Raw genomic sequence first — 72,089 nt, forward strand, 5'->3', positions numbered from 1 at the left:
TTGTATATATTTGGCGATATTTTGTGTATGTAAGAATTTTATTTAATATTTACCATTATATTTCAAATAAATATAAATTATATATCATGATATATCAAAAAATATCCATAATATCCACGATATTTGTCAATATTTTAGATATATCCACGATATTTGCATATGAAATAATGTCAAATATCTCCAAAGAGGAAGATATATCCATGATAAATATCCATAAAATAGAGATCGATATTTTGCCATATCCTGATATTTTGTACTATGGTCTAATCAATACCTGAGGAGCATAAAGTATCCAGTTCTAGCAAACAACTCGACAATAATATAATGGTGCGTGAAATCGCTAACCCGCTAACGCTATCAGTATAAATTACGCTATGTATACAGCCAAATTTAATGATATAGCGTATGCTCTGCACGTAGTGGCGGCCATAGAAAAAATTTGAAATAAATCTACACGCTTCTGTGGGTAGCGGCTGGAATTCAATTTAATTTCGAAATAAATCTACATGTCTATCACTATGGCGGTTAGAAGAGGGAGAGCGATGGAAGAAAAGGTCAAATGGGGAGGGTGTGAAAAAACAAAGAGCCACATGCCAGTGTAAATGGCGGTTACAAAAGAATTTTTTTCTCTCCTACACGCCAGTGTGAGTGACGGCTGCAAAAGAAAAACCATTGGGTTGAACAACACTATCCCGCTAACCTCATATACTGTACTATTGTGGTTTGCTGTTTTAGCGGTCCAAACCATTGGACTTAGTCTTAGCCTCACGTGACTTCCAATATCAGTTGGGTGGTTTTTTGGTGTTTTGTTTGAGCAACAAAAAGAGGAAACATGTGAGTTTGTAGCAGACAGACAGACAGGCAGATAAAGTGTTTTCAAGGGTTTTCGGTTTTTGAGCTTTTGAGTTTTGGGGCTGGGTTTCGGTATGGTATATTTCCAATTTCTAGTTGGGGCTAGGTTTCTCCTCCCTGAAGACTAGAATTAGAATTAATACTAATACAAAACAAAACAAAATTAATACAAGTACCAAGACTACCAAAAAACTAGTAATCATATCGCCGTCGTCATTCACATCATTTATAATTTGCCATCCATTCGACAGCCAGTTCATCGATTTCCTTATATTATTTAGATTATCTACAATATGCATGAGGATCTAAAATTTTACCAAATATACGAATTGTAATTTCTATTGGGATATTTGGCATTTACAAAGCCAATAAATATTTATTGTTTATACATGATGATGTTTAATTAAATACACGAATCTTATTATTTTGCATATGGGTAAATTTATATTATATGATGAAACCATAAGTTCCATATGTAATAGAATTATAACAATCAAACATATGAAGAGTCATATGCGGGAGATTTGATTGTATCTATTTACCTAGAATGCTCACAGTTAGGAGTGAAGTCGGATGCTTCATTTATACGACTGTAATATACATAACTGCTATATGATAAGATTATTATATCTCAATCATTTGAGTGTGACTCTAAGTTTGTATATTGGTGTAGTCACATGACTAACATTGAAGAAATCGAAGTGAGAACACACTGAAAACTCACTATTAAAATTAGTTTGCAAATCTCATTCTACCAATTATTCTCTAGACTTGAGGAATTGTGAAAATTCATTATGTCTCAAATTTATTACTTTGAGACATTAAAAAGTAATGTTTGTTCATAGACTAGACTTGACGTTTTGAGTAATTACTGTAGGATGTCTTGAATCACGAATTCTAATAAAAAATCCACCACTCTACAGAGTTATATATTAGGAAATTGTGACATAACTAATTGAGCTCAAACCCGACTCGTATAAGAAATAGTTTATTAGTGCTCAATTGATGTTGAATGTTACATTGAGTCAAATAGACATGGGTGTGATAGTGAAAAACACATTCCCAATGGTCTAATTGTTAATATAAGTGAGGTAGAGGGACTTAGATTTAAATAATAGTAGGAAATGACTTTTTTGATAATTCCATGGGTCTTAGTATGTGAATGTGGATTTGTTAATAGACATTTTCCATATTAAAGAGATATATTAAAAGTGTTTTAGTATATCAAGTACAAGTACTTGTATTACAATGACTTGACCTCTTTGAAATAAGACTTGGAATCCTAAGTGGATCCCATTACACACATATACCTAAGTTTATCTATATAAGATAATGACTTTTTGGTGAAAGAGACCACTAGTATTTCCAGGAAAAGTACAAACTAAAAATAAAATAAAAGCAAAAGTGTTTTGTGGTGTGTTGCGTAGTGAATAACTAAATACTATTAGAAGGTTGAAGACTTGCTTTTTGGATTCAGTTTTGGAAAACTTTTCTTTATTGTCAATATCCAATTTCGGCTTTGAAAGATATTTTATTTTTATTTTATTTTTATCAAAAATATATTAGCATGTTAAAGATCTAGGATTAATTATTTCCTAACAATTTCATCATCTTCAGCTATTGTTTCGACAACCGCTGGCCACCACTTAAACTCAACGTATATATCTACATGATTTCCAATATTGAGTTCAAAAGCATTTTCTACTAGTGGTACTGGTCTAAGTCGATTAGCTGTAGGGACTGTCTCCAAATTAAGTTTCATTTTACCGTCAAATTCATCACAATTGATATACTCTACTAAATACTCTCGTTCTCGGAGTTGGTCTTTGGTGTTCTTGTGTATCTAAAAAAAAGAGAGATGTTTAGCTAAATGAGAAAAGTGAGTGGGTGGGTGGGAGTTAAAAAGTTATAAGTAAAAGTTTAAGTTCTATGTGAAGTTAAATGTTTTGTTGTTTTGTTGTTTTTGTTTTTTTCCCCCCACCGCTAATTATTAAGTTAAAGGTTAGTTGAAGTAAAAAAACATATTTTGGGTATTAATGTGGGTAGAAGTGTCAAGTGTGGAACTTCCCTAACCCACATCCAAAGTATTAAGTCGATAAAGCTTATAACAAAGTTGGTGGAAGTCTTCATGGGTTTTAAAAAAAATATGCCTTTCCGAAAACCCAGTTTGTCGTGTAGTTTGACATCAACGGCTATTTGTTGGCCCTAATTCCAGTGGTGTTGAGGGGTGTCATTTTCAACATATCCAAGTAATGAAAATTTCAAGGGCAGCCTCACTTACAAGAGACCCCGCCACTGAACATTCAATGTTCTTGTTATGTACCTCAATGTTCTTGTTATGTACCCCAATTTAAGCCTCTCTCAAATTATTTTGGATGTGCCTAATAGAAAAATACATATAATGAAAACCGGAGATAGATAGAAAGAAAACACTCTTAATTATAACTCAAATTAAACTTGAGTTAAACTAGTTTTCTTTTGTTTGTTATATTATCCCATTCAATTTAATTTTTTGTACTCAGATCATAGACCTTTGTATCAATGACATGAACTACATGATTGATTTTATAGTCACCCATTTGTTGATGTAATTGAATACTCAAAAACCAACATAAAATCAAATTAAAAAAAAACGCAAAATAGGTACAAGGAATATTTAAAATTCTACAATGAAACATTTAAAAAAATTTGTCCAAATTTGAAGCCATGGGTTTCTCATTAACACTCAACGTTTTATATATAATATTTTACTACATTGGTCTAAACAAGTTTGATTTTGTTACAATAATCTTACAACTTTCATGATATGGGTATTTAAGAGAGATAATTTAAGGAAAAAAAACATCGACTTTTACAGTATTTATATGGCGACACATGGAATTGAGGAGTTAAAAATTGAGTTCGAGTCCTTTGATCCTCTTCACTATCAAAGTTGCATTATTTTTTGTTCATTATAACTTTATAATTGCATTCAATCAAGAGAAACTGATTAAATTGTCATAAATTCACACTATATTCAGGATCAATAGTTTGTAGTTTTTACATTTAAGTAATATCTAAGGTTAAAACTATATAAAAAAAAAAATCACGCATTTTTTCGACTAATTAATAGCTGATTTGGTATACATCTTTGATGAGATTTCCACAAAAGCAAAAAATGGTTTGATCCTTGCACATGATTAGTGATCTATGAAAATATGTTTATTTCTTTAGTTGTTTGTCTTTTTTTTTTTTTTTTTAAAAAAAATATCTTAAATGAATTTGTACTTACTTATGGTATTCCAAAGCCCAAATTGAGATTTTGTGTTTCTTGATAAGGCTGCAAAATAATATAAATAAACAAAACTTTTTAGGCGAAAAGGGTTTACTCTATAATAGTGAATGAATTTTGTCAAAAAAAAAAAAAAAAAAAAAATGGTGCAGTTCAGAATACGGTGAGTGGCAATATCACCACCCAACAATCTTGACATGTTTTTGGAATCTACTGATGGCAGTTTACAGGATGATTATATGGGGAGGGCTTTCCTCCTATTGTGAAGCCTACTTAATCTTTATATAATACTAACAAAATGCACGTGCTATGCACGTAGTTAATATTGAAGAGTAAAAAAGAAGCACAACAAATATAATAGTTTTAGGTGGATAGTAGATACGTACTTGGAAACTCACATTATAGATTTGCTTATTTTGCTCCATCTCTTATAAATGAGAACACGTTAATGTAATATATCTTTACCAAAACAATAAATAAATAACACATTGATGTGTCTAAGCACATTATCTAAGATTGAAAAGTTGTATACTTGTATATCTGTGCAACATTTTTCAAGATCCAATTCATTTCAATGCAACAACCAGAAGGTATAAAGAAAGTGTTAACAACACACCATCATTGGCATACATCTATCTTACAATTAGTATGACGTCTTGAATATAGTTTGAACACACTATTACATCCTAAATCAGTATATTACATCTTCCGATATCTATGTGCGGTTACTGTATAAAGCCAATGTACTTTGGATCCCACACAATTTTTGAAGGATCATCATTCCTACATTAGATAGTCCTACTTGGCACACACGAAAGGGGGGAAGTGTAGGCTTATTTTAGTTCCATGCCCTTGTTGGTGGAAAGGTTTCATGAGGTATGACCGACTACCTCATTACAATTTAAAAACAATTTATTTTACCATCTGCTCAAAATTTTAGTGTAAAATCATGTTATATGAGATGGTAAGAGTATCTAAACAGAAACCAAGGTCTGCTTGTAGGACTCAGGGTATTCTTTCTGTCACCCAAATACCCAATCAATTTTTTCATGTTACATTTTAACATCTATAATTACAACAAAGGAGTTGGGATGTTCTTCAGTTATGACGTCGACACATATCCTAATATGCTTATGGAGTTATGGCCAACTACCCTACATCTATGCTATTTATTAACATTAACATGACTTTATCAGAACCTAGGCTGGCCTTAGTTGTATTATCTAAAAAATCAAATGAAATATCATTCGAATCAAAGTACGTAACAACCGAAAAATAGAAAAGCAAAAAAGCGGGTGGAAACCTCAACTAAATAGTATAACAGAGTAACAGACATTTAGGTACACAAACTTAAGTATATATGATATTGTGCGTGAAGACATGGATTAGAACCAATCTAAACCCTAAAAATAAAAAAAAAAAAAAAACAAAACTCAGTAACCATTGACATTGGCATTTCTGTAAAAAAATTTAAAGTTTGAATTTTCATGTGTTAGAAAATTTTTATTGTGCTTTATTTGACGGGAACCATTGATAAGAATTTCAAATTGACAAAACTGGTTTAGTTATTATGTAGATACTTTTTGATAAGCGTTCGAGCTTTTTAACAGTTATATGTATCTAATATATTATGTATAGATAGCAAATGCGCACGCCTTTTGGGTGCAAATAGAATGAGTCTTTAAGAAACTTGATTGTTTGTAAGCCAACAGGGAGCCATTAAGAAAGAAAAGCATAAACACTACACATATGCACTTTTGCTAATTTTATAACCAAACATGGTAAAATAGAACAAAAACAATCACCATTTTAAAGCAAAAATATTTGTTCGTCCACGCTTTCTCCAATCATTTTACAATAACGAATACAAAACAAAGAGCATGCTCAAAAAATAAATAGATGAAGTCCTTTCTTTGTCAATTGTCATGTGATGAAGTTGCAGGAACATTTGGTGGTTTAATAAAGTAGCACTTGTGCTAAGTCCATTAGACGAACATGCAGTCCCAAATGGAACAGTAGTGTACACACCCAGAGATGTATTGCTCGATTTCCACCTTCCTCTTTCCCGACTGGGGAGTTTCACACTATAAAAACATACATATGTGTCGCCAGTCCCACGTCACTCCATAACCTATTGGTGCATTTTCTCTTCTATTTGTTGGTCCCTTTGTTTGTTTGTTCTTATTCACCACCTGCAAGTATATGTGCCAATTAGACTACCATGTAAATAATGTGAACAACTAAATGTGCAAAAAATGACGTGTAGGTTTTCTTCAGAAGGCCATTGCATCCGTTATTCCCTCCGACGTGATTCCAGATTAACAAATTTTGTTATAAGCTTTTTTTTTTCTTTTTTATTTTGCTTGAGGGTTTAAAAACGTATTGTTGAGTGTAGTGCTATGACCTCAAACCCAAAGCTACACCAACTAGGCTCTGTCATAAGGCTGGTTGTCATACGAATATTTAATTCAATAGAAGCACATTATTACAATATGAACTTTGGGCCGTAGGCACCTGCTGTCATAAGTAGATATTTAAAATTAAAATAATACCTAAATCAAATATGAAGAAGTTCAATGACATGCATGTTTTCATGTTAGTAGCGGCATGCATGTGAGATTGTGAGTACATAGACAATGAAGTAAAGAAGTAAATAACAAATTGAGGATTTAAAAAAAGATAATACAAACAGAGGGATACATTCATAGATTTCTAAATCGCAGGAACGACATTGATCTCATATGTGATTGAAAGACAATAAAACATAGCTACAAAGCTCCAAATGAGAATCTGCATGGGACTGAAAAGCTTAGGGAGAAAATAGTCTCCACTCTCCACAGAGATAGCCTTATAGGATTTAAAAATCAGAGGTTGTTGTATTATCACTGCATATAGTACAACATAATCAGTTCCATTGTTCCACAGCCAAGGAAAGGAACACTGGCTTGAATAGATGGAGATTAAAACTTCCCTTAAGTCATAGATATATCTGTTCTCCACCATATAAAATATGTTAAACAGAGACAGACTAAGCATAACAAACATAATTGAATAACAGTACATACATGGTAGTGATTTCATCAGAAAGCTTATTTGATGGTATTGATCCATTGAGCTGGTTCCAGCTGAGATCTTTGGAAATTGAATGTCATAACCAAAGTAAACATTCCCATCATCAATCACTAAAATGCAGCTTATCTCCACCCTTGGAAGTGGTGAGATTTACCATTGATTCATTCTACGATAAGAAACTAAAGAAGTTACCAGCCAAATGCATAAACTTACAAGTAGCCAAGACTTGGTATTCTCCTTTAGGTCCGAACGGTCCTTGCAAGCTGCAGTTCCTAAGACTCCTGGTAAACCAAAGGAAGGTCGAGTGAAACAGTTTTTAAAAGAAGATTTTAAACAAATGCATCGGATATTGCTTTGCTGCATCAGATATAGCTTTGATGTGATCCAATCATATACATCGTTTATTTGCATAGATTTAAAAATCACAGGAACGACATTGATCTCATATGTGATTAAAAGACAATAAAGCATAGCTACAACACTCCAAATGAGCATCTGCATGGGATTGAAAGGCTTAGGGAGAAAATAGTCTCCACAGAGATGGTCTTATAGGATTTAAATATCAATAAGAATTGCATGACATAAATAAAATGCAGCAACATTCTCACTGACTAAAACAGTAGTCCAAATAGAATGGATGTAGTTTTAATTGATTAAATCATACAACAATCATAGTCAACAATTAAGCATAGTTTTCACGAAAGCAAGAACTAATCCTACATGCAGAATACTATCGTAAGAAAAGAAGAAAAAATACCAAGGTACAAACCTATGCAATAGTGATAGAAATCTTTAAGTTCCATTACAACTTCGATCCTATAAAGCGGAAACACTCATTTCAGGAAAATAAAAATAAAAATTCCTAACTGATCGGAGAAGAAAAAAAAATGATAAACCTTTAACTATTATCAGAAGAAGATTTAACAAAAGCAATCTGTGCCAATGAGGATCTAGATCAAAAATATTGCATAATGTCACCATACAGTCCAGAAGCCAATGGAGTTGATAAAAAAAAAGCAATTAAATTAAGATAAACAAAGTGGTGGTCTCTTCTTCAATATGATGGTTTTAAATTGTTTCATTTGCCCCAACCCAAGGACCACAACTACTGGTTCACTTGCAGTAATGTCTACCATCTCATCAACTTTATGCAAGTATTTCTAAACACATTCAAACATACCAATATCAAAGTATTTCAAAACACATTCAGACATACCACTATCACAGTTCAACTAACAAAAGGAGAGCGAATGAGACGATGAAGTCAGATGCATTTTCTTTACCACATAGATGTAGGTATAGACATGAGAGAAAATAGCAATTCATTTAACATACCACATACAACATGAAGGTTTGTTGAAATGAGGGGTTCCCTTGCCGCCAACTCTTTTCCTTCTACAAAACCAAGTCAAATCGGCTAGTGAGACCTGCTATATATATGCTATGGAGAAAGCTCAAATAGCAGCCTTGACTGTGTTGTGTCATGGTAAACTTGTAGGATATCATTGTAGAGATCAATTTGGTAGCTCTCTAGCTCAAATTCTTCATGAATTGATAACCTATCCAACATGAAGTTTTGCCTAAAAAAGATGCAAGTTTGTTACGACTCATTCTTTATGTGCTATTATGGAATGTCTTGCTATTGCATCTGTATCATCAAGCCAAGCTCCTATAACTTTGACAAAAGGTGTGTGATGTTGATTATGATGTGAGCGTTTTTCTTGAATGCAGCCAAATATGATATATGCCAAAAATCTCATATTTGATGGCAATGTATGACACTTAAATAATGGTATTGGACCTAAATAAGAAACCATAAAATCTTTTATAAATACTGTAATTACAGCTAATAAAATAATCGTGGCCTTATCTATGACGCACCAAGTTTCAATCTCAATAGCGATATAAGCTACATTATAAAATAGTGCAATTTCTACGTAATATCAGCAAATTAAGAAGATCATGACCTTAGCTTTTGGGGAGTGACAACGCATAATGATCAATATGTACTTATCTCATTGCAAAGTGTGTGAAGCTGGTCATAATGCCATCAAAGTACAATATATATTTTGCTTCAGACTAATTTGTACGAATTGAAAAACCACATCATTGTTCTATTGGTGTTAACACGTATGGTATAAGCAATAGTGTTTTAACACATTCGTTGCATCCCTTGAGCCAATCATGCAAAATATAATCTATGAAAATAAAAGGAAGCCAATACTGATGAGTCATGATTTTTTCTCCTATACCCTATTGATAAATATATGTATAACACAATAGCTAAACCATGTATATGAGATAAGGAATTGTTGTCACAGTAAAGCTCCCCACCTGCAACCAATTTCAAGATGAAACTGAAAGAACTATATATAAATGGGAAAAAGAGACTTACACTGAGTCTATGACCACCACCAAGAACTCTGTTGCTAAGAAAGTAGGAGTAGCAACTTAACAACTCTCAAGAACTGCCAAGCTTAAAAACCTTTGCACAACACACCTGCTAATAAATGGTTAGTACGTTTCCAGTTCTCCTCAACAAAGGATGACACATGTTTATAGTGCAATCAAATCACAATTATGATGCTCAAATTCACAAACAAATTATCAAACCCACTTACTAATTGAAAACCGTATATACATTTGAGACTGTACATTTGCTAGTTGAAAATTTAAGACCTGTCATAGTTTCTGCTACCTACATTTTTCCTTTTCCTTTCTACTTTTACTTTTCTGCATTTTCCTTCATTAATAGAATACACACTTATGTAGCCAAAAAAGAAAAACCCCCACTCCCAATCCTCATCCATGACCTTATTCATTTCAATTTGACTTATTTATAAAACCTACACAGGAAAAGCACCACTGAAATTTGTTGGAGCAAGCATTGTTAAGACTTACATGCCCTGAGGAAGTGTTGAATCATTGGTGCTTGCATACAAAAACAATGACCCTCCACTCTCAATGCAAAGAAACTTGAGAGATGGACAACCACAATAGCCTGCAAAAAGTTAAATATTGTTGGAACTTCTAAAATGCAAAAATGTGTTTGTGCAAAAAGTAGGTCAGTTTCTCTGGACAAAAATTACCAAATCTTCGTAGAAAGGTGTCTTCTCAGGAAGCAAAGCACGATTTGCATCGTCCCCCTTGATAGCATATTGTTCACATACCTTCTCGTCTAGTTGCCCAGCTCTAAACTCAGGATGAGCAGACATAAAGGCAAAGATCCTGGATGCTCCTGTCAGATCAAGATAACTAATATCATTCTCTTGAATACACACTAAATAAAAAGAACATAAAAATACTTCTTTCCGCAGATAGTCTGTTTCTGTGAACCTTAAACAAACGTACTTTAGACCGAGTCCCATAAGAGCGAAGTAACTGTGTTGCACGTACAATCAGATTCAAAGCAACTTTAGTCTTACACATTCAGCTATTTCCACATTTTCATACACAAGATAGAGAGAAAGTTTTGTAATTTTTATGTTCATACACAAGGCAGAGAGAAACTGTTGTACATTCTTACTTTCTTAATTTCAAGATGCCATAATTGTTTTACTATTCCACTCAAAATTTATACAGTTGAGTATCTTTTTGAGGGTTTGGCAATCCCAAGTATTTGAAAGTATACATAATTTAGAAACCAACATCCACATGTTGCTAGGGCACAAGTTGCATACGGCGTGTTAGAACATAATAACACAGCCCTACTATGAATGAAAGAATAAGAGTACCTCATATTAGATTGCAATTTCATTTGGTTAACAAACACATACAACTGGGAAAAAATGAAACCAAGACATTGCGAGCACTTGTTTAGTGTATTTTTAGAATATACAACTCCATACATCGCAATGTCAACTGGGGCTCGAACCCCGCCAGCATCAAAGAGTTACTGATCTCATTTAAAACAGGCTTACCAATAAAAAAAAATGTTAATAACTGGGCAAGTGTAAAAGAAAATATCTTAAGCTTTTAATACCAAACTGAATTCCAAATAACACCAATAGGATTCTATATATAATCATCAATGCTTTTACAACACCACCAAGAGAAGTAAAAAACAAATTAACCTACTAAAACCACAATTGAAGCAAGTTTTGCAAAAAGGGATCCCATAGCTTTTGGTGGTTGGGGACTACCTGATCATAAATATGGTAATGTACAATACTTTAAATGTTTGACTACCTGCTCATGTGTAGTAGCTTATAGGATGTCGCACATACTTAAAGATCCATGTACGAAATAAGAAAAAAAAAATTAAAACAGGTCATGTATCCTGTAACTACATAGAGAACGTATACACTATAGTTCATTTTTGTTCCATTGTTCATCATGGACTTAACCATTTGAAATCTGCAACTTCGTTCAAGATCAGGCTATCAAAGGATGTTTAAGTTTTGAGAGTATTTAATCAAACATCCAAGTCAAAATATTATACCAACACTTAGTAAAGAATCAAAGATGAAACAAAAAAGTTGGGAAGGGTTAATTATACAACATACCTCAGCCATATATGGAGATAAACACCATGTTAATGAATGGCCTCCACTGTTTTTCCAAACTGTCCCAATTAGTTTGATGCTGCCATTCCAAAAACTGAAAGGTGTGTCATAGTTGCTAGAACTCAGAGAACTCTGACATAGGAAGCCATCAAGCCACCTACACCCTTAACTGAGGTTGAGCATTGAAAGACACCTTTTTTCCCCCTCAATTGGACTCACCTCCACCTGTGGTGCTGCTCCACCACTTAGATTTGGAACGATTTACCCTCAACTGCAGTGAAGATTCTATTTCTTCCCCCATGAGATCTCGTCATCTGTACTTGAAATGCGAACTAACTGCTCAACGACATCACCAGAGCACTAGCCCCACCGAAGTTAGGCCATCTCCATCCAGGTGAAGATCTATTTTATTAATTACAAAGCGGATGAGGTCTGTTTGCAACTAGTTAGTTCTATCTGCATATGCTTTGCGCTTTTATGATAGAAGAAAATGCAATTCATCGTTATAGCAAGAACATAATTCAACAGCCAAGTCCCTATTCAACTATAAACCTTGGAAAAAGATGTCAAACTGAGATTACTATTTAAGTATCAAAAGATAAGTGTAGATATTAGCACACAATCAGCCGGAAATTGTAACCCTATGTTTCTTGCTTTCTTCAAGTTTTCTCCTTATGCAGCTCGTTACTTGTTAGCATAACTCAGAAGGTAAAACTTAAATATTCAACAAATTTTTATGTTTGTTTAAGTTAGATTGTTCACATGACATGATATTTTTTTTTATCTTTCTTCATTTATTTATATTTCTTTCTAGAAATTTTCAAGAAACTCATTCTTTTTTTTATTTTTAAAATGTGACTCATGCATCGAGAAGGCCTTCAGGCTCGAGGCTTAAAGGGGTCTTTTAAGACATTGTGAGGTAGTATAATAACTGATGTAGATTAAACTGGCGGAAGCTTCAGTTTATCAAATCTACTCTTGAATTAAACAAAACAAATAAAACTAAAACAAATCTTTATTTCTCTCTGGAATATTCTTAATAACACAACTCTCCCTGAACCCTAATTACAAGCCCATTATTTATACTAATCCTAAAAACTATAAACCAATAAGAACACGACATGTGTCAACAACTAAAATAGAATAACTTAAACTAGTGGGCTCACGGCCCATGGGCTTGACCATAATGATGTCCGCATCACTCTCCCCAAGTTGAAAGAGTTTGTCCACAAACTACAATGGTGGTGCATTAGAAGCGGGAAAAACTGATAAAGCTTCATGCTGAAAATCTGAACAGTGTCAGGTATTTCCTCAGTAACCTCTCCAATATCGTTGTTTCCTTCTGCGAAGAAAACAGGGCGTTTCTTTTTCTTTGGGCATTCAGCAGCAATGTGGCCAATAACACCACACTCAAAACACTTCCTAGATGCAAAATGCACTAACAGGATGAACTGTAGTAGAGGCAGTACTAATAGGTGATAGAGCAACAGAAGATGATGGTGAATTGGACGACTTGTGGAGATCTTCTGACTTTCTAGCATAAGTAACTGCATTTGCCATGGTTTGAATATCAACAAAGGACAAATCAGCTTGAATGCGTTTTTGTAAGCCATTGACATATCTATGGACCTTGAATTATTCGATCTCAGTCATATTTAGGCGAGTGCATAACAGATTGAAAGCTTCAGTGTATACTTGAACAGTAGACAAGTTTTGCCACAAATTATATAGGCGATTAAACAAATCACGCTCATAATTATTAGGAACAAACTCTTTGCGCAATGCTCGTTTCATCTTAGACCAACGCTGTACCAATTTTTTGCCCTTAATAGTGCGATCCCTTTGGTATTCATCCCACCATACCTGCGCATAACCCCATAATTTTGTAGCTACCAGCTGAACACACTTGGCACCCGAAATACTCTTGTATTCAAAAATCTTTTCAATTCGAGTCAACCAATCCACAAACACATAGCATCCATCTTCCCATCAAACTCAGGTACATCAATCTTAATATCACTATGATTATTTTTTTTTAACAAACGAATTAAACGATCAACAATAATTAACTCAGTAGGTACACGATTACCAGTTGTAGGCGCAATGTCGTCTGAAGAATCACTGTCAGAAGAAAGAGAGAGAGAGTATCACTAGCATGTCGCCTGAGTGGTGGTGAAGTTGAGCTTGCCTAGCTTGCCAAGGGGGAACATGCTGAGTATGAGGTGGCCGACCCCCTGCCTCTATTTGCACCACCATGACCACACCCTCTAAGAGCCATGCCATAACCAACACCAAGTGGTTCGGCTGAATAAAAGGACCTTCCTGCATGTTATTTACTGGCGGTAGACCGTGTAGCTGATGTTGGCCCACAGGTTGCACTTGCGATTGTACAATAACATGCTGTCTCTGAGGGGGAACAAATTGCTCAAATGGTTGGAGTTGTGGTAAACCTAGCACAGAATTAGGTCTTCCCCCAGGCTGAGGAGGAATAACAGCTGGAAGATTAAAAGGTTCACGAACTAATGGAGGAACCTCGACTGGATGGTCATGCTGGAGCCATTGTTCAACTCATTTCTGGCCTGCTGTTGCAACTGTATCAATAAGACCTGGGTGAGGAGTCGAGTGACCAGACCGAACATCAAAAGGACGCAGTGGTTGGTACTGGTCTGCAACTTATTCTAGCAAGACAAGATCTCGTGGGTCTTTGGAATTACCGTGTCTGGCTGGTCTTTGGAGTAGTGACCAAGGTAGGAGGCGAGAGTACTATAGTCACAATAGGCGCACCCACCACTTCAAGACCCTGCGGCGCTGGAGCAGTCTGTAACCTAGAAAATTCTTGTTGAGGATAGCTTGGCATAGGCGCATATCCCAGATTAGGGTTAGGCACATACTGGGGCACATATTGATATTGACTAGGATTCCAAGACTAATAATAAGGAGAATAACCCTGAGACATCATCAGCTGCTGATAGAGATATGGATGATAGCCGAATGGCATAGAAACTGGCGGTGTCTAAAAACTTTGAGAATGCGCCATTAATGGTGGAACCTGTGACGGCTGCTGAAAAGGTAAACTAACTTCTGGAGAAACCCTAGAATTTTGTTGTTGGGCGGTTAAAAGCACATTCAAGGCTTCTTGCATAGCTTCAAATTTGGCATTCGAACCCTGATAATTTTCTTCTAGGTGTTTCATCTCTGGTTTCTTGATATACAACATAAAAATTAAAACTTTGATCTTGAAAGAAGACAAAGACAGAAGATTAATTTTTGGGTGAACAGTAACGCATGAATAGTGTTCCAGATGAACAGTGTTTCGTAAACAATACCGATGAACAATAACACGAAAAATTAAAACAAATAAGAAAAAAGAAAAATTAGATTTTACTCAGGAACGATTCATGCTCTGATACCAAATGATGCAGATTAAACTGGCGGAAGCTTCAGTTTATCAAATCTACTATTGAATTAAACAAAACAAATAAAACTAAAACAAATCTTTATTTCTCTCTGAAATATTCTTATAACACAACTCTCCCTGAACCCTAATTACAAGCCCATTATTTATACTAATCCTAAAAACTATAAACCAATAGGAACACGTATGTGTTAACAACTAAAATAGAATAACTTAAACTAGTAGGCTCACGGCCCATGGGCTTGACCATACTGATGTCCGCATCAATAACATTTTGAACAGATCTGGTATAAATTTATATAGCGTCTATAGAGGTACAATTTTGGGGGAGTGTAAGCTTGAGGCCAAGGAATTAGTATACTGCTATGCAAGGTTTCCATGTACAATGTGGGACTATATTAAACATCTCATCGTATACATCGTGATACTATCTAAAATTCTTAGTTGCCCTTTAGTTTGCTGACAAAGGGGATGAACCATACTTGCTCTAGATATAATTCTGATATCACATTAACCTAACTAATTAAAGGCCATGGATAGAATAAACACTGTCAAAAAAATATAAATTTAAACAACTTACAGAGAGCAAGTTTACGCCATTGCCATAAAGTATAGGAAAGTGTGATGACAATTCCGGTGCGATAATAATATCACTTGATGCTATAATGGCCTTGTTTGTCTCTGGCCATAGATTGTCAACTAGAGTTCCCAATAACCTTCAATATGACAGATATTTCAGTAAGATTGGGGACAGTTTCAAAAAGTTTGTAAAGGAATAAGGAGAAAATGGAAAGTTAATCAAACCTGTAAATTTTCTTAAACTGAGCCTTGATACTATGTGCTTCGAAGAGTGTATCTCCACTAACCAGTTCACCTAGATTCATAAATTAACACAATAATTGATTCAAATCGTCTAGTTTAATACCAACTGGTGCTTTTTAAACAAAAATATTGCTTTCGTATTAAACTTCTTACCGAATATGCACCCAACAGACCACATATCTGTCACTATCGTATAATCTTTGAAATCTGGGAGCAATTCAGGAGCTCTATATGGTGTTGTGCAGACATGCAACCACGGTTATGTGTAATATTGTAAAACAAATGATAAAAATTAAAGTTAAATTATAAACACTGTTCTTTTGAAGTAGGCAAATCAATCCAAACTTTAACATACATACATTACGCGTATACGCCTCTGTTGGAATGATAAATTGCCGACTTTGTCCAAAGTCTGCTAGTTTAAGCTCACAATCCTTAGAATTAATCAAAATGTTCTCAAATTTCAAATCCCTGCTCAAGCCATGTCAGCAATACGAGATAGTCGGATAGATAAAGAAAAATATAAAGCTTTGGATGATTTAACTTGCCTTGGATGATGTGTTCATCTTTCATAAAAGGATTGCCGAATGAATTTCTTGAGTTTGGTTTTCTTCAATACCTGTTCCTCAAGAGCTCCACCCAAAATTTTCAGAAAGCTTGGGGGTTTCAATGAAACAAATAGATTGAATTTTCCAGAAATTTAGCAAAATCCACTGACCAAAACATGAAAAAACCAAACCCCAACAATAAAATCTCACAAAGCTCAAAACCTCTCAAGGATCGAATTGAGCATAAAACTAACCTTTTCTCAGGAGAATAATCGTTGATGTTGAATTAAAAACAAAACCCTTGGACAAATTAAACTTCAAGAGCAGGAGAAAATATAATTTTTTTTCATTTTGTTATCTTTTACTGTTGGAAAAAGAAAGTGGGAGAGACGTAGAGTGGAGATTGAGAGGGAGACGAAAACAGAAAGTATGTGTATTTATGGTTTAAATTCGGTATAAATGGTAATAAATTCATTGATGTGAAGGTGTTAGTCGCGAACAATTGAATAGTGGCGTGTAGTTGTTTTCCAAATTGAATTTACACATACATCCTTAAGGTCCTATATTATTGTAAGGGTATAAGTGGTAGTAAATTTTGAAATGACGAAGTAGTCTTTCTTAAATGCATTAAATAATTTGATTGAATATTTTATCAAGGGTATTTAGTGGTAGAGAAAAGACTAGTCTAATTTAAATGTTCATGTTAATTATGGTGTACTCTACTAATTGAGATATCAGTCTTTGTTTTTACCCAAAAAAATAACAATTATGTGGGGCACACATTCCACAAGCCAGTGAGAGTGCGTATACTATCCCACTAATGCCACTATAGCTCGTATAGGTAGATTTTTGCTGATAGTGTTGACGGGATAACATTGTAGCATACCATTGGCTGATCTTTTCCCCCGTATATGCTGGGATAGTGCACCATTGGAAAGCCAAAAGCATGTACTGTTCATCTATGTTTGCTCTTATTTTGTAATATAGAAATGAAAAATAAAGACGTTTAAAATCATTCATATATGTAGAGGTTGCAGGCTCTGCAGCGTTTGAAACACGAAGAAGTGTGATACTTGAGGTATGCAAAGTTGGGAACGTGGCATGGGACACTTCCTGTATTAAGGTTGTTATATCAGTTTAGCCTATAGATATTCCCACAAACCAAATAACAATGAACTCCAATTATAGATTGATTAAAACAGCTCATTGTTAAGCCTCTATGTATAGCTTGATCGTCGAACCAAAGAAAGTAAAATTACAATAAAGAACTTCTCGTTCGATTCTCTTCACCTAAACACTAAACGTCTGATGCAACACAAAAATATAACAGCTGACTACAACTACAACAAGGCTCAGAAGCTGCTTACTGACTCACTTATTGACTCAATCGTGTCAAAATTTTCATGGTTATAATACAACAGAATTGTCTTAGGTTGGCCACTGACGAGGCAGAAATATCTATCCATTATATGACAGTTTAAAAGAGGGTGAATCAGAAAATAGAAATCCATTGGAGAAGAAAAACTGCTCTCCTCAGCAGCCTAGATCAAACAGTGGATGCACTCATAGCCTTGTACAGATCAGTCATTCGTCACCCATGGCCAACTCCAGTGCATAATCATCTCTTTCCTAGAAATACAGAAAAAGAAACTCCATAAACAACAGAGCCAACAACAAGAATAGTTTAGAGGGACAGAAACATAATAGGGTTAACTAGTATTACCCCCCACTCAATTAGGATTCCCCCGGGAAAATTATGGTCTCCCCCCCAAAACACACGGTCAACTTGGTTTGACTGTTAACTTTTAGGTCAAATAACTGAAAATGACACAACTGCCCCCACCTACATAAAATTGAACATTCTTCTTGAAAACAATGAGGGAATTTGTGTCATTTTCAGTTATTTGACCTAAAAGTTAACAGTCAAACCAAGTTGACCGTGTGTGGGGGGGGGAGACCATAATTTCACATCCAGGGGTAATACTAGTTAACCCAACATAATATTCTGGTTGCAAACTCAATATTTGTTAACAGGTTCCTTTTGGATTTAACAGCTTACAATTGGTCCTCGAGCAAAGTATCTTCCAAATTGAAGCCAGTATACCTGTGCAATTCAGATTGTCCAAGATTCTTAATTGAAATAGAAACCAACAATTCATTGTAATACTTCAAAACACATCACACTTCCCTCTTTAGCTATACATTTAATTGTGAAGTTTACCTCGTCTTCATCTTGGGTTTCAACTTCTAAATCCGATGATGGAAAGCCCACACAAAGCAATGCATACCCCTGGAATGAGCATGAATAGTCAAGAAAAAAGAAGCAAGGACAAATCAGAGGAGCAATCTTTATATAAATTTCTTAACATGCAATGAGCATCTTTCATATAAATGGAGGCATGGAGCTGGGTCAGGTATGCTCTTCAGTTATATAGATTTTCTGAAAAAGGTATAATTTGTGTATGGAAAAAGAAAAGTAGTTAATCAGGTCCAAATTGACCGATGTCAAGTAGTTCTTAATACCTAGTACGCACAAAGAACTAAATGAGAGAGAGTTTAGTTTGAATTACAGAAAACTATATGACCAAATAGCAACATCTTGCAGCAATAAACTGAATAAATTGACAATACAATAAAAGATGATAAAACATAATGATAACTTGAATAATCATTATTACTGTGATTTAAACTCTGACGAAGCAAATAAAAGCATTGCAATTTTGTTTAGAGATCTGCCTTGGGGAATTGACTGATGTACAAGCAAGTCTGAACATCTTTGGGATTTCCACTCCTATTTTTGACAATATGAATGCTCATGTTGAGATTCAAATGCATCTAACATGAAATCATCTGGATGTTAGTGTATGTAGCTCATAATTCTTGGTGAATAAAACCATAATGTGGAGGCCAATTACCTCTTGGTGACGAGACTTGATAAAAATAATAGATAATCAGGTGCAAGAAACTTTCTATTTGGATTGTAGAACAATGAAGCTAAGCAATTTGTTCAGACCTACACTGGGTTGGATAGGAAGACTCACACTAAATAGAATTTAAACTTTTTAAAAAGATTTCAAGGCTAAATGTGACCAAATTTGTCTCATCTAAGTATATATAGTTCATAATATTTCACATGGTTTAAAGATGAAATTATATTTTTGAAACTTCTAACAAGGTTTTTCTGTTAAGGAAAATCAATAAATCGTTGTATAAACAAGGCTTATAGCTGTTTAAGAATATAGATATTGATTACTAAATGAAGTCAATTTGGCGCTTCTTTTTTTCCTAGCAGATTACGGGCTTTCATGGGTCGAAGACTCTGAGACACAATTATTTGGTCTTTTCTGCATTACAATGATAATCTATTTTCTAGGAACTTGTCTTGCTCGAGACACTGTCAACCCTGTTTCAGCTACACATATATACTTTATTAAAACAGTTAGCATAGGTCAGTTTGTTGGCGACTCATACGTGTCTGCATCATTGTAACATATGTTCTTTGTAATTGATTAAGGCTATATTCTATCCAACTTCAGATTTTCCTGCTACAACCTTTTCCCATTTAAGTCTAAAAAAGATATTAAATTGAGAAAAGGGATGTTTAAATTCATTAGTAGTTAATTTAAGATATCAGTGTAGCCACAGAGTGTCAGTACTGATTACTGACCATGTTTTCTTTTCCAATTTGCGTAGAAAGTAATGGGTCAGTAGCAATACATACACACATCTGAAGGGATTCTGTCGTGTCTGAAGACGCACCAAGATTTTGCATCTAGTTGGTGACTACAAAGTTTTGCAAGTATTCACCTCCATTGTACCATGATTTCATTGAGGAGATTTCGTCCAAGACCGAACTAAACACCCTCAGGCATCAACACACTTGTCGATAAGGCTAAAAACAATTTACCCACAAATTTTTACAGTCTTTTGTTCTATAGCTAATGACCAACATAACATTATCAAAGACCTAGGGAAGTTTTAGGACGGAATACTTGCCGCAAGGGCTACTCTGAGTTAGGACAATCTTTTCTTGTCATCCTTGACGCGTCAACATTTAAGCTGCTACTACTGCAGCCTGTAATCACTATTCTCCATCTCACTTCCTATATTGAATCCTGTACTCCTTTTCACTCCCCACCTTCTCCTCACTTTTCCTGACTATTTTTTTGTTTCTTGTGTACATATTATAAATAACAGAAACTGCGTCTAATAGGCAGTGTGAGATAACAGCTAGCATGTTGTAGTTTTTCTTAGATCAGTAGCATGTGCTAGACATTAATATAATTAAACGGCATTTGTGATGACTAACTGACAATGTTCTCAAGCTTATATAACAGGTTACGTACGACCACCTTAGACTTGAGTTCAGCAGATATCCCTAGCGCCTCAGGCTGTCTAAGTTGTCCAGATTTAACTCGAACAGCACAGCTAGTACAGCAACCTGGAATGTGTCATGCTTGATTAACCATTTCAGTAATATAAGCCCAAATGCATGATGTTGTTGTAACTAGTAGAGTAAAGCAGTGTCCAGAAGCAGAAACAGAGTCAGAAAGTAAAGATGAGAAATAAAGGTATACTGTTGTATAATTAAATAAAAAAAGAAGAAGCAAACAATATAAAGGAACTTGTGGATGTGTAGTGATACACAGGGAACTTGTAATCGCCTCTGGCCAACTAAGTTAGCAGGTAGGAGTCTGTTAAAGTCGAGTCAAATTGTTCAGTTAAGTGGCCTTTTTCCTTTGCCAATTTACTCGATTAGTCACAGTGCTAACTTATCATGATAGAAAGATAAATGTGGACAAGAAGTAGTACAGTACATCACATACCATGCCTACAAGCAAAAGGTAGAGATATGTTTTGAGATTCTGCAGTGTGCAATATATATTGATCCTGCAACGAAATTAAACAGTGTCATCCAAGCTTCAAATTTAGATATAATTTTGGAGTGGTATCAATAAACTCAACATTCAGAAAATTTAATAATTAACTTAAGATCAGGTGAGTGTGTACCTCTGGAACGAGGAACTCATGGACCAGTCCTCGTTGTCTGTCGAAAACAGTGACCTTGTGTGTGGGCACTGGGACCGTTGTTGAGGTGTAACTGCCAGTGTCGGCAGCTAGTCCAATGGATGTTTGAAGCTCTGCTCTAGTTGCCCATCGTCTTGATCTTGTGGGATAATTGATCCGGTGAGATAGAGGAAAAAACTGTGGAGATTGAGATGGCATTCTAGTAATATAAGTGCAGTAAGACAAATAATATGGCAGATGAATTCTAGTACTACTTATAGAATTAAGGTGCATCCATATCTTCATCACTTAACTCACTCCAACTTTCATGTTTGCAGACACTAAAAGTAACAAAAAAACAATTGGCTACTAGATAACATAGCACCTTAAAAGTGAGTTAGTGAGTACCTTTTTTGTGATGTGAACCAGTTGTTGTGACCCTAGTCCAAATGCAGCACTCTGATAATCAAGGAATGAAACACACGACGACCCCATTTTTCTTCTCTTTCTCTCTTGATAATGGTAATGGATAATTCTGCTTTTCCAGCAAGTCATTCAGTTCCACCGGCTCGTTTTACTAGATTACCCCTGAAATTTTAAGTGAATTGGACTTCGGAGTTTGGACTTACCAGATTACCCCTGAAAAACAAACCGCGCCCAAACATTTATTGCATCTTTTACATTTGATGTCCTAAGAGCATCTTTAGCAGTGATATCAACCTAGCAGAATTTGGTGTTTTTTCAAGTTCAGGAGAACTATATGTTGATGAAAACACCAAAAAAATACCAAACCAAATACTAAATCGACCAATATTTGGTTCCAGGTTTGATGCTGTATCAAATCACTTACGTGGTTTGAGAAACACCGCGCGGTTTTGGCAAAACCGCGTGGGCTTGGGCTTCAATGGGCGCGGTTTTGCCAAAACTGCGTGGGTTTTTTCTGAAAATTAGAACTGTGGTGCATAGAAGTTGAAAAATTATGAGTTGTGCATAGAAGTTAAGAAATTAACAATTGTGCAATTGAAGAAATTAAGAATTGTAATTCAAAATCGAAAAAATTAAAGAAATTAAAAACCTATGATTATGATTATGCAGTCTAAAATCTATGATTATGATATAATCATATAATATTCAAAATAATTCAAAACCTATCATATTACATCAAATTTATTTAGCTATCTTCTTACGCCCCTTACCACTCGATCCCTCTCCTCTCTCTATTTGGACGTTCCGAAGGTGCTCCTCTAAGTTCATAATCTGAGAATTATGATCTTCTCTGTCTGCACGGAGGTTAACTACTTCAGCCTGAATTTCCTCATATCTCTGATATTGCTGCGTGTACACTTGCTGCATATCCTCATACGCTTTCCGAGTCTCGTCATACGCACGCTGGGATTGTTGATATGTCTGAGAATATGCCTCCTCTCTTTCTTGGCTATAATGATACAGGGCAGTCCTCATCCCATCAAACATAAGAACCTGGTTCTCATATCTTTCTAGAACCTCAGCCTAAAAATCCAAGAAAATACAGTGTGAGTACATATTATATATATAATGAAGAAGGTAAATAAAACAATTAAACTCACCATGGTATTCTGATCAATATGTGGCTCTAACTCAGAGAAACGAGCATGAGGCACCTCAGGAATGGAAATATAAGTAGGCTCCCTATCAGGTCCACACACGGCAAACATCTGAGGATTACTGGCAGACACAGGAGCTGGATGATATGCATTCAGAGGTTGTAGGTTGTAAACAGGCTGTGGCGGATGAGGAATACGTAGCTCACGTCTCATCCCTTCCAGGCCCACAAACTCGAAGTTGCTAACCCGACCAACAAGAGGCAACAACGGACCCATGGAGACACGGTTCCACCATCTATAATACTGATCAGCAGTCTGCTCAACAACAAAAGAAGATGCATCTGGCCAAGGATCACAACTAGCATGAACTTCATGAATATGAGTTCTACCCCACGACTTCGCATCACTAACATCTGGTATGGGAGCACATGGAACTCCATAACGTCCAGTCATCTGCCTCCAACATCCGCCGCCACGCGGTACCAAACCCGACGGCGTCCGCGTCGCGGCAAAAATAACTCTGTGACGTGACAACACACAAGCATGCTGTACAACTGGATCGTCAAAGGTAGTAGACAAACGCCAAGGTCTCCACTTAATAGATGACAATGATCTAATATCAATCTGAGCACAAGCCATATAGATATTATTTCTAATCTGCCCTCTGTTATGAGTCAAGTGAGGCCCTGACCAACTAGCAAATCTAGGGCGAGTATCAGCAATCATGTCTATGTTAGGACAAAGACATCGAAAGTACTCATAAAACCAAATCTCTAAAAGTCCCGTGAATCCTGCAATCTGAGGACTTCTACTTCCGAATGTCAGTAAAGCTTTATCTAACGCCGATATCAATGTGGCATATACTGAGCTACCCAGGTCATAATCTCTCATAGTATGCAAATCAGATACATAAGCATAATATTCCAGTCGTACCGTAGAATGACCATTGGGAAACAAAACATGCCCAATAAAAAACATCAAAACGAGGAAAACTCATAAGCATACTATCCATATTCTCATAATTTGTATGAAAAGATATCGGTTAGCCTATACCGATACTCAACCCAGAAATCATAGTGAAGTCTAGTGGTGTGAACCCTAACTCCGCACAAGGAAAATGAAATGTATGAGTTCTACTCCACCATCTTTCTACTAAAGCTATGACCACTGCCCAATCAGCCTTCTCATAATCCGCATCAATCAAAATACCCAAAGGTGTATACAAAATACTATCTCTAATATGTACAAACTCATCCAAACTCCTAATAACCTTCCACCACTCTCTAACACCAAGTAAAGCCGATCTAATTCGGTAGTCAATAATATGCTGATATTATAAAAAAAAAATAATGTGTATAAGATAAATAATTAATTGGTCCAACTCAACTAATTAATATTCAAAATATTTAATCAAAACTAATTAATTACCTGAGTATTAGCCACTGCACTCGACACGTGTTTTGTATCACGTGTAGAAGACACAACTTCCATATCAAGTGCTTCTCCAGGTGCAAATTGCCAATCGAAGTCGTTCATCTGATACTCCAGTACATAGGGATGTCTATCAGTTGGCGCGACATCCTCGGGTTCTTCTCCCCCACTGTCTTCTCCCCAACCGTATTCTACTTCCTCAGGTTCTTCTCCCTCATCGCCAATGTCGTCTGTGTACTACCAATCATCACCGTCGAAAGGTTCAAAAGGATCCATATCAAATTTTAAGAGTTTCGGTAGGTTTTTGTTTTTTTTTAAAACTAAGGAGAGAGTTTTATAATTGTGAGAAGAGGTGAAAGTGATTGAACCGCGCGGCTTTAGAGCTGTTTATATAGAAGTAGCACGCGGTGTTCTGAACACCGCGCGGTTTTCTGAAAACCGCGTGGGCTTGGGCCTGTCAGTTGGGCTTTAGTGGTGCGGTTTTGGCAAAACCGCGTGGGCTATATGGCGCGGTTTTGGCAAAACCGCGTAGTTGCTTGGTGTTTTTTTGATGTTGCTCCTAAAGTTGCTTGGTGTTTTTTTGGTTTGGCGTTTTTTTGGTTCAAAATTTTGGTATTTTTTTGGTTGCTCTCCTAAAGATGCTCTAATAATAAGATACCAAAATCTAGGGTACGCCTGCTCCACCGTTACGCAGGCTTCTTGTCCAAGTTTTTTTTTAGTCATATTTTTGGTAACCGGCTAGGTAAGTTTAATGATAATTAATTAAAAGGGCGAAAACATAATTTACATCTTAGATTTCAAATTAGATTAGATTTTGGTTTGGATACTTACACGAACCATTTCAACATAACAAAATTATCATTCTTCCTCCTCCCCTAACTTCATTTAATACAACCATCATCGATCGCATTTACTTGTTAATTGAATCAATTTCAATTCACGGTTATCGGTCAAAAGTTCATCTTACATTCTTGCACACTATCAACCTTTACAGTAACAATAAGGTTAGTAAACTGGTTTCTCAACTGAAAAAAAGATTTTTGAAACGTGTTTGCAATTCAATTTGCAATTTGTGTTATAATGTGTTAAGTTCTTAGGGTTTATTTCTTAATTTTGGAGATTCATTCCCATCCTATGAATGACATTCTATGTATATGCTTTATGAGAACGAATGGTACATATAATATATCATTCTAGTGGATAGTTCAGAAACATTCTCCCAAAAATAGATGAATGATAGATGACAAGTATCAATCTTGTTAGACAACATTCTCCTAAAAAAGGAGGGGTGCATTCTATCTATTTGCCTTCTAAGAAGAAATGGTACATGTAATATATCATTGTAATGAATAGTTCAGACTTCAGAAACATTCTAGAGGCAATAATGATTGATAGATAACATTTGTCATTCTTGTTGGACAACAAAAAAGGAAATATGCCTGGACGGGGCTGTAAACCCATATTAAGAAAGGAAATTGGTGGAATAACCATTATGGCACTGCCCTTTTACCAAGTGGGTGCCAACCCATTTTGTTGGGGTAAATGGTCGCGCCCCTTCTCTAATGTCTTACAAGTATTACCATTTAGAGGGTGTAGAACTGTGTAAATTTGTGCTAAAAGTCTCAATTTGTTTTATGTAGTGATCCTACCATGAATCATATCTCCAAGGACGACGAAGAATGGCTTAGAAATATATGTTCTGACAGTTTTAGGTTTGAGAAAGTGGATGAATCAAATGTTTCCATGGTGGATAGTGAAAATGATGAAGTTACAGACACCAGTGATACATCCGTGAGTAAGCCAGAGGCTGATAGGCTTTATGAAGAAGACAAAACAACTTTTTATTTTTTGTAGTTCAAAATTTCAGAGGAGGCGTACAAACTTTATAATGATTATGCCAAAGTAGTGGGCTTTAGTGTTCGTAAGGATACTTTGAGAGTTCGTAAAAATGGTGATCGTGTTAAGCGGAGATTTTTGTGCTCATCTGCAGGTGAACGAGATCCAAAGCGTCTCATATCGAGGAAATGCAAAAGAGCACCCAAAGCAATCACTTGATTTAAATGTGAAGCTCGTTTTGAGGTTGATTATGATTTCCAAGCGAAGTTGTGGATTATGAAAGATTTTGTTGGGGATCACACACATTCACTTGCGTCATATCCAAGCTCGATGTTCGGTTAATCACATAGAAAAGTGCCTCAACATGATTTGGAATATGCTAGGACTCTGAATGATGTGGGCATTCGTCCTTGCAAAATAATGGATATCTTTGTACATAGAGCTAGAGATTTATCAAAAGTTGGCTTTCTGAAGAAAGACTTGTATAATAAATTAGGGTATGATAGGAGAATTTGTTGTATTGATGGCGATGCCAACACTCTGCTGGGTTACATGGATAGCAAGATGATAAGAGCCCAAAATTGTAGTTTTAACCCCTTAACAATAATACTTTTAGACCAATTATGCGAGTAATAAATAAGAGTTAATGCTAATTACGTGCTTTTATATATTTCAGGCATTGAAGTCAATTATGTGCAGAAATGTGTCACTTTGGCGATATAAATGAGCAAGGGTTGGTTGCTAAGAAGTTATGTGATTAAAGGCCAAGACGGGCAGAAACAGTACACAAAAGTTAGCAGAACTTTGGAAGATCGTATCTTTGGACTCAGGCCTCGGAATTGGGTGTATCTTATGTCAAAACGACCGACTCAGAAAGAGCTTTCTAATGGTCCAAACCTTGACCCAATCAGAGGAGCAAAAGTGGGCGAAAAGCCTATTAAAGTAAAAGCCAACTAAAAATGGCCCTGTGGACTGAAGAAATTGGGCTTTGGGCTCGATTTTCCGGCCCAAAACATGGACCCTCAGCCCATGCACAAAAATGTGGATCTGGTCTCCTCCATTTCCACACACAAGACTTAGCTCTTAAGTATCAATGAGCTTAGGATAGAAAGTGGTCATTAGAGAATAATCTAGATCTAGTTTTGAGAATTTTTATTAGTTAATTAATTAGTTTTTTCATACCTTGTTTGAGATTAGTTATTTGAATCATTGTTTATTATTCATTAGATAAATAAAATAGTTAGTTCTTGATAATTTTGATTTTACTATTTAAAATTGCTTAGATCTAATTTCAATTTTTGTTTGTTATTCATTTCTTAGTTGTTTAATTTCGAATTGAATTCTTGAGTAGATTGATATAGTAAAGTTATAATCTTTATATTATGTTTTATTCAATTTCATATGGAAATGATAGTTTGATGAATCAAGGCTAAATCTCAATTAGAGGGGTTTGATGAAGCCTTGATGAAAACTTGATTGTGTAGTGTAAAATCGTTGTAAGAGTCTATTCCACTTTAGAAGGTCGTTGATTCGCCATGAGAATGGGTTGACGTCCTCACATGCTAGTTATGAATTGGTAGAGATGCCATGTATAAGTAGGGATTAGAACGACCAATTCTTACCGTAAGAACGTAAGAATTGGATTACAAAAATCTATGCTAGTCTATTAAGTTGGATTCAAGGTGGATTCAATTCCCCCCTAATTCTTATTCTAGATTCAAACCTTAGTATCCCATAGCATTTCGTAGTTGAATCATTATAGTTAATATCTTGTTCTTAGAATTCCCTTCGTAAAACTCTCGTTAGACTTTGGATAGTTTCGCAATTATAGAAAAGAATGAATGCTAAAAAATTAGGAGTGGAACGAATCTTCTATTCTAACTCTACTTCAATAGAATCGAGAGTAGAAATCTTTGATAATCACGAGTATAGTTTAGTTTTAGTTTTACTTGCGTTTAGAGTTTTATCACTTTATTCATTAGTAAAACTATAAAAATTTTATCGTCTTATCACAAGACAAAGGCAGATCTTTTCTTTCACCATAATTACCAATTAAATGAGAGCGAGCAGCTAGTTCAGCTATTTTGGGTAGATTCTACCTCACGTATACATTATAGTTGCTTTGGTGATTTGTTGTTGTTTGATTCAACATACAGGAGCAATCAATACAAAATTCCGATTGTAGTGTTTGCTGGGATCAACAACGATCGACAAACAGTATTTTTTGGTTTTGCATTGATGACAAGTGAGACGGTGGAGTCTTATAAATGAGTATTACAATCATTTATTGATGTAATGTACGGAGAGCACCCAAAATCTGTGATTACTGATGGTGACCCAGCGATTAGTGAAGCTTTGATATTGACTCTCCCAAATTCGAAGCACCGTTTGTGTTGTTGACACATCATGAATAATTGCCTCAAGAATGTACCCAAGCAAGGATTTTTAAAAGCCTTCAACTCGATGATGTATTTGAAGTGCTCCCGCAATGAATTTGATGAAAGATTGGACAAGTTCATGGAAAATTACAAGGTTGATAAGCACAATTGGGTGGGAATGATATACGAAAAAAGGGAAAAGTGGTCAGAAGCTTATCTCCATGGTTATTTCTTTGCTGGTTGTAAACGCAACCAGCGGTGCGAGAGTATAAATTCTGTTATACGGCATCATGTGAGGCCTGGCATGTGGTTGTTTGATGTTTTTGGAAAATTGGAAATTGCAGTTTGGAATATCTGCCAGAGAGAGCATGAGGAAGAGGTGAAGACTATAACGAGCATGCCTGTTATCAATACCCACTTAGATGAATATGCAAAATAGGCTGAATCTATTTACACTCGAGCTTGTTTTGATGTTTTCATGATGGAGTTAAAGCAAGAAGTGATGTACACTGTAGAGGGTAGAGAAGATGCGAGTGAGAATGTTTGTGTGTACACTGTAAGTCGTCATTTAAACAGACATAAAAAGTCAATTGTGAAATACAACGTCCTAGAAAGGGAAGCTAATTGCTCATGTGGACTATTTGAGTCATCTGGATTTCCTTGTAGACATATAATTTCAGTTTACAAACATGAAGAAATTCGACAAATTCCGCAGAGCTGCTTTTCTAGGAGATGTACCCGGGTCGCTAAATAAGTTGTTAGAGTACCCGGTCCAAATGATTCTAATCGGTCTACCACAGCCGTTCGTTATGGTGAACTTACAAGCAACTGCAAAGATATATGTTTGTGGGCTTCCAAAACTCTGGGAGACAGTGAAGCCTTTAAAGTCGTGTTAGCTTCTTTCCAAATAAATTATGAGACTCGATCTACTTCGGATGGCAGGCCCCAGGTTCACTCTGACATTCCTTCTACTCATGATCGAACTTATAGAATGGATGAGACTCCATCAACTTTTGAACGCAGCCCACCAATTCCCTTCGAGTTTCCTTTTACTCCTCCTAAAACCACACATCGTCAATCAGTTAATGATCCACCATATGTAAAATGCTAGGGTCGGCCCAAAAATCCTAGTAGACTAAAAGGTCAAAACGAAATGAAAAGAAATAAGTGTGGCAATTGTGGTATCGCAGGGCACACGAAGCCCAAATGCCCACGCTTGTATCCAAAAGGTAGGGGTAAGTTTATATAAGTTAGTGAGAGCCTTGTTTAATATTTTAATGATCTATTTTCTCAGTCGTTTGTTAACACTTTGTTTGATTATTTTTGATGGGGCAGTTGCTTGTGATTTTTATTTGGCCGTATTTTTGTTGTAGTGCGCTCTGTTGTAGGTGTAAATAGGGAGAATGTTGAGCGCAATGCTCGAGATGCAGATGACGAGTTGAACGGAGATGTTGGATGTAAGTTCCTATACGAGTTTTTTTTTCTAAATAAATTTACTTATGTAAGTAAATGTGCTTAATCTCTCTTGATAAGTTGTCCGAGTACACGTTTTAAGAAAAATAACACGTATCTATGTAGATCTCACTTTTGGATTATGAAATTTTCTTTGAAAAGTGATGAAGTTTTATTTTGGTTTGCTTGTTATGTAGTCGTAGTGGAAGCTGCTGAGCAAAATGGGAGAGCTGGAAAGAACAAGTGTAGCAACTGTCAATCTACAGAGCATACAAAGCGTAGGTGTCCACATGTGCCCAAACCTAATTTGCAAGGTGTGTGAATGTTTCCATTTTTGCTCATTTTCAGTGTTACCTGATAATGATTATGACTTTAGAAGGTAAATAATGCAATATAAATATTGAACTTACAGGCCTACCGGTTGATAATGTCCTTGATGATGATGTCCCAGATGACGATGTTAGGTGCGAGCCTCAAGACGGATATAGACTCCAAAAGTTTTGTAGTGATGATGGACATGTATTTTTCTGAATGATAAATATTTGATGTAAGGGAAAAAGAATATTTGGCTTCGAACAATATAGAAGTTTGCAAGTTATTTTAAGCACTCGTTCCGAAATCTTCTAACATAATTTTTGTAATAGATTGCAAGTTATTTTAAGCACTCGTTGTGACATCTTCTGACATGATTTTTGTAATAGATTTTGGAATTTTATTCACTGCGGCATTCTTAGTTACTCAACAGGATGGTATATGGTATGTAGCATTTCAAATAATGGATGGTATATAGTATGTATCATCCTTACTTTGGCAGTCAAAAAGTGGTGAGAACAAGTGATAATGGTGCTCACATGGATGGTATATGGTATGTAGCATTCCATATAATGGAAGGTATATAGTATGTACCATCCATACTTTTGTAGTACAGACGAAACTGGCCTTAACGACCTACTCAGTTCGCTGGACTATAGAGCCAAACGATCTTCTGGCATCGTTTATAATAATGGATGGTATATTGTATGTATCATCCTTACTTTGGCAGTCCAAAAGTTCCAGTAAGAATGGTGAGAACCAAGTGATAATGGTGCTCACAAGGATGGTATATGGTATGTAGCATTCTATATTATGGAAGGTATATAGTATGTACCATCCATACTTTGGTAGTACAGACAAAACTGGCCTTAACAACCTGCTCAAATCGTTGTACTATAGAGCGAAACGATCTTCCGAGGCCGTTTATAATAATGGATGGTATATAATATGTATCCTCCTTACTTTGGCAGTCCAAAAGTTCCAGTAAGAATGGCGAGAACGAACCAAGTGATAATGGTGCTCACAATGATGGTATATGGTATGTAGCATTCCATATAATGGAAGGTATATAATATGTACCATCCATACTTTGGAAGTACAGACGAAACTGGCCTTAACGACCTGCTCAGTTCGTTGGACTATAGAGCCAAACGATCTTCTGGGCTTAATAATGGATGGTATATAGTATGTATCATCCTTACAAATGTACGCTACATAGTATGTATCATCGCAATAAAATATAACACAACACAGAGGCATAAAATTAACCAAAATCCAGACATCTTATTTTATTCGAAATAAATAAATAGGCTTAGTTGTTTTGTTTTGTTTTTTTTTTGTTTTGTTTTGTTTTTTTTTTTTTTTTTTTTTTTTTTTTTTTTTTATGATTGGCAAGCCTATTTTAAATGAGTTCAGTAACGCTTTGATGCTGGCAGGGTTTGATCCCCAGACCTTTGATGAGTGGGCAAACCTGTTCTTAAAGAGATCAGTAACTCAATTGTGTGTAGTGGGGTTCGAACCCCAGACCTATGGTGTCACTACCCAAAGGTTTTATCAACTAAGCTAGAAGGCACTTACAATAAACCAATTTGTTGCTCTTTATTACATTGAAAAGCTGCACGGAATTGTTTGAATATTTAATTCGATTGTATAGAACTTGTCAATCAACAAAAATAAAAAAAATTGCAAAATAATCATTTTCATGAGGTGAAAATGGTAATAAAATATGGAGGTAGTTGCAATTATCCTTAATTTGTAGATTTCCTTCTATTCTTGATAGCACAATTTAATCAATGAGCTCTCACTTATTGATTCTTTAAATAGCCACCTTCAGCTCATGGGCTCGGGCTTTGATTGGGCTATGACGAAGATCTTTATTTCCTACAAAAATAAAAACTTTATAATTCTAATTCTGTAGGTAATAATATCTTTCCAATTCACAACATATAGAAAAAAAATTGAATCAATCAATGAAAAATAAACAAAAATAAAGAACTTGAACTTGAACCCAAAGCCATATCTTAAAATTTGAATTTTCTTTCTCATGATTTACAATTTGTAAATTGATTATTTTTTACAGCATGATAAAATGAAGATGGAAGCGAGGATCTATGGTACAAAACAATAAAATATCAACTGAAAGAATTCGAAATTAATATAAGGATGAATGATTCATCTTCTCCAAAATTCGAAAGTTGAATTTGAACTTTTGATATTTGCCCAATGTTCAAACTTGAATATTTAAATTGATGTTGAACTCATAAGTTTCTTATCTCCCAAATTGCTACAAAAGTTAAAAGAAAATATAAACAAAATTCAAAAATATTAGAGTTAGAGTCTTGAAATTATGCGGATCAACGGGGTTGGCTCAACGACTTTTGATACGGTGTGGGTCGGGCGACTCGGAAGGAACTATAGACATGATCATGTTCAATTACAGAAAAAATTGGAAATCCCGACATAAAATTTTCTATAATTCAATATATTAAATATAGAATAACTTATCACAAATAAACACGAATGAAATCATAATTGAAATATCTATCTAACTCATTCTTTTATATGAGAGTAGTAATATGCAATTGAAACAGGATTTGGGGTTCGGGTTTTTTAGCCATTTTAATGGGTTTAGGGCTAAATTATCGGGTTTGTCTCGGGTTGGTTCGGATTTAAAGACTGTGACCAAACCCTACCCTATGTATTTTGGTCTGGGTTCTGGTTCGGGTTTTGTTAGGTTCGGTGCGAGTTTTGGGCGGGTTTTAGGATGGACATCAAGACATCCCTAGATGAAAGTGTCAATTTCCTGTTAATTTGTTAAGTTAAATTTCGATTTGATATTTCATTTCAAATTCTAGTGAGATTCCAAGTTGTTAACTCACAGAATATTTCGAGAGCGCGGGAAACAATTGTAAGCTAATGAAAAAGAAGAAGTTGTTCCAACTTCCAAAGTCCTAGCCCTCCATCACCTGATCGATCTATCTCCTCATCACACCCAATCATTTCATAAGTCTATCAGCCATCACGTAATCACACTACATTAGTTCATTACTCCATAACCCCAGCTAACCCCATCTCCTCATCTTTTAATTAGTTATTGTATCAAGTCAATTTGGGTACTTTTAGTTGGTGAAGTTGGATCCATTGAAAAGATTGGTTAGAATGCGGGAAAACAACCGTGTTTAGTATCGCTTGTCGAAAGGTATGGCTTTCATGGTATCATTTGCATGTTTCTGTCTACTTAATTGAATCAATATAATAATGGGGTGACCAAACCCCTTAATTTTTAATAAGTATTGTTGAGACCAAACCCTAATTACATGTCAAAATTTAGGGCTTTAGTCTAATTATGGTTTACTTTTACTGATAAAAAACATTATGGTTTATTTTTCAATTTAAACAGTAATTAACCGTACTTACTAGTATAAATTGGGGATTGTTTTTTCTAATTATGATTTATTATTTCAATTGAACACAAGTTAAGTGTAATTGCTTGTAAGAAATTGGGGGTTTGGTTGAATTAGTGTTTGTTATTGCAACTGAACACGAAATTAGCTCTAATTACATGTAAAAATTGATGGTTTTGTCGAATTAGAGATTATTATTTTATTTGATTACCAATTAACCTTATTTACTTGTAACAAATTGTCACCGCAATTAAGTGGATTGGCTCCGTGTGAGCATAATTGATTCTTTCGGCGTACGTTGACTCATAGTAGCATTGGACTAATTATGAGCATGTTAAATTTGGAGATTTTACTGAAGGAAAACCCTTAAAGTAAAGTTGTCACGGTTTCTATCTTGAAGATTATAGAAGTAGTTAAGTATATACATTCTCATACACTTTGAGAACCTATGCATTGGGTAAGTCTTATAACATGGATGCTCCTTAACATGATAGTTAATATGAGTACGCTTTGATGTGTTATATCTCTTTTATTTGGGTACATGTATGTATGGTATTAATTGCATTTTTGTTGTTTCTCTTGCTACATTCTCTCTTCGCTAACTTGATGAATTATTGGATAGCTATACTTGCTATGTGCGTTTGACGCCTTATTTGTTTGTTTGTTTTTTTTTCCAGGTGATTGAAAGCTTTGTAGTGATGTTATGACGTGAGTGCCGAACTTCTAGGAGCCTCTCTTTTGTTTGCTGTCATGTAGCTCTTGGTACTTTACAAACCCAACTTCTTAGTTTTGTGATTTCCCCCCCTTTTATAATCTCTCCATCTGTCCCTCAAGAGAATAATGAAGCGATTATATAGAGTGGAAAAGGACCTAAAACACACAATCCCTGAAGACATCATTTTCAACAAAATACTCTCAAAAGTAGAAGCCATACACTTACTAAAATTCTACTGCGTTTGCAAACAATGGCTTAACTTACTCAAATTCGATTTGAGGTTTATCAATTTACATCTCAACCGTTCAATCCAAGTCCACAGTTCCAGCGTCATCTTTGTCACTAGACCCAACCACATAAAATCCCAATTCTACCACTTAGAGGTTACCTCCAATTCCAATCCCATAAAAATAGATATTCCAGTTTCCGCTTCAATGGTTGTTAGTGTTTGCAATGGTTTAATATGTTTAAGTCGTTGCTTAGCTAACCATTCGTTCAACTTATACGTGTTAAATCCTCTTACAAAGATTACATTACTATTAAAAGCAAGTTTCCTTGAAAAAGACTATATTCTCCTGAGAACGTTAATTTCGCATTTGGTTATTGTGAAAGTAGTAATGAGTACAAGATTATAAGATTGATCTGTCGTAAACTGCGTTGTGTTGTAAGTGTGTTCACTTTTAAAGTCGGTATTTGGGCTCAAGAAAATGTTAACCTCAAAGGAATAGAAGGGACATGGAGAGATGTAGAAAAACCTAAGGTGTTGGGTTTTGAAGAAACATATTATGTACTTGTTAATGGAGTGACACATTGGTTAGGTTTTGAATTGAAGGGTGTTGCTGTTTGTTTTGATCTCAAAGACGAGCGTTTTTATGAGATGCAATTGCCAGTTTTGGATTTTAATTATGTGTGTCATCTGGGTGAGGTCAGAGTGAGTCTTGGAGATTTGGGTGGGTTATTTTCTTTGTTCTATATGTTCCAGGCAAAGGAAGTTGATATTTGGGTTATGGGAGAATATGGTGTTGTCGGTTCTTGGACGAAGCTGTTTAAAGTTGGACAAAACGAGATGTGTGTGTCGTTTGAATTCTTGCATCCAATAGGTTTGGCAAAGAGTGGAGAGATTATAATTAGGAAAGATTATGGCCAACTACTGTTGTATGACCCGAATCAAAACTCAGTTATAGAATGTAAACTAAAATCTGAGTTTATGTTTCACGATATATTTAGTTATGTTGGAAGCCTACTCACCATGGTTCATGCAGTAGCCTACCAAAATACTTGATTGGTACGGTATGTTTTTTGTTTGTTTGTTGCGGTTGAATTCTTTTTGTGATTAATGATTCTTTCTTTAGTCCTCAAACTCTTTTATCTTTTCTTTCCTTAATTTTGTAGGATGTGTTTGAAGCTACCCCGACTGTGAAAATCAAGTTAGTAAAGCAACCCTCTTCTTGAAATTTTAATATATATGTGTTTCATCGATTTCCTTAGAATAAGCTATTGCTTTAAAGATAAAATAAACAAGTGATGTTTTTTTTTAAATATATAGTGAAACTATATAAGAGTTCGTATTATTTAAATAATGGTTTCGTTGATGCAAGTATTATTATCTATATGCGTGCAAAATAAAAAATTAGACTAGAGCAAGTCACTTAACCACTTTTTTCACGATTTAATACCATACTTAGGCTGTGTTTGATAGCCCTATTTGCCATGCCAAATCGTGGCGAATGCAAAAAAACATCAATTTGCCACTGTTTGATACGTTTTCCACCCGGTGGCAAATTTTCTTAAGATTTGCCACCAAAATCTCGGCAAACTTTACATTGGGGGGAGCTAAGAAAATTTTGCCACTCAAAATAACAAAGGAATTTGCCAAGAAAGAAAAAGAGATTTGCCACCAACAGAAAGAAAAAACCCGATACTAGCTCCCTTCTCCTACCCCTATCTTCGTCATAAACCAGTGTTCATTGAGAATACTTGAAGGCGATTGGAGCTTTTAAAAACCAAGTTCGCTGGCTCTCGTCTCAAATGCACCATCTCTCCTTCAATCGCTCATGCTTTTAGGGTTAGGGTTTGGGAATCTGATTTTCATCATCTTTTTTTTGTGGGTACCCCAGTTATACTGTAGGAGTTGTTTTTTGTTTGATGTAGGGAGAAGATTGCTTTTCCTTACCATAAGTCACAGACTTACAGTCTATACTTCACATGATTAGATTTTAAAATTGTGTTATTGTTGAATGCAGTAAATTGTTTTCTTTATTTTTCAGCTCATTGTATGTTTTTGAATTTTGTGCAGGTCCATATTAAGTTATTTTAAGTTTTCGCCTCCTCATTTTCAGTGCCTTCTAGGTGCCAATTCAGCTTTACAACTTTTAGAGAAGGTATTTCACTTTTATCAATTACTTTTGATGCTCTTGTAAGTTTCACACTTCAGTCTACATTGAGTATGCTATATTATCAGAAAACCACATTGTTTAGTTACTAATCAATTCCATATTGAGTGGATGGGGATTTGTTATAGCTGTTGTTTAGTTACTAATCTCATCATTCATGAAATAGAATTATTTTTGGTCGATCTACACATAAAATAATGGAAACCAAAAAAACCATAGCCCCATCTAGTACTAGCAAACAAGCTCTTCCTTTTAACACACCTAGATATCCCCGACATTGAGAAAGTCCAACTTAAAGAAGAAGTTTTAACCATGGTTAAGTCAAATGGTAATAATATAAAGGCCCCTTTGTTCATGTAATAGGAGATTTGTTGTATATTCATTATAAGTGACTTCTACCTATAAGGAAAGGGATCCTCTTTTGGGAAAATGATTTGGGAAGAGTAGGAATGTAGGATTACTAATTATTTACATAAAGTAAGTGATACGTAGCTTCCTTTTTTCTTGGGATGACAATTTTTCGTATAAGGATGAGGGATACTATGACTTACGAGTTTTAAGATGAAGGAAAGATGACAAATTAAGGGTATCTTGAAGTTGACAATGAGGCTTTGAATTATGTCTTTCTGTGTTTATTTTTTTAAGCCATTTTGAGATAGCATTAAGGTGAGACAGGTGTAATAGGAAAAAGATGAGAGGGAGAAACAATGGAGTCGCAATGGTGATTATAATTTAATTCATTATCAAAAAAAGATAATTCTGAGGTCAAGATGAGGCTTATAGATTTTAATCTTGGGATGGCAGGCCAGGTCGTGTAATTTGTGTCAACATATTAATAATAAGTACGTACTTTAATTTATTCATAGAATAGTTTGCTTACTTGTTTTCTAGCTAGCTAGCTTTTTACACGGTGTTGTAGTTTGCCCAGTTCAGTAGCATTGGATTGATTTCTAGCAGCATTTTGACACAGTTTGAATCAAATTTAGGTTTCAGGAGCCTACATAAAAAGATAGTATTTTATGTCTTGTTTTCTAGTGAATCTTCTCTTGTTGCATTTGGCTACGATAGTCAGAAGTTATGCTCAGTCTTACTCTTATATAGCCATGGATCTCATTATAAAGACTCTTATATATGTTGTTGTTGTTGTTGTTGTCCTCTTTCTTCTATAAGCAATTAAATGATTTTCAATTAGTTTGATTTGTTTAGTAATTCTTAGTATGTTGTTGTCAGAATGTGTGGCATTGATGACAAAGGATGTGACAATTGTCAATTTGAATGCTCCCTTCGCTGTACTCAAAGATACAATTGTCATTTTTAGCTATACTGTTTATACTTTAGTTTTTTTGTTTATTGGGTATAAGTTTTTTAGTGTTAGTGGATTAGTAGAATCCTAAAGCTGAAACTATTTAACCAATTTGATTGGTTAATATCAAATTTTCGTTTAACAGTTACTGATATTGGATCGAGTCTCAGTTTTTTAACTTCACTCTCATGTACTCAGTATAGTAAATAGTCAAAGAGGTTGATTGTGGTTAGATATTTGTTGCATGTTAGCTATTCTCGTCATTCTGGGTTTTCAATCTTAGTTAGATGATGGTGTTCTCTTTCGGGAGTGTCCGAACCTGATGCTTTTGCCTTTCGAATAATTTTTTAATTCCCTCAGTTGGATCTTCCCTAGCTTGCTCATCTTTTTTATTTTCCAACTTATTCATGCTTTCTATTTATTGGCAACAGGTTCAAGCATCACGGATTTAAGTGGAGATCTCATGCACATATTGCAGCTAAATAGTTATTCAACCATATTTGCTCGAGAAATGTGTTTAAGTTTACTGCCTCACTTGAAAATGTGAACTGCGAAATCCGAATTGAATATATAGTTTTCATGATGCAATTCGACGGTGTTGTAATTATTTGACTTTGTTGAATTGTCAGTTATTTTGTTGCTTCAATTCGTAGGCAAACTAGATTGTGCCTATAGTAGAACCTATATGAGCACACTTTTCAGTTGTGTTGACTTCTTTTTTCTTTTGTGTTACTTTTCAGTTAATCAAAATTTTATCTTTATTCAAATGCTAGGTAAGTGGGTAGATTCTTATGAAATTTTATTTGGATATTGTTTAAATTTTAAGAATGCTATAATTTTGTCCAATGCTGTAATTTTGTCCACGTCTGGAGGAGATGACACATGTAATTAGAAGATAAGATCACCGAATTAGTGGCTCCAAGTATATGTATCTCACTAGGGTACCTTGAGGTGAGCTAAGCTTTTACCTTTGGGGGAGTTTAGTATGTACTAATCTTTGGTTTTTACTATAGCGCCAAAGGTGTGCTGAGGTTATTAGTGCCATACGGCACGGGAAATTATTGATATCTAATGGGATGGACAGGTTGTGTAATATATTTGGAATGTATGGTAGAAGCAGGTGCAGGTAGCCTAGGAGCAATACTGTAGGTGGTATAATAGCAAAATACAGCATAATTTTTTTTTTAAAAAAAACAATGAATCATTAGTAACGGATACAAAACTGTTAGAAACATTGTAACACTAACGGACAATGAATCATTAGTAACGGATACAAAACTGTTAGAAACATTGTAACCCTTACTATAAAATCATAGTGACACTTATATCCGTTACTGATGGAGAACTAAAAAATTTGGTATCCGTTACTAATACATTGTAACGGTTACGTATTTGTTACTGAAATTAATTTCAGTGACACTTTATATCCATTGGTAAATTTGCTAATGGATATGAAGTGTTACTAATTTCCGTTACTAATATTAGTCACGCTTTTGTGTCAACGCAAGATAACCGTTACTAATATTTGGCAGTAATGGTAGTATATTCATTACAAATAGACTGATATGGTGTAGTGATAAACGTAAAATTGAATAATTTACGTACGAAATGAACGATGAAACTCAAAACGCAAGTGAAACTAAACTTAATTACGCGTTGCTATCAAAGATTTCTATACTCTCAATTATATCGAAATAGAGTGGAGTAAAAAGTTCGTTCCACTCTTAGTTATTTAGCATTCAAGTTTCCTAGATTGACTAATCTATTCAAAGTCTAATGAGAGCAATGGTGAGAATTATACTACAATGTGAATTAAAACTAGACGTAATATAAAGATTATAACTTTATTAAATTTAACTAACAATAATTGAATTCTAAATTAATAACTAAGAATTGAATAACAACAACTGAATTTAGATCTAACAATTTTAAATGACAAAATCGAAATGAACAAGAAATAACTATTTTATTTATCTAATCAATGAAGAACTATGATTCAAAGAATTAATCTAAAACAATGTATGAAACTAATTATTTTAACTAATTGAATTCAAAAACTAGATCTACAAGCTATTTTAATGGCTACTTTCTATTCTAAGCTATCTAACTATCTCTTTCTTAAGAGCTAAGTCTTGTTTTATGTAAAGGAGGAGACCAGATCCACAATTTCGTGCATGGGCTGAGGTCTCATGTTTTGGGCCGGAAAATCGAACCCAAAGCCCAATTTCTTCAGTCTACAGAGCCCGTTTCAGCTGGCTTTGACTTCAGTAGACTTTTCGTCCACTTTTGATCCTTTGATTGGGTCAAAGCCTAGACCATTTGAAAGCTCTTTCTGAGCCGGTCATTTTGACATAAGGTAGGCCCAAATCCGAGGCCTGAGTCCAAAGATATGGTCTTCGGAAGTTCTACTGACTTGTGCACTGTTTCTGCCCGTGTTGACTTTTAAGCTTTTGACTGGGCTTCATAAAGGTTTTGTCTCCTTGAATCTTGGCCTTTATCACCGAACTTCTTAACAACCAACCCTTTGCTCCTTTATATCGCCAAAGTAGCACATTTCTGCACATAATTTAGTTCCATGCCTGAAATACATAAAAGCACGTAAGTAGTATTAACTCTTATTTATTACTCGCATAATTGGTTTAAAAGTAGTATTATTAAGGGGTTAAAACTACAGTTTTGGTCTCTTATCAAACCACCCCAAACAATATTTTGCTTGTCCTCAAGCAAATATGAGAAATTAACATAAGTGACCAAAAATGGAGTTCTAACTAATCTCGTTTTGCCGAGTGCGATTGCATTGACCATATGTAACAAGGCCTTAAACCACTAGGAATTCTCTAGTGGACGAGTTATAGCCTCGTGAGAGTTTTCCAGTGAAGGTACTCACAAACTTCATCTATACTACAACGACTCAGAAATAAAACTATTGTTTCCTTATCTATGTCTTAATTATTTATACATCTCACTAGCAATGAATATAGAATAATCAAGTCGAAACCTAAGCTAATATATGCATAATAATCTATCATCTACGAATAAACATATTTGCAATGAGTAATACTATGAGATGAACTAGCAGGTCCGTTTCTGAAAACTCGGAATAACGTCCTTAAGTAGGTCCTCACATAAATGTCAAGACAAAAACCACTTTAATTTTTTCGCTCAAGTTTCGCTACTCCAGTGTGCAATGGCCACACTTTACCTTTCAAACTCAATGACACACAAGGAAGCCGGAGTCGATCAAACACATCTGCCACTTACTATCACACTAACCTATTCCTAATTGAGCTAGAGGTCTTTATTAGGTGTTGCGGGGATTAGGAGATGTTTTTAAGAAGGAAGGAAATGGATATTCAAAAAGAACAAGTCTGAGATAATAGAGTCTTCATATTATGTAACTAGAGAAAACTTTATACTTTACTTTTGCTTCTACACTTTGTTTCCATCCTTAGCCATATATATTTTTTTCTTTTTCTTTGGCTTTTGACTCCTTGATTCTATTTTTGGAGTTTTAACTCTTTATTTTATTTTTTTATTTTTTTTGGATGGAACCTTACTTTTCTCTTCTGAAGCGACTAACGAATTCTTGATTTCAAAGGTTATTCTCTTTTCTATTCTTCATCTCTATTCTCAAACTTATTCAAAGAATTGGGTAGGTTGATTTTTTATTTTGTTTTGTTTTGTAACAGGGTAAAGGATTTGTGGTTTATGAAAGGCTAAAAAGAACGGCTCGTGGGGCTTAACTAGCGGAAAATAATTCATAGGTTGGAATTTTTGGCTATATCGATCCAAAGAGGGCCTAAATTCTCGCTTTAGGATATGGTATAGTGATCTAGCAAGTGGACGCTTTGATTTCTATCCGATTTACTTCTCCCTGTGTCATTTCTCAAATGTGTCACTCATATAAGGCTTTAGGCTATATTCTCACAGATTTGTAGAATAAGTATTCTAGCCTAGATTTCGTAAACTTACCGCCAACAATCATAGATACTCATGTAACATATTTATAGATAGATGCAAGGATTATTACCTACATATTAGCCTAAGTTTCTAAAAACTATTCTAATGCAAAAGCTACGTGAGACTTCTAGATTATTGAGAGCATAGAGAAAGAAAACAATACCAATGTTCCTAAGTGTATAACATACTTTTTATTTATATTTTTAATTTTTTTGAATTTTTTAGCTAGAAAACAAGTGCATATTATACATATCTATATCCTAACAGATGTCTTAATTACACTTGTTTCTATGCCCCCCCCCCCCAAACAAGAAGCATGCTTTGTCCTCAAAGTATTTTAAATAAAGAGGTTAGGAAAATACCATTGAAACGCGTGAAATTCCGGAACATCTGCAAAACAAGGTTATAACATACTAATATAGAAAAGAAAAACTGACGCAACTCTATAAGAGTTCCACCCGTTATGGGGTTAATGAGAAATAGATTGCTTGGGATATAAAACGTAATACTACATCAAATAAAACTTACCTGCACTCCCGTTTAAACATTTTCCTCCTCATTTCCCTCTTCATCCTTAATAAAGAAATGAGGTTCCTTCGCATCCTGCCATGCCATGGTAATTTGTCAGGCTTCACGCCACTTATTGTCTACTATATCTAACCTGTCAAGCGCCACTTGGTCGGATGGGGTGTAAGGCGCAACCTGATGAGGTTGTATCCTCCACCCTTGCCAAGTCATTGCACGGAACGATCGAATAATATAATTGGTGGGTTACACAATGGCGACCCCAACCCAATCCGTGAAACGGGCACAAAAAACAGGGAAGAAACATAGCATTATACGGCAAATTAAAACAGGCATAAGAAGGTACTCATGCCTCTTGCCATGGGCTCAGGCTAAACTAGACATTAAGGTCTGGGGAATATTATAGAGTGTACGCCCCCAGCCTAAAGCAAGGAAAATATCACAAGTTTCATCATTCACGTAAGAATAACGCCATTCCCTCTAATGTTGAGCATAATCCAAAACATAACAAATTGCCCACGCTTCATAGACATTGTGCTACCAAGGCGACGTTATAATCCCCTTCCTCTATCCTAAAGATTCCTGCCCCGTAATACTCATGCAAATCATCATAGTTATACATGTATATATTATCTACCAAATAGGCCCATGAGTCTTGTATTTCGGCCGGCATAGCAAGTCCAAGCACAAAGGCTATCAAAAACCTAGAAATTTCCATTGGTTCATCCCCGATGGTGATGGAGAACACTTGTTCTCCATCTGGTCTATCAAAGAACTTACATTTATCATAAAAATAAGATGTAAGTGCGGGAGAATAAAGTTCATTAGGACTTACCAATAGTGGTCCCATCCTGCTAGAATGATCACTTCGCAAAACCACGCACCATAGGTGTCACTTTGGAATAACTCTTCAAATGACTGTTACGGTATGATACGAGGGAATGTCATCCCCAATAAACTTTCTGGAAAAGATGCGAAGGATCCTGGAACAACCCTCGGAAAACTGGAAATTTTTGGTGCTCACAGTGGTCAGGGAGTAGGGTGCGCTCAAGCTATGCCTGGGATGGGCGCGGGTGGCGCTCTGGTGATATTTGAGGTCCGTGCACTTAGGCCAGGTGCACTCACCGTTAGCTGGGATGGGCGCTGGTGGTGCTCCGGATGAAAACCGGAATTCCAGTGTTTTTGGGCGCAGTAGCCTGGTTTTGGCTGAGTAGGCGCAGTCGCGTCGAGGGGGTAGGAATTCTCGACAGGCTTAGAGCGTAGGCCGGGCGCCTCCTCGCGAGTGCGCTTCGGGTTGCTGATAGGCCGAAGTGCGAAGGAAAAATAAGGTAAAGTGGTAGTGAAACGTGAGAGATGAATGTGAGATGTAGTTGGGGTTGTGAGTGTAGAATGAATGCAGTTTTTATAGGTTTTAAATTGCTAAAACGAATCGGAAAGTTGCCAAAAAGCTTTAAGGCAATTGTCGAAAATAATAAAATTTCCAAACCCAAAAACGGAAATAACTCATATTCTTGATTCTAAGACAATCCTAATATCTTTTAGGTTGAATTGAGGATAGAAATTGCCTAACTCATTGAGATTTCATCCTACCACAATATCTATTCATAGTGATGGCCGATAGGCCGAAGTGCGAAGGAAAAATAAGGTAAAGTGGGAGTGAAACGTGAGAGATGAATATGAGATGTAGTTGATGTTGTGAGTGTAGAATGAATGCAGTTTTTATAGGTTTTAAATTGCTAAAACGAATCAGAAAGTTGCCAAAAAGCTTTAAGGAAATTGTCGGAAATAATAAAATTTCCAATCCCGAAAATGGAAATAACTCATATTCTTGATTCTAAGACAACCCTAATATCTTTTAGGTTGAATTGAGGATAGAAATTGCCTAACTCATTGAGATTTTATCCTACCACAATATCTATTCATAGCGATGGCCATATCAGTCATATTCTCAACCCTCACTCCAAAACAAATTCTAAAATAGACGAACATATAAACGAATTATGCTAAATAACAGCGAAACACAAAATTATTCGAACACCTAGCCATGTGATGAAGAAGGGCCCTGAGATGGAGATTGGTCATGGGATGAAGAAGGGCCCGATCCATTCGTTCTTTGGCGATGACGCTCATGCCTCTCAGACTCATCTGAAACAGAACCCTCCAAGGGTGGCATGCGTCGTAGAATCTCTACTTGGAACAAGCACTGTGCTTCCATCTCAGCCTTTATTATTGTATACTGGCCTGGTGACGCTAGTGAATATTCTCCATGTTACTCAAGATATCTTCCTGACCCTTTTCGAGTATTCCAAAACTCGTGTTAAGGTTCGTTTGTTTATTTCGAACTATAATCTGTCTATCTCGTATATCTTCACAAATAGCATAAATGCATCGCACGCTAGTATGCAACACTGACATGCGTTCTAAATCAGACGTACACCTCTCCAAGGCATCTTCATCCAACCATGTCATGTCCTCCCCTTCCTCATCCGAATCCACTACCCTATCCTCCAGCAACATCCAAGTCTTTTGGATACACTCCTTATAACTACTTTCATTTGCATGCAATTTCAACATTATCCACTCAGTTCTTGGTTTATTCCCCCAAGACAACATTATCTTCATAATTAAAACATGAAATGGTGCGATACTCTTCCCAACTCCTCTAATTATCTTTAGCAAAAACTCGAGGATACATAATTCATACCTCTTTTCTTGCAATATCCAGAGAACGTGTAGACATGTGAACCCGATGTCGCTCACTTTCTCCTTCCCAATGACGTTCTTACCAATCCACTGAGCTACAACTAGTTGATTGGTGCGCAGAGATGATTGTCGAGCACAATGAGAAGTCGTATTATATTGACCCTCCATAAGGGTGTCGTTCATCAATGCAGGAACACCAGTATACTGGGATTCCTGCACGGTGGCTTCTATGTGGCGTCCAGGCGTAATGCCTAAAATTTCAGCCAACTTCTCTTTCGATAATTCTCTCTGAGTCCCAGCTACTTTCATGAAAATTTTGTGACCGGCCAACTCTCTCTTCTTATAGAACTGTTCGACCAAATCGGAGTGGTAGAAATCATCTGTCGAGTACCACAATCGATTCTAACCCCTGCTAATCATCTCATCACCGTAAAATGGCGCGAAGCGGTCGGCCGTAAACGCTTGTTCCGGCAACAACCTTCGTCTTTGAGCCATTGATATCTTAGAACAATTTGGGGTTTAAAAGGACTGTGGGAATGGAGTTTGAGGCTCCCTTATTAACAAAACAGTAGTGGTGGCGCGGTAGTTCAAATTTCGTTTGGTTTTGGGTGATTTTTAGTGGTGGAAATTTTTGGGATTGGTGGAAGAGTGTTTTGGAGAAGAATCAAAGTTGGAATTGTATTGTGGGCGTGGGTGTATTGAGGTTTATTTTTATTGTTATTTTTGGTTAGGTTTTTAAATTTGGAAATGGAGGAATTGGAAAGAATCGCGATTCAGTTTGTTTTGGAGGAAGGAGACGCACGCGCGTGCGTTGGACCCAAGCCCAAATTGATTTTCCGATTTTTATTGATTTTTCGCGCAACTTTAAACTAAAATTCCCGCTTCGTTACCGGTCCAATTTATGCGAATGAGATATAGAAATGATCAGGAGAAAATTTCCAATCTAATGATCCATAAAACACTCTATTCCGACCTGGGTGACATATAAGAAGATGAAAAAATGCCTCGAAGTGCGTGCATGACGTAAGTTATGCGAACGAATGAAATCTAACTTAATAGAAAATGTCAATGTGAATCGTAATACCATTAAACGGTCTAACCAACACAACTGGAGAGTTGAACAATCCAGGATGGAACGAACACCCCACCCCCAAACAAATTTTAGACACAGAGTTGAGAAAATATGTTTTTTTTATTTTTTATTTTTTATTTTTTATTTTTTTATTTTTTTATTTTTTAAGTGGGTCTTTTAAAGTTAGATTCCTGAGACTTCTCAACTTACTATGGTTGTGATTTTAATGATTTTTAATTTTTTATGAATAAAAGTTAATATAAGAAAAACAAGAAAGCAATAAATGCATAATTCACACCATAGAGGAACATGACTCAAAAATTGAGAAAACATGCAAGAGTGGAAAACGTGAATTATGTTGACCGTGGACTTAGGATCCGATACTTACAGCCACACACTCCATAGGGAGGGCCCGGTTACCTGAATGGTGCACTTATAAGTATACGGAAGTGATAGGAAGTACACTAGACAACTAAATGAGTCGTTTATAGTCAGATACACGAAACTTTAACAAATAACTGGATTGCAGTTTCCATATATCAACAACCTAAAGAGTTGTGGGTCTTTCCAAAAATAAATAACATGGAATGCACCTCCAAACATAATCAGGCACCAAGATTTCCTACGGCGCAACCTAGTGGAATGAAAAAAAAGTCTGATAGACCTAGAACGTAACCGAGCATGCACCTTCTTATTCATCTTTGAACGAGAGGTTGTCCAAGTGAATGAGTGTGAAAAAATGGATGTTTTTGGAAGATATGGTGGATAAGGATAAATATTAGAAGGAAAGAATGAAAAGAATGGAAAGAATAAGAATGTGGGTTTAACACAAAACTTATTCATGGTGTAGGTATGAATTGTCTCCATTCTGAAAATGTAGGTGTCATGTGCCTTTTCTTTGAGAATTATATCCATATTAGGCGGATTTAGAAAATCATTAAGCACAAAAGAAATAAGAGGGTCAAGTGCAAACTCCAGGTTCTTTTGAAAAGGTGTAGGATGGGGTACATTGATGGAAGGGGAATGATGTGAGGTGGGTGAATGGTTATCAATAGGAGGGGACTCTCGAGGTGGCGGAGAAGAGTTGCAAAAGAGTTGAAGGAAATCTTCCTCAATTCCCTCCATGTCCAAGGAGTCCTTATTAAAGTTGGAACGTCCAAAGGAAAGGAATTTGTGCATTTGATTATTTGGAAACGTGGTTTTGACATAATCATGAGCTAAACTCTCGATCATACTAACCTTTCTATCGATATTGGTATTAGGAACCTGTGTGATCGGTTTAAATACATTGACTTCAGCGGAAAGATGGCCAAAAGATAAGGACATCGAACCATCGAGGCAATTTATAAGCGCGTTGGCAGTTGCCAAGAAAGAGCGCCCTAAAATGATCGGGACATTGTCGTTAGCGACTTCTGTATCGAGGATAACAAAATCCGCAGGATAGTAGAAACCTTGAACCTTAACCAGCGCGTTTTCCACTATACCCTTAGGATACTTGATAGACCTATCAGCTAATTGCAACGTCATTGTTGTAGGTTGCATTTTTTGTAGACCTATTTGTTTATATAAATAATAAGGGGAGTAAGTTAACACTCTCCCCCGTGTCCAATAAAGCAAAGGTCGTGTGAGTATCTCCTAAGGTGCATTGTACAGTAGGATGACCAGGGTCCTTGTACTTAACTATTCCATTATGTTCTGATAAAGTTGGAACTTGTTCAGTGAGAAAGGCGTCTTTTGGAATATTTGTCCTACTCCTAGTAATGCACAACTCCTTAAGAAACTTAGCGTGGTGAGGTAATTTTTTAATTGCGTCGAGAAAGGGTAAGTTAATCGTTAGATTTTTGAAAATGTCCCTAATCTCGTCAAAGTTTGTATCTCTTTTTAACATAGCTAATTTCTTGGAAAACGGTGGTTTCTTACTATGTTTAGCATATGGTTCTACTGGATATCTAACCTTTGCTTTTTGCTTCTTAGGTTGTGGTTTAACTGGTACCTCTACAGGGGTAGGATCTTCAGTTTCTGTTTTGGTATCTAGTATAATATCTGGTGTAGGAACTCCTTGTGGGGTAACTATAGACATAGTTACTTTGTTATCCACCACTCTACCTGAACGGAGAGTGGTGATGGAATTTATCTCTCCTACATTTGCAATTTCGTTACTAGTATTACCGTTTACTTCAAAGGCTGTGTTTGGTGTTTTAGGATTAGGTATTGCTTGTCCTAGAAACACACTTTTGGATTGTACTTTATCTTGAGCTAACTGCTGTAAGGAAAGTTGGATGGCTTGTAAAATCTGTTGTTGAGATTGCATAAATGTATCAAAACGATCCAGTTGTGGAGTAGTATTTGCTACTGGTTGTGTGACAGGAACTATGTCACGTTGATTATTAATGAATGGATTTTGGTAGTTATTATTTATCGGAACGATACCTCTATTAGCATTATAATTATTATTGTTATAATTATTATAATTACCCTGACCTTGTGCTTGACCTTGTCGTGGTTGAGCTTGGTTATAATTGTTTGCTTGCCTAACATTTGGGTTAAACAACCTTGGAGGTTGTTGATTATTCCGCCAACCGAAGTTGGGGCTTGTCGCCAAGCTGCATTAGGTTCGCTATTAATGGAACAAATGTTATCTTGTTGTGATTGTTGTTGCTAATAAGCGAAAGGACAATAGGAGTCGGGATACTCTGGACTCAAATAGAAATTACATGGATTGGAGTTGACATTCATGACGGGGATAGGCGTTTGTTGAACAGAAGTAGCCTCTACCTTTTTAGTTAGAGATTCGATTAAATTTTTAAGTTCCAGATCGGGTTTCATCTCAAACATACCGGCGACCTTTACTGTTGTAGAAGAACTAGCTTGCGGGAGATATTGTCACTACCCCCCTAGTTATTATTACGCTTAGTTTGATCTTCTAAAAATTTATAAGCTTCTGAGTCTCCTTTACTTAAGAAATTACCCCCACTCATTATGTCAAGGACTTCTTTATAGTGGTGTAGAAGTCCCTTGAAAAAGGCACGAATTAACGTGCCTTTCGCGAGGTTATGATATGGACACTTTATAAGTAGATCGGTGAAGCAATTCCATGCCTCTGAAAATGATTCATGAGGATTTTGTCGAAAGAAATGAATCTTGGAAAGCATTTCATCGGTCTTTAGTGGTGGGTAAAAATGTTCCATGAATAGTTGAAAAAGTTTAGCCCACGAGTCTACAGAGTTAGGCGCTTGGGCAGTTAACTAAGACGCCGCCTTATCGGCTAAGGTGAAGGGAAATACCCTTAGTTTAATTTGTTCAGCACCTACCGTAGGATGGTAGAATGTAGTAAGGACTTGGTCAATCTTACGCATGTGCTGATAGGGCTTTTCATGGTCTAACCCATGAAAAACGGGTAACAAATTAAATATATTTGGGGGGATTCGGAAATCCCCCATTGGGTCTGATAGAACGATGCAAGATTTAGGGCTATCGTTCAAGGCTTTGTAAAAGTCAGAGAGAGGAGACTCTCTTTCTTCACCATTACTTGGTGGTGTGTGTGGTATGCTAGCTAGAGGTGTAGTGAGTGGTATACTAGAAAGACTTGTTTGTTGCCGTTGTCGGTTAATTACGTTAGGTGTTTTTCTTCGGCCCGACCTTAATCTCATGCAAGGCTAAGACCAATATTAATGAAACACAACAACACTCCAAACAATTCTGATATGCTAGTATGAACCTCTAATAGAAGATGCGAGGTGTGGAAGAAAAGAGTACCTGAAAGACTCCTTGCTTCGCTTATGAATAGCGTCTTGTTTACGTATGTTCAGTGTATATAACAAGTTAGAACACTGAAAAATTTGAAGAAATGGAAGTTCGAAACAAACCTTTGGAAATCAGACAGTTTTAGCAGAGGGCGCGGGTGCGCTCAGAATATGCCTAGGCAGGGCGCAGGTTGCGCTCAGGCAAAAGGTAGGATTCCAGGCGTGTGAGCGCAGGTGGCGCTCCAAGTTGGCCTTGGTAGGGCACAGGTGGCGCTCAGCCAAGAGGTGGGATTCCAGGCGTGTGGGCGCAGGGTGCGCTCCACTTTGGCTTGCCCAGGGTGCAGGTGCGCTCCGAGTAATTTTTCGTGGAAACTTGCAAAGCTGAAACAGACAACCATAGTGAGAATCCAAACAAGGGTAGGTGGGTTATGGGACTTTGAAAAACTTTCAAGTCTACAGAAGACAATACTAAAGAGTACTAAGATGGCAGCGGCGCCATTTGATAAACGTAAAATTGAATAATTTACGTACAAAATGAACGATGAAACTCAAAACGCAAGTGAAACTAAACTTAATTACGAGTTGTTGTCAAAGATTTCTATACTTTCAATTCTATCGAAATAGAGTGGAGTAAAGAGTTCGTTCCACTCTTAGTTCTTTAGCATTCAAGTTTCCTAGATTGACTAATCTATTCAAAGTCTAATGAGAGCAATGGTGGGAATTATACTACGATGTGAATTAAAACTAGACGTAATATAAAGATTATAACTTTATTAAATTTAACTAACAATAATTGAATTCTAAATTAATAACTAAGAATTGAATAACAACAACTGAATTTAGATCTAACAATTTTAAATGACAAAATCGAAATGAACAAGAAATGACTATTTTATTTATCTAATCAATGAAGAACTATGATTCAAAGAATTAATCTAAAACAATGTATGAAACTAATTATTTTAACTAATTGAATTCAAAAACTAGATCTACAAGCTATTTTAATGGCTACTTTCTATTCTAAGCTATCTAACTATCTCTTTCTTAAGAGCTAAGTCTTGTTTTATGTAAAGGAGGAGACCATATCCACAATTTCGTGCATGGGCTGAGGTCTCATGTTTTGGGCCGAAAAATCGAGCCCAAAGCCTAATTTCTTCAGTCCACAGAGCCCGTTTCAGCTGGCTTTGACTTCAGTAGACTTTTCATCCACTTTTGCTCCCCTGATTGGGTCAAGGCTTGAACCATTGGAAAGCTCTTTCCGAGCCGGTCGTTTTGTCGTAAGGTAGGCCCAAATCCGAAGCCTGAGTCCAAAGATATGGTCTTCGGAAGTTCTACTGACTTGTGCACTCTTTCTGCCCGTGTTGACTTTTAAGCTTTTGACCGGGATTCATAAAGGCTTTGTCTCCTTGAATCTTGGCCTTTATCACAGAACTTCTTAGCAACCAACCCTTTTCTCTTTTATATCGCCAAAGTGGCACATTTCTGCACATAATTTAGTTCCATGCCTGAAATACATAAAAACACGTAATTAGCATTAACTCTTATTTATTACTCGCATAATTGGTCTAAAAGTAGTATTATTAAGGGATTAAAACTACAGTTTTGGGCTCTTATCATGTAGTGATTGTCTTTGACTAGGTCATTTCCAACAAGAGAGTGTTAATGACTGAAGATTCAAGTAATGCTGCTGTAGTTCTTTCTTGTTAGATGATGATTCAAGGTACATAGGTCAACTATTCAATTTTGTTATCCATTCATTTCCTTGACTCCATACATGCAAATCTGGTAACGTAGTGATCATTTGCTTCCTTCCATTTACCTCACTCATCCTTTCAATTAAGGCTTCATGTTTATGCTTCCACGTGTGGAATAATCAGTCTACTTCCCATGAGGTTTTGCTCTCTGATGACATATCAAAGTCAATGGAACATATTGACATATCCGACATTGAACCACCTCCACTCATCCTTTCAATTAAGGCTTCATGTTTATGCTTCCACGTGTGGAATAATCAGTCTACTTCCCATGAGGTTTTGCTCTCTAGATGTATTTACTTTCATACTGAATCATGATAGCCTTTAAACCATTATGTTACCTCCTAGGATCACCTTTCTGCATCGAACAAATGCCCTTCCGACATCCCCAGCCAAGTATAGAATTAAATCCAAGCTTCACTAGCATTATATTGCTCTCTCCGACCTGACGAGACAGTCTTCCACCATTTTGTTGTAGTGTTCTTTTTGAAGCGTAAAATTTTGGTGCTCTCATTCATACACAATGTTCGATATTCGTTCAGATGTAAAAGCCTAGGTTGACCTATCCTTGCAATGGAGTAGCATACAGACTGACTTTGTATACTAGTTGATGTAACTAATTTGTTATGTACTAATTTTTATAACAGAATTCGAGACTTAGGCAGGACAAAAAACATTGGTATTTGTACTTGTCCATTAATAGTCTTCCGAGTTATCTCATTTGTCAAAAATTATATTTTGAATTTTTTTCTTCATCTTCATTACTTTGGTATGATAGATTCAAATCAAAAGCGATATTCGATCTACTGTCATGTTTATTGGTAAGAGAAATGTTGCTAAAGAGTTACCCCCCCTCCATAATGTCACTGTGTCGGAAGAATGTGTCAATGTAGAATTATTGCTCCTCCTCTGCACTTCATCACTCGCAGTACTTCATGTATTAACTCTGGTGCTTGATATATATTTTCCCACCCGCAACTTGTTTGTAACTGACCTGTGTCTTAGATTCATTTATGAGTATACAAATATTTGAATTCTAATGTAATAAGCCGGTTCACGGAAGCCTAATAATAGCAGTATGTCACTAAACATTTGTATGTTAATATGAACTGTCATGCACCTTTAGATTGCACACACTCTCACGTGATGAATGAATTTGATACCTGTGTTATGACACAAGTCATCCTTATATGAAAATAAAAATATTATTCAATTGATAAGACAAATATGATTAGCTTTTGACTAGTTAAATTAACTAGCTAGTTTTAATATTTAATTTTTAATTTTTATGTGAATTTTCTTCATCTTTGACAGACAAATATTTTTTGATAGAGCAAATTTGACAAAGAATAGTGATATCGTCATCAAAATCAAGATTATCAAAGTTCAGAGTTATGTTCTGAGCGAGAGAGACATAGATTAGAGAGTTAACAGGTCCATATTGGATCGGTGAAACTGTTAATTAAAATCATGAACGGTATCACACGTCGTCCAAAAAAACTATATTTGATAATTTTGTGTATAAAAAAAATAGCAGCTCTAGAGTACACCCTCAATATGGGTGCGCTGGCATCTAGAGCCTTGGTTGTAGACTTTGCCATGTAATACACCCTCACCTCTTGCTTATTAGAGGGCCCAGATGTGATAGCGCAGGTACAGCCTGCGTACTCTAGATTTTGGTTTAAAAAAAACTAAAAAATTAAATAATGTCACTAGTAGAAAAAAGGCTTTTTGTGACTGTTTTAAAATGTTATTTGTGACTGTTCTGTTCAAAACGGTCACAAATGGTAGAAAAGGGTTTTTGTGACTGTTTTAAAAAGTTTTTTGTGATGTGCGTTTTCGAAATGGTCACAAATGATTTTTTTTTTCTAAAAAAGGTGTATATGTGTGGAGAACTATGTGTGACTGTCATATTCAGAAGTGTGACAAATGGTTTTTTCTACGTTGTGGAGTATAATTTGTGACTGGTCTTCAAAAACAGTTACATATTCCCGGACTTTATGTGATAGTCCTTAAGACCCAGGTATTTTTCACTCCCCCAACTGCAAGAGCCAAAAAAAAAAAAAAAAACTGCAAGAGCCCACTAAGTAAAAGTAGTTAGAAACCCAGGGGTCGGTTTCCCCATTCTTCCAACACCTCCAGAAACACTCCCAAGTACGTGCCTCTACCAAAAAAAAAAAATGCTCGATCTCCCATGACTCTCTCCCTCTCTTAACTTCGGCTGTTAGGTTTCCAATAACTGTGTCAAAGTCCTTAATTAGTGTTCACTGGCTCTTCCTTCTCATCTCTCTCTTCGATTTTGAATTAAAAAGTTTTTGTATTTTGAGTTCTATGCGATTTTTCTTTCGGGAACAGGAGGTTGGTTGCTCCAAAGGTTTATTTTTTTTTCTCTTTCTTTCTCTTTTATTAATAATAAAACACTAATCTTTTTTCTTACCTTTGTTAGAAAATTGGGATTAATGAGGAGATATTCACTGTTGATCTCAAAAAAGGTGAGGTTGCCCAAGGTTAGTGTTCTTTTCTTTGATTAAAGTGAATTGGATAGGAAGAAATGGGATAAAGTTTTGATTTTTATATAAAATATTGTGATGTAGCCATAAAAAGTTTTGTTCCTTTATGATCTTAGCTTAAATTTTGAATTGAAGCTAAATGTATTGATTGAGTCATGTATGTTTAGAGAAATAAGAAAGTGTACACTTGGTTTCTGTTTGTCTGTAAGGGCTCATAATTTAACAAATGCAATTGAGAAGTTATTGATTTTGAACGATTTAGCTTAGTTACACGCTTATGTAATAATGTATCTTCTATTTACGAAATCCAGGCCTGTTTGAAGGGAAGCCTAATGTTACATTTTCCTTAAAGGATGAAGATTTTGTTAAGGTTGTGACGGGGAAGATGAACCCGCAATTTGCTTTCATGAGGTATGTGACTTTTGAAATTGTATGTGGTTTGGAAGAAATTCTTTTTCTGTTTTGTGGTTTGATGAGGGGTTTGTTTATGGTTTTTATGGATACAAAGGAGCAATGAAGATCAAGGGTAGTCTTAGTCTTTGCCTGAAAATTCACTCCTGATATCTTCCCAAAGTCTTCAAAGATGTGATTGAGCAATCTATTTGAATGGTATTTTCTCTTAGAATATGCAACTGCAAAAAGTATTTAGATTTATATGCTTTTATGAAATGATCTATTTTCCATTCTGTAATGTTTCTTTCGGCTCAAAAGCCAATCTTTCTAATGAATTAATGAAGGTCAGTAGTTTAATTACTATTATTATTATTGTTTACTTGAGATTTATTGTATTGAGTTTGTTATTTTGATCGATGGACAACAATATTGTGGTTCGATTGCGGTCCCGAAGAATGGGTAGAGGAGATTTGCATTTGGAGGTAGAAGAAGCTTTGTTGTTAGAACTTCATCCGCTTTGGCTGATTCGCCAATTGCGCCTCTTCGATTAGAGTCTCCCATTGGACAATTTTTATCCCATATATTGAAAAGTCATCCCCATCTTGTTCCTGTTGCTGTTGATCAACAGTTTGAACAGCTACAAGCTGATCGTGATGCTGAGAAAATTACACCCAAAGAAGAGCCCTCTCCCGCTGGCACGGACCTCATTTTGTACAGGTTAGTTTTACTTTTAAATTTGCAATAGTTGAATTGATAGAGTAGTTGGGGGTTTACTTAAAGTTGTTATCATTGTGAAAACTTTAGGAGAATTGCTGAGGTTAAGGCGAATGAGAGGAATAAGGCGTTAGAAGAGATATTATCTGCATTAGTTGTGCAGAAGTTTGTGGATGCTGATGTTTCGTTGATACCATCAATTGCCCCATCGTCTCATCCATCGGGTAAAGTAGATACTTGGCTGAATGAGGAGGAGAAGCTTGAAGAGCTTCATTCTCAAGAAACTTTCTGGCCAGCAAGAAGACTTTCTGGCCAGCAAGAAAACTTCTACCTTGGATAGATGTCAAAGCCTTTCGAACTATGATGAAGACTAATCACGAGTATTAGACGTGAATGTGACTTGGTCACAATTCTTTCCTAATCCATTAATTTGTATATTATTTTATTTATTGATTACCTAAGTCTTATGTTTATTTTTGCTATTGGAATGTTCAATGGAGTTAGCATTTATGAATGCTATTTGAATTTTAATGGATTATATTTCAAGTGTATATTTGTTATAGTTCCAATTCAATGTGAAATGTCTGTTTTCAAATATATACAGATTTTTTTTTTGAAAAAAATTATAACATTTATCACGGTTTTGCCAGAATTGTCACAAAAGATACGTTTTTTTTGTGACGGTTTTTGAGTAGTTGTTACCGTTTTTAATGGCTGAGAGAGGCTAGTCTGGAACAAATATTTGTGACAGTTTTGGGGAAAAAATAAATGACTCCCACTCCATCACGGTTTTGGGAAAAAAAAACAGTGACAAAAGACTTTTTGTCACTATTTTTAACAGTGATATAAAACCTTTTTTCTTGTAGTGATGTATCCAATCAAAATAAAAATTTTAATCGGACACAATGAATTGTAAAACCTACACCAATACACATCATAGTCAGTATCATCTCTAGTGTGTACATATCTCTTATTAATTCATGGAATGCTAGCAAAGCCGGTTGACAGAGCCCTTGTAAGCATGGTTTTACAACTCGCCCAGTTTGACTTGGATTGGAAACTCTCCAAATTGACTTTTTACTATTGAACTGGGTTTAACCAGTTTTTTAACGGTTTGATGAACTGCCAGATTCAAGTTATGAACCGGTCAAATTGGTTGTTCGAATGTTATAAAAGGTGTTTAACTTGGGAGTTTCTACTCAACCCGGCTGAGTTGATTCAACCAAATACTTCCTTTAGTAGCCTCAATTATAATTAGAGATTACAGTCAACTGAGCAGAGCGAATGTTCTGGGCCAAGGGGGGGGGGGGGTATGAGGCAAAAAATGTGATTTGGTTGGTTTATGTCTGCCTGTCCTCAGTTTTCTTCTCTTCGTCTCCCTCTCCACTCTCCACGCCCTTCTCCCTCTCCCTCTCGGCTCACGCCCCAACTGCTTTGCAGTATATTAGTCATATTGCTAAATCTACTGTGTGCAGGCTGTACCAAAATTAATGGCGCGCGATTTTTACTTAACAAATAACCGCTTTGGTTTCATTTGAATTAGTGGTTGGAAGACTTTGAACCTCGGTCTAACTTGATCCGGTCAAAAAACATGTTCTCAAAACGACCGTGTTTGACTTTGACCCAAATCAAGTCAGTTGGACAAAATCAGTTTAGTCAAATTTCACCTGTCATAGTCATACTGTAAATACAAATTTCAAAATTTTGGTGCGAAAGAGGAAACCAAAGCAACTGCAAAATTTGCCAAAATTTGGAAACCAAAAATCGCACTCTATCTCAATTAACTGTTAACAAATTAGGGTAAGTAGAATACTTCAGTAATCTCTCAATTAACTGTTAACAAATTGTTTTTCATCTCTCTTAATTGATGATTTTTCGTTTCTCTACCTTAGATTTTTCTTGCATTGATTCTGCTTCGATTTTTCTTGATGTGATTTTTTCTTTGATTTTGCTTGCATTGTTAGTTATTGATGTTAATTAATTAATATATCGATACTGTTCAGGTTGTGCTTGGTTTTCTTCTCCTATGCGATTGTTTATGGCCGGTGTCCTATGCGATTGCTTCTATAGATATTTTCTAGGTGTTTTGGATAATTGGCGTGGTAGAAGTTTGATTCTTATGATACCTTTTCATTCTTGTGCTGCTGATTTATTTTATTTTCATGTATTCGTCAGTTTAGTGACATTTAGTTGGCGACGGAGTCTAACCAGTCTAGATTCGGTTTATAGCGCTCATTGTCGCCTTATTGATGACTAATTATTGGTTATCATTTTTTATTGATTTTCCCCTTGCAGGGTTTACTTCGTTCTTCTCGACGAAAGAAGAAGCCGATTACTCCGCTTGCGCCCCATTGCAAAGCAATTTTCTAGTAATTGTTGTTGAAGAAGAATGGGTAAAAGGAAAAGAGCAAGTGCAATTTCGCAGGGGGGAGATGACATCATCGGCCCAGGTGCATTGAGGTTCAGGGAGTGTCGTAAGGTAGATAAATCTCGTAAAGCATCCACTGCTAAATCTCAGAAAGTTTCTGCTTCTTCAAAATCTCGAAAATCATGTGAAGAGTCACAGGTAAAATCACTTTTAAACTTATTTTTTTAACTTTAAAGATCTTGTTGCATATCCAATAATTTTCTATAAATTTCAGAAAAGCCAACTTGAAATGCCATGTTTTGGAATCGTATATATGTTTGTTTGTTTGTTTTATTATAGTTTTTTTACATTTAAACTAGTTTCTTAAAAAATAATTGGAATTTATCGGAACAAGTCAACATGTTATATGTATTTGTGAAATGTTAGTAGTCCATGCACAAGTAGTTGGCTCCAATCCAAATATCAGAGTACAACAAAAAGTAACTTCTCCAAATATATATATATATTGGTTGGAAAGCGAGGTTTTTATAGAGGTCCCGTACCCCTTTACATAAATAAAATCATAGCTTGTTACATTCTCTTACATATTGTTTGCCACGTGCATCATCATACATTATTTTCTTTACATCTTCTGAAAATGAACTAGGTACTAACTCTATATAGTTAACAATAGGTATGTTACTAGCTAAAGCATCATCTAGTTTATTTGCTTCCCTAAACACATGGATGAAACTAAATAACTCAAAAGCTTCTTTCATCCTTCTAATGCCTCTGATCATTTTCTTTGCTTGCCATGGATGCTTTTTGTCCTTTGTGAGAAAGGCTAGGACATTCCGTGAATCTGTTTGTACTATTATCTTCTTAATGCTGTGTCTTATAGCCATCCTTATCTCGTACTCAGCAGCTTGTACCACAGTGTTCACACTGAGGACGACCACGTCCTTGTCCACCAAAGTGACTAGTTCCATGACCCATGCCATTAACAGCCATTGCGACATTTTCTTGTGAATTTGTGGAAGATAAATGAAGAAGACGTTGTTATATTATATGTAGTTAGGGGTAAGGGATCATTCGCTTTCTCGCAGGAGCTAAGAAGTCTAAAAGAGTAGGTAGTTCACCCGTTCAAGTAACAACTTCATATCTATCCGTTCTCGAACTCAAGTCCATAACCTTAAAACCAGCAGCAAATGCAGATGTAGGCAGACGTTGAGGAGGTCCGTAGCTCAGTAAAGGGATTATTAAATACTTTGCTTATCAGAATCCAACATCCACTTCCACTAATCTGTATGAATCAAGGGATCAATAAAAAAATAATAATCCATGAAGAAAGAGAAAATCAATACAATAAGTAAGTTGCGCACTTAAGGAGAGATCGATAGACCAACCCACAAAATAGTTCTTTGTTCATGATTCTATCATGATCTATGTTCCCTTGGAAGCAAATCCAGTACTCTCGCTTAGGGCGGACACGGGCAATAAAAATAGAGTCAGTCAGGGCATCATCCTTATGCTTGGTCGATAGTCTTTCTAATCTTTAGAATCCCTACAGAGTTGGGTTAGGGCAAAGGTTTGAATTGGGCTAGGCGAGAGAAAGGCAAGGCTTAAGATAGGGTTCCGGATAAACGAATAATATAATATATACTAGGCAGTGAGAAGAAAGCAAAGTAAATGCATTCCTGACCCCCTTAAAAGAGGGGCGCTATCGAGTACGGTTTTGTTTTCCATCGATTAGAGATGGGCTGTCTAGCTCAAAGGAGATAGGCTCGAGCGGAGATCTTTCTTTAAATTATAGAATAGTCTAGGTAGGGCTTCATCTCTCAACAATTACAAGTGAAGGAAAGAAACGGTGTAAATACGAGATAACTCTGGCTGTAGGGGCGGGCAACTATGAAGAGTTTGTTTGAAAACCCCTGCTGTGCCGTGAAGGTGTACTATCCTATTGGTCAAATTAATGCGTTTTCGAAGCATAAGCCTTTTTTTTAACGAAATTCGAATAGAGAATTCCAATTATCGCTTGGATAGCCCGGTGTTTATGGCTTGGAAGGTGTTTCATGCGGGAAAACAGGCCCATTTGACGACCAAAAACAAGCAAAAAACACGGTGTTTCATCACTTTTCTCAAATTGAGATGCCCCATATGAAAGGAATTTTACTTTAAGCCATTTTTATGGGGTGGGGAGATGAAAAGTTGTATGATTGAATTCCCATTTATTAAAGGAATTTGAGTCACAGCCAAAAATCCCGGGGGTTGATGAAAGTTGCACTATTTCGATGTCTTGTATGATATGCCATTTTGACCGGGAAAACGGAAAAAGTCCTATTGGAATGGACGTAGCTCATGAGGAAGGGGCTGTTGCAAGCAAGTAGGAGTCCCATTTCGTCTCAGGTCAAGATCGAGTCTAGTTATATTGATTCAAAGCGAGCACTATTGATTAGTTTAAGGTAGAATTAGAAGGCGAGCTAGCAGTCTTCAAGTGCCCTCGGGCAGAAGAAGAAGGGGCTAATAGGAAGGGAATGGGCTCAATATCTCACTATTTAGGAAAGCTCAAGATCTCAGTCTAGTGTAAGTAAACTTACCTCTACTTAAAGGACATAATAATTCGATCTTGCATAATATACTTAAATTTGAATTCCCCTTTATTATCTGTATACGAGGCTATAAGCACCAGAGCAAGCACCAATAGCAGTTGATCGGGAAGTATATCCAGTAGTAGATCCGGATGGATCTTCTGTTAGGTTCTTCTTAGTAGTAGTCGGCAACCCTTTCTTCTTTTACTTCACTCTACAATCTCTTCTTTCGATCCAACAGTGGAGATAGAGATAGAGGCGGATGCATTTGACCAAGTGGAGACAGCTGTGGAAGCAGCAATCCCTTGCCTCCTGGAGGAGAGATTACGTAAGTTGGGTCCGTGGGAGGAGCAAACTAGTCCCATCTTCTCTTTGTCTCAACTCAATAGTGTAGATGCATCAGTTGACTCTGTGGATTCTGTTTATTCCGTTTCTTTCGAATATCGATCCTTTCCTTTCGTCTAATCATGTCTACGCGGGAATAAATCTTTTCAAAGCACCCGCAGGAAGGAAGGAGATAGAGATGAAAAAAAAGTATACACTGGAGGTTTGGAACCTACCTCTAGGGGTGGTAGAATGTCCTACCTTTTCTTATACGAATTCTAGGTTCAAAAACATCCTCCTCTACGAAGAAATCTCCCTCTACTAGTGAATCCCCTATGTACCAATGGTCCCCGTCCAAGATCTGCACTGAATTCATGAAATTCATATTGCCGCCTACTGTGGACAAAGACAAAAGAAGGGTCGTGTTCCTTCCTGGGTTGCAGGGTTCAAAGACGTGGTTAGAGCTCTACCCCGCTACCCTAGCCTCAACGGAATTGGTAACTCGACTCGCTGTCTTGTCTGTCTCGGCCTCTGCCTGTGAGGGGGTAGGGTGGTGATGCACCACTCCCATTTTTTCCAAAGTAAGATTCTAAAAGCAAATGCCTTCACCAACATATTTCATTGCTAGGGGAGCCAGTACTATTACATGAGGTCGGAGATCTACATATAACTAGCGTGCTACCTCTCCTTCTCTGCGGACATGCACTATCCCCTGCACGGTTCAATCCAAGGAATATGGGATCATCTCCGCTAGCCCTGCTCCTCTGATGCCTTCTTGTTGGTTGTCTAGGCCGCTAGTGGTCGAATGCTTGCTTGGCTTTCGAAGGCTCCCGAGTGTAAGGTGACTCTTGTAACTAATCTTTGTAAGGTCGTCACCCCTGGCGCGTGTATCATAAAGACCTCGTGCCGATGCCTTTGTAGTGATCTTCTTTCGTTTGCATTTGTTGTGTTTTATGGTTCTGTTCTTGAAGGCTCAGATAGAGTGCCTCTTGCCGGTTTTGATAGGGGAAGTTGTCTAATGGCAGTTCCACCAGTAGCTTCAAGGTTACTAGAGAGAGAATTGGGGCGTGCAGAGGAGAAATCTTAGTTTAATGAGATGCATGGTTGAAATAATATTCTAAGAATGGAAACGGATACCGTTGACGGAGAATAAGCGGCCGTTAGACCTACTTTAAGTTTAAGCGAGATTGACTCTAATAAGAAGGCTTCCGCCGAGTGGTAGGCATCCTCTCATAGCTTGATCAAATGGTATGACCAAAAATGCCATGTAACGCCTTTTGGGCCCTTTAGGTGTGTGTTACATTACTAGGGTATATCAACGCCAAGATTTGGCGTGTGAAGCGGGGCCGCCTTCTTATTGGGTCTCATTCCGCATCACACCGTCGTGTTGTTAGGAGAGGAGCTTTCTTCTTTCTTGTATGTGGTCTAGTCTGCATCTTTAGTTGCTTGTTCTGTGTGTGATGGCCCCTGTTTCGGCCTTTACCTGAGACATTCTTGTAAACCTTACTGACTTGGGGTAAGGGATCATTCGCAATAATTTGGCTCTGAATGGGGGCATAAGTATCATTAAGGCCCAAGAGGAATTGGAAAACACGCTCTTTTTCATGCATGTCCTTGATGCTTTTGCCGCACCACAAGTGCACTCAGTTACGGTGACATAACTGTTTAACTCATCCCAAAAGGATTTGAGAGAGTTGTAATAAGAGGCTAACGGCTGTTGATCTTGGTGAAGGTTGTAAATACCATACTTCAATTGATAAATTCTAGGATTGTTACTTTGAGAAAAACGCTCTTCAAGATCGAGCCATACCTCTTGAGAAGTTTCTGCATAGATGATTGATAAACCTAAAATGAATAGTTTTACTCACGAATAAATGATAGAATTCGAACGCAAGTAAAACTAAAACTAGACTTGAGTGTGTTTTTTATCAAAGATTTCTACTCTCGATTCTATTGAAATAGAGTTGGAGTAAAAGATTCGTTCCACTCCTAGTTCTTTAGAATTAGCGTTTTCTAAGTTTATCGGTATATCCAAAGTCAATGAGAGATTTACGAATTTATACTACGATGCACATTATACTCAAATACTTAACTATGATAATTCAACTATGGCAATACTAAATTGATACTATGATAAAGAATTAGGGGGGATTGATTCCACCTTAACTCGACTTAATTTACTAACGAAGAATTGTCGTAATCTGAATTGAACTGCTTTCGCATACAATTGGTTATTCCTAATCCCTAGTTGTTCATGGTAATCTTTACCAATTAACATCTAGCATGTGAAACAATCAAACCCATTCTCATGGTGAACTAATCGTTTCTAGAATGGAATGGAAATTACGACTACTCTACGTTAACACAAATCAAGCTTCATCAAGGTTTCTTCAACCCCACCCTCTAATGGAGGTTTAGCCTAGAATCATTATGCTATCATTTCCCAATGAAATTAAACAAGACATCATATAAAGATTGTAAATTTACTTATTTCAATTCAAATGGAAATCTAATTATGCAAGAATTGATTGAAACTAACAATGATAATAACTAAATCTAGGAATCGAAACTACAATGATTAATGAAATGAAACTATATTATGAAGAACAAACTACTTTATTGATCTAATAATTAAATAACAATTGATTCAAATACTAAATTAAAACAAAGTATGAAAACTAATTAATGGAAAGAAAACTAGATCTAGAACTATGCTCTAATGGCTACTTTCTACCCTAAGCTAATTATTTCTTAAGAGCTCAGTCTTGTGTGTTGAAATGGAGGATACCAAATCCATATTTTCGTGCATGGGTTGAGGAGCCATGTTTCGGGCCGGAAAATCGAGCCCAAAACCCAATTTCTTCAGTCCACATAGGCCTTTTCAGTTGGATTTGACTTCTGCAGACTTTTCATCCACTTTTTCTCCTTTGATTGGGTCAAGGCTTTGACCATTGGAAAGTTTATTCCAAGACGGTCGTTTTGACATAAGGTAGGCCCAATTCCGAGGTCTGAGCCCAAAGATACGGTCTTCGGAAGTTCTGCTGACTTTTGTGTGCTGTTTCGGCCTGCGTTGACTTTTGACTTTTGACTTTTCAGCCTTGACCGGACTTTACAAAGGCTTTTTCTCCTTGAATCTTGGCCTTTTAATCACAGAACTTCTTAGCAACTAACCTTTGCTCCCTTATCTCGCCAAAGTGACACATTTCTGCACATAATTGACTTCAATGCCTGAAATACATGAAAACACGTAATCAGCATTAACTCTTATTTATTACTCACATAATTGGTCTAAAAGTATTATTGTTAAGGGGTTAAAACTACAGTTTTGGGCTCTTATCAAACCACCCCCAAACAGCATTTTGCTTGTCCTCAAGCAAATATGAGAAATTAGAATAAGTGACCAAAAATGGAGTTCTAACTACTCTCGTTTCGCCGAGTGCGATTGCATTGACCATATGCAACAAGGCCTTAAACCACTAGGAATTCCCTAGTGGACGAGTTATAGCCTCGTGGGAGTTTTCCAGTGAGGGTACTCACAAACTTCATCTATACTACAACGACTAAAAAATAAACTATTGTTTCCTTATCTATGTCTCAATTATCTATACATCTCACTAGCAATGAATACAGAATAATCAAGTCGAAACCTAAGCTAATATATGCATAATAATCTATCATCTACGAATAAACATATATACAATGAGTAATACTATGAGATGAACTAGCAGGTCCGTTTATGAAAACTCGAAATAGCATTCTTAAGTAGGTCCTCACATAAATGTCAAGACAAAAACCACTCGATTTTTCTCTCAAAGTTTAAGCTACTCCGGTGTGCGTGGGCACACTTTACCTTACAATCTCAATGATACACAAGGAAGTCGATCAAACACATCACATCGCCCACTTACTATCACACTAACCTATTCCTAATTGAGCTAGAGGTCTTTATTAGGTGTTGCGGGGATTAGGAGATGGTTTAAGAAGGAAGGAAATGGATATTCAAAAAGGACAAGTCTGAGATAATAGAGTCATCATGTTATGTAACTAGAGAAAGCCTTGTTCCTTACTTTTGCTTCTACACTTTGTTTCCATCCTTAGCCATATATTTTTTTTTCTTTGGCTTTTGACTCCTTTGATTCTATTTTTGGAGTTCTAACTCTTTATTTTCTTTTATTTATTTATTATTTATTTATTTTTTATTTGGATGGAAACTTTCTTTTCTTATCTGAAGCGACTAACAAATTCTTGATTTCAAGGGTCTTTCTCTTTTCTATTCTTCATTTCTATTCTCAGACTCATTCAAAGAATGGGTAGGCTGATATATGTATTTTTTATTTTGTTTTGTTTTTGTAACAGGGTAAAGGATTTGTGATTTATGAAAGGCTAAAGAAAGGCTCAGAGGGGCGACTAACAGAAAATAATTTCATAGGTTTGAATTTTTGGCTATATCGATCCAAAGAGGGCCTAAATTCTCGCTTAGGATATGGTATAGTGATCAAGCAAGTGGACGTGTGATTTCTCTATCTGGATTTTATTTCTCCCTTGTGTCATTTCTCAAATGTTTCACTCATATAAGGCTTTAGGCTATATTCTCACAGGATTTGTAGAATAAATACTCTAGCCTAGATTTTAGAAACTTACTGCCAACAATCATATATACTAACGTAATTTATTTATAGATAGATGCAAAGATTATTACCTACATATTAACCTAAGTTTCTAAAAACTATTCTAATGGAAAAGCTACGTGAGACTTCTAGATTATTGAAAGCATATAGAAAGAAAACAATACCAATATTCCTAAGTGTATAGCATAAACTTTTTATTTATATTTTTAAATTTTTTGAATTTTTTAACTAGAAAACAAGTGCATATCATACATATCTATATCCTAACAAATGCTTTAATTACACGTGTTTCTATCCCCCCCCCCCCCCCACAAACAAGAAACATGCTTTGTCCTCAAAGTATTTAAATAAATAGGGTAGAGAAATACCATGGAAGCGTGAAATTCTGGAACATCTGCAAAACAAGGTTAAAACATACTAATATAGAAAAAGAAGAACAGACGCAACTCTATATGAGTTCCACCCGTTATGGGGTTAACAAGAATCAAATTGCTTGGGATATAAGCAGACACTAACTGAACTAAAAACTTACCTTAATTCCCACGTCTAACCATTATCCTCCTTATCTTCCTCTCTAAAGAGGTGAGGTTCTTTCGCATCCTGCCACACCATGATAATTTGCCAGGCTCGCCGCCGTATGTCATCAACTTGTGCTAACCTGTCGAGTGTTACTATGTCTGATGGGGTGTAAGGAGCAACCAAATGAGGTTGCACCTGCTATCCCGGCCAAGTCATTGCTCGAAATGAGCGAACCACCCAATTGGTGGGTCTCATGACTTCAACCCTTTTCCAATCCGTGAACTGGGTACAGAGTTCAGGTAAACAAGCGCGCATGATGCGGCAAACTAAAACAGGCATAAGAAGATACTTATGCCTCATGCTATGGGCTCTCTTAAGATTAGATACTAATACTCGGGGAATATTATAGTGGTGACGTCCCTCAGCTAAAGCAAGGAAAACGTCACTAGCGGTACTATTTGCAGAAGTAAACTGCCACTCCCCTAAAATATTCATCATAATGAATAACATGGTGGTGCCTACATTCAGGGATAGGCTACCAAGGGCTATATTATAACGCCCTTGGTCCATTATACGAAACACCCCTCCCCCATAATACTCATGGAAATATGTATAGTCATAGAAGTAAGCATTATCGGTCATATATCCCCACGTGTGCAAAGGGTCAGGCAAGGGCAATCCCGAAACTAACGCTAACAAATACTTATTGAATTCTAGTGGCGTGTCATCAACCATGACAGAGAATTCTTGTTCTCCATCTTGGTTACAATAGAAACTAACATTATTGTAAAAATATTTAGTAAGCTTAGGTGAATACGAGTTGTCTTCACTTACCAGTAGATGTCGCCATCCTAACTGCAAGATCCTATCGCGTAACCAATGTCCATAAGACTCGCTTCCCAAAAAGTCGTCGAAAGATTGTTCAGGTATGACTGTAGGAGATGTCATCACAAAACTACTCTCTAGAACAGCCGCAACGATCCTAAAACAACCCACGAAAAATTGTAATTTTTCGTGTTTACGGAGGTCAGGGCGTGGGGGCGCTCCACTGAGGCGCAGGCGCGCTCTGGAGAAACTTGACTTACAGTGTTTTGGGCGCGGGTCGCACTCAAGGGAAATTGGACTTACAAACTGGACTTATAGTGATTTTGGTGCGGGTGGCGCCCATCGAGGCAATGGCAGCTCGAATTTCTTTGAAGTGCTAAAGTGAAGAAGAAAAAAAGGGAAACTTGGGAGTGAAAGGTGAGAGATGAAAGTGGGATGTAGTGTGGGTTGTGTATAGAGAATGAATGAAGTTTATATAGGTTTTGAGTTTCCAAAACGAATCCGGAAGTTGTCAAAAAATTTAAGGCAATTTCCGAAAACAAAAAATTTCCAAAACCGAAAATGGAAACAACCCATACACTTGATTCTAAAACAAACCTAATATCTTTTAGACTGAATTTAATTATAATAGTAACTTCTAAACTCGTTTAGATTTTATCCTACCACCATATTTACTCATATTCTGCTAATATCGGCAATATTCCCAACAATCATTCCAAAACAACTTCTAAAATTGAGGTTCGTATAAAAATCATGCCAGAATAAATAAGACCACCTGCAAACAATTCGGGAAGGTGGGATTAACACTACAAACAACGCACAATTTGAAAAGAACCACATTATATTAAAATTGAAATTCAAACAACATTTAACTACTCAAGTCAAATTTAACTACGGAATTCAAAAATTAATATACGAACTAAATAAAAACAACGACAAAACAACATCAACTCATAATATCCCTAAACAATGCGCTGCTAGTAGTAGATGGCACGTGAGAAGGAGATGACTCTTGGGCTCCGGATGGGCTAGAGCCATCCGTCCTGTGACGATGACGCTCGTGCCTCACAGACGCCTCCTCAGAAGAAGAACCCCCCCTAGGGTGGGTAATGTTCAAGCATACCTGCTCAGAACTTTCGCTGAGCTTCTATCTCGGCCTTCATCTCCTCCCAACGCTCATCCTCGCACTGGGCACGAGTCTTATAGTTACGATGGATGGCAGCTTGCCGAGTCCGGAGATCTCCACAAATAGTGTTAAGAGAACGCATGCCACGATGAAGCACCAACATGCGTTCTGCATCAGACCTACACCTCTCCAAGGCATCGGCATCAAAACATGTCGTATCCTCCTCATCCTCCGAATCATCCTCTTTAACTACCCTCTCTTCAGGCAACCTCCACGTCTTCTGGATACACTCTGTATAGATATTAGGATTTTGGTGCCTCTTCAGGCAAATCCAATCAGACTTCAGAGTCACTTTGAACCTCATTATGATCTTTGTTATCAGCACAGGGAGAGGTGCAATACTCTTCCCAACTCCTCTAATCATCGTAATCAGAAACTCGAGGATACAGAAGTCATACTCCCTCGTCTGGAGTATCCATAGAATGTGAAGACAATTCAGGTTGATGTTACTGACTTTCTCCTTGCCAATGACATTCATCCCAATCCACTAAGCTACAGCTAGCTGGTTGGTTCGCAGGGACGACTAGCGGACACAATACGAGCTCGCATTGTATTTACCCTCCAAAACCGTCTCGTTCATCAAGGCCTCGATCCCAGTAAATTGGGATTCCTGCGCTGTGGTTACTAGAGTGCATCCCTCCTCCATGCCGAAGATACGCGCCAACAAATTCCTATCTACTTCTCGCTTGACTTTATTCACCTTCACAAAAATCTTATTCCCAACCAACTCTCTTGTTTTATAAAATTGTTGGACCAAATCCTCGTGATAAAAATTATCAGTCGCATACCACAAGTTATTCCAATCTCTCCTAATCATCTCATCACTGAAAAAAGGTGCAAAGTGGTCCTCATGAAAAGCTTGTTCCGGCAAAATTCGTCGTCTTTGAGCCATTGGAAATTTTGAACTGATTTGAGGGTTTGTATATGGTGTAGGAAACAATGTGAACAACCTCACTAAAAAAAATGATGGTGGTGGCACGGCAGTTCCAATATTTTTGAATTTTTTGAATTTTTTTAATGTTTTGGTGGTGGAAATTGGTGGAGATGGTGGTGGGAATGGTTTGGAGCAGATTTGGGGTGGACTTGTATTGTGGGCGTGGGTGTAGTTAGGTTTTTTTTTTTTTTTTTTTTTTTGGTTTCTAGGTTTTAAGCTTTGTTAAAAATGGAATGGAAAAAGAAATCCCGAGCTGTTTTGGTTTGGAAGATGGAGACGCACGTGCGTGCGAGATTGGCCCCAAGCCCAATTTGATTTTTTGAAATTCGTCGATTTTTTGCGCAACTTCAAACTAAAATTGCCGCTTTGTTACCGGTCCGATTTTTGCGAATGAGCTATGGAAATGATCAGGAGAGAATTTCCAATCCAAAAATCCATAAAACACTCTATTCCAACCATGGGTGACATATTAGAAGATGGAAAATGCCTCGTAGTGCGTGCATAACATAAGTTATGCGAACGAATGAAATCTAAATTCATAGATAATGTCAACCCGAATCAAAATACAATTAAATGGCCTAAGCAACACGAATGGAAAGTTGAACAATCAAGGACGGAAAACGAACACCCCACCCCCAAACAAATTTTTGGCAACGAAGTTTAGAAAATTTGTTTGAAACGCGGGCCTTTTAAAGTCAGATTCCCGAGGCTTCCTAGATTACTATTTTTATGGTTTTGATAATTTTTTACTTTTTATGAATAAGATTTATTATAAGAAAAACAAAAAACAATAAAGACATAATTCACACCATAGAGGAACATGACTCAAAAATCGAGAAAACATGCAAGAGTGGAAAACGTGAATTATGTTCAATGTGGACTTAAGATCAGGTACTTACAACCACATAATCCATAAGGAGGGTCCGGTTACGTTAATGGTGCACTTACCAATATATAGAAATGAAAGGAAGTACACCAACCAACAAAGGTCAGTCCTCATAGACAGGGTCCTGTAATAGGACTTCCTCCACATCAGGGGACCATAGCTCGTGAAAATGTTTCAACCATTGGCCATTGACTTGAAAGGTACTGTTGTCCTTGGGATTTACCAAGGTGATTGCCCCGTAAGGGGTGACTTCAGTAACTAGAAAAGGACCGGACCAACGGGTTTTTAATTTCCCTGGAAAAATGTGTAGACGGGAGTTGTAAAGCAAGACCTTTTGACCTACCATAAACTCTTTGCGCAAGATTTGCTTATCGTGAACACGCTTCATGTTAGCTTTATAATCCTTCGCGAGATCATAAGAATCGCTATGGATTTCTTCAAGCTCATTCAATTGCAACTTGCGCTTGACCCCTGCCTCATCAAAATTGAAGTTTAAGCTTTTGATAGCCCACATAGCATGGTGCTCCAATTCAACGGGCAAATGACAAGGTTTCCCAAATACAATTCTAAAGGGAAACATACCTATAGGAGTTTTGAAAGGAGTCCTATACGCCCATAAGGCATCAGATAGCCGCTTCGACCAGTCTTTCGTATCAGGATTTACAGTTGTTTCTAAGATCTTTTTGATTTCCCTATTAGAAACTTCTACTTGTCCGATAGTTTGTGGATGATAAGGAGTTGCTACCTTATGTATAACTCCATACTTTTTCACTAGAGATGCAACAACACTATTGCAAAAATGTGTTTCACCATCACTAATGATGGCTTTAAGAATGCCAAATCGACAGAAAATATACTCCTTAACAAAAAACATAACTGTCTTATGGTCATTGTTACGACAAGCCATGGCCTCTATCCATTTAGACACGTAGTCCACGACAACTAGAATATATATAAAACTATGGGAAACAGGAAAATGACCCATGAAATCAATGCCCCATACATCAAAAACTTCTACCACCATGATTGGATTTAATGGCATCATATTACGCTTTGTGATTCGCCCAAGTTGTTGGCAACGAACACACGTCTTACAATGCACTTGGGCATCTTTAAAAAGAGTAGGCCAATAAAACCCACATTGAAGAATTTTAGCAGCTATTTTCATACCACTAAAATGGCCACCATACTCTTTGTCATGGAAAAATAAGATAACCTCATTATATTCCCACTGGGGAATACAATGATGAATAATCTGATCCGCACAATACTTAAAAGGGTAAGGCTCATCCCAGTAGCATAGCTTAACTCTGGCCAAGAACTTCTTACATTCATTTCTTGACCAATCAGCAGGAATATTATCAGACGCTAAATAATTCACAATGTCAGCATACCATGGTGCAGAAAAAATAGCATATAGATGCTCATCAGGAAAAGAGTTCGGTATGGACTCAGAATCACTATCATCGTCATTTGTAAGTCTAGATAAGTGGTCAGCAACTACGTTTTTGACCCCTCTTTTGTCCTTTATTTCTTATGTGAACTCTTGCAGGAGAAGAATCCATCGGATTAATCTCTGCTTAGCATCCTTCTTTGTGAGAAGGTACCTAAGGGCTGCATGATTCGTGTAAACTAGAGTCTTAGAACCAACCAAATAAGGACGAAACTTATCTAAAGCATAAACGACAGCTAAAAATTCTTTTTCAGTAGTTGTATAATTCCTTTGAGCATCGTTTAAAGTTTTACTAGCAAAATAAATAACAGTGGATTTATTATCTAGTTTCTGACCCAAGAATGCACCAACAGCATAATCACTAGCATCATACATGAGTTCGAAAGGTTTAGACCAATCGAGAGGCTGTATAACGGGTGCAGAGGTTAAGGTGGCTTTTAAAGTTTGAAAAGACTGTTTACAGTTAAAATTAAAATCAAAGATGGCATCCTTTAAAAGCAGATTAGTTAAAGGCCTAGCTATTTTTGAAAAATCTTTGATAAAGCGCCTATAAAAACCTGCATGGCCTAAAAAGGCTCTAATATCACGGACAGTCCGTGGTATAGGTAGAGTCATTATCTTATCTAGTTTGGCCTTATCTACTTCGATGCCATCACTAGATACAATGTGCCCTAGCACAATTCCCTTTTTCACCATGAAATGACATTTTTCCCAATTCAAAACCAG

At 36.4% G+C, this 72,089-nt stretch overlaps 1 protein-coding gene and 1 long non-coding RNA gene across 2 annotated transcripts; one reads left to right on the forward strand and one right to left on the reverse strand.

Annotated features, from left to right (window-relative positions):
- Positions 1 to 17,651: 17,651 nt before the first annotated feature.
- FDC2 (2Fe-2S ferredoxin-like superfamily protein) lies at positions 17,652 to 22,061 on the reverse strand. The gene is made up of 7 exons (XM_086589225.1): positions 21,901 to 22,061; positions 21,496 to 21,690; positions 21,312 to 21,375; positions 20,838 to 20,926; positions 18,707 to 18,775; positions 18,545 to 18,589; positions 17,652 to 18,114 (listed from the first exon to the last, which is right to left on the reverse strand). The coding sequence occupies exons 1-7, from the start codon at positions 22,045 to 22,047 to the stop codon at positions 18,070 to 18,072; spliced, it is 654 nt and encodes a 217-aa protein (XP_086445351.1). The 5' UTR covers positions 22,048 to 22,061; the 3' UTR covers positions 17,652 to 18,069.
- An 8,036-nt stretch (positions 22,062 to 30,097) lies between these two features.
- LOC147516766 (uncharacterized) lies at positions 30,098 to 30,709 on the forward strand. Its single transcript, XR_015213738.1, has 3 exons — positions 30,098 to 30,177; positions 30,370 to 30,486; positions 30,585 to 30,709. It is a non-coding gene; the product is annotated as an uncharacterized LOC147516766 (long non-coding RNA).
- Positions 30,710 to 72,089: the final 41,380 nt, after the last annotated feature.

The sequence above is a fragment of the Coptis chinensis genome, chromosome 2 (genome assembly GCF_015680905.1).
Source record: "Coptis chinensis isolate HL-2020 chromosome 2, ASM1568090v1, whole genome shotgun sequence".
Taxonomy (NCBI): domain Eukaryota; kingdom Viridiplantae; phylum Streptophyta; class Magnoliopsida; order Ranunculales; family Ranunculaceae; genus Coptis; species Coptis chinensis.

Bases quoted from the DNA above. Each gene is read 5' to 3' on its own strand.
- FDC2 (XM_086589225.1), bottom strand. From the start codon at position 22,047: ATGACTTGCTGGAAAAGCAGAATTATCCATTACCATTATCAAGAGAGA. The intron at 21,691-21,900 runs GTACTCACTAAC...CAATCTCCACAG, and splicing joins TGGTTCACATCACAAAAAAG to TTTTTTCCTCTATCTCACCG. The intron at 18,776-20,837 runs GTGGTCGTACGT...TGCTCATTCCAG, and splicing joins CTGCTGAACTCAAGTCTAAG to GGGTATGCATTGCTTTGTGT.